Below are 70,763 nucleotides of genomic sequence, written 5' to 3'. Positions count from 1 at the left end.
CTTAGGTCGAGTCGTGCTGGGGAGGCATGCTCTTACCCGTCATTGACTCATCTACCCTGCTATATCATAATTTTTTAGAGGAGGAGTGTGGGAAGCTCACCGTCCCTAGACTCGGTCGTAGGCTAGGCGAGCGAGCCATGCATATGCCTGAGGATCTTCTTGTCCATTTCGGGCTACCGCTATTTCTATTCATCTTGTTGGTTGGTCTGTGATGGATCTCCAGTAGGGCAGGTCTGATCTTCAGTCGAGGGCTTTGTTGCCCGTGTCAGTCTCTCCGGTATCCACAGTGGTTCTCGTCCCGGTTCCTGTGGGAAAACACAAACCGCGCCTCGGTTCCAGCTGATTACCGGATCCGGGCCCATCCATTGTCCTGTCAGGACATCTTTCCACTTCACCCACCCTTTATGGTTGGGGGAAGGGTTGCAGTGCTCCACAGCTGGGGAGCGATTATCATTATTTAAATTTAAAAAATTGTGTGTGAATAGTGCCATGGATAATCGTGCCTTTGGGGCCAGGCCTTGGCCTACTCCCCCTTTTTGTTTTTGTAAAATTTCTTTGAGGCTTCTATGAGCCCTCTCAATGATTCCTTGACCTTGGGGATTGTATGGGATACCATGTTTTAATTGAACCTCCATCATTTTGCAGAACTCATTGAAAGCTTTGCCTATATAGGCTGGTCCATTATCAGTTTTTAATATTTTTGGTTTGCCCCATGCGGCCCAAGCTGCCAGGCAATGATTGATCACATTAGACACTTTTTCACCTGTTTCTGCTGTTGCGAATATGACGTGAGAACAGGTGTCTGTGGAAACATGAACATATTTAAGAGTCCCAAACTCCTGTATATGTGTGATGTCCATCTGCCAAACATCACCAGGGATCAAACCTCGAGGGTTTACTCCCATCGGTATGGCAGGTTTGTATGTGGCACAGGAGTCACATAGTCGCACGATATCTCGTGCATCTGCTCTAGAAACATGGAAATGGTTTGCTAGTGTCCTGGCATTGACATGAAACTTATCATGGAAGGCACGGGCTCGCTCGATTGGTGTTAGTAAGGTAAAAATCCATAACGGGCGAGTGGCAGTGTCAGCAGCCGCATTCCCCTGTGCCATAGGCCCTGGCAGGGATGTATGTGCTCTTATGTGGGTGGTGAAGACCTTATGGTGTCTGTTCTGAAGCAATGTCTGGATAGACAGGAACAGTCCAGCCACTGTGGAAGTGGATCTAATTAAACCGGCAGTCTCAAGCACTTGCATAGCATTGACCACATACCTAGAATCGGAGACAATATTAATGGCTTCTGAGAACCGTTCAAGAATCATTTTAACGATCTGCAGTTCCACCACCTGAGGCTGATCTGGTTCAAATTGTATGGTAACCGGGGGCTTGCCTAGGATCACATAGGCGCCTATCCCCGTCTTAGAGCCATCTGTGTATATTGTAGTTGCTGGGACTAATGGCTCAGAGGCAGTAACCTTTGGAAAAATTATAGGGTGCTGAGTGACAAATGACAAGATGAACACCCATATAAGTCTGGAGGCGACACTGAGGTCCACACCTGCTGACCCAGGGGTGGCCCTTGTTGAAGGCTGCCACCCTGAGCTGTCCTGTCTCTGGGGCGGGGGCCCGTCTGTGAAGGGGGCCCCCTCTGGCCGTTTTTTGGCTCTCTAGCATCTTGTCCACAAATACGGTTGCCCTGAGCATCAAAGACCGACCTACACTCCTCAGCTTTGTGTGATCCCTTCTTGCATCGCCCACAAACATATGGTTCTTCATTCCTAGGGCGAGGCCTAGCATCTGCATTGTTTGGGCAGTGACGTTTAATGTGTCCTGGCTCCCCGCAGGCAAAACACCCTTTAGCCTTACATTCCCCTTCTAACCCGCGAGGTCCCCTCTGCTGTACAGCCGCGGCCAGGAGAGCAGCCACTCCCGAGTTGGAGAGCGGCCCCCCTATCTCTCTGCATATCCTAATCCAGGCGTTGAGGTCCTTGTTCTTATGAGGAGCTATCGCTGCCTTGCACTCCTTTGTACACTGTTCGAAAATCAGCTGCCTTACCAGCGGTCGAGCCACTCCCGGATCAGAAAATATCTTATCGGCAGCATCTTGCATTCGGGCCACAAAGTCAACAAATGGCTCTGTGGTACCCTGAATTATTTTTGAAAGACACAAGGAGGCTGTTCCAGCACCACTTACTTGCTTCCAGGCGCGGAGTCCTATGGCATTGATTTGCTCATAGACAGCGCCGGGGAACTGGGTCTGGTCATCAGCGTGCCGACCTTCTCCCATAAGCATTTCCTTGTTCCACCCCCGGTTTCCTCGATTGGCGTTTTTCTCAGCCTGCTCGGCAGAGAACTCTGCATACCAGGCTCGCCAATCCAGGTAACTGCCCGAGGGCAGACAGGCCTTTGCCAGCTGAATCCAGTCTGCGGGGGTGAGGGGCCCAGAAGACAGATTCTCCAGCATGGCAATGGTGTAAGGCGCAGTCGGCCCAAAGGTTGTAACTGCATTTTTAAGTTCTCTAATCTGCTTTATCTCAAAAGGCTCCCATACATTGCGTCCCTGGCCCATAGCTACTTGTACAGGAAATATCTCGTAGGGGCCACTATCTATCCCAGGTGGATGTACCTCATGAGACAAGCGTCCCCCCTGCCAAAGCCGCCTGTAAAAATACCGACCCGCCGGCGGCGGAGCATAAGACGGCGGCCGTGATTGGGCGGAAAATGGGGGCCCGTGCATCACTTCCTGTTCTGGCGAAAGGGGAGGGAGCTCCCAGGCGGCCGCCTCGTGGCGAGGGATCGCCTCCCTCTCGCGCCGGGGCGCACTCAGGAGCTCTCTACTCCTCCGCAGACCAGGTTGAGCAGAACGCAATTCGCGGCGTGACGCTGGAAAAGAACCCTGCGACTCCTTATTGAGCGACTTAGGCTCCTGACAGCTGGTCTCTTTGGCCTCCCTGCCATTCAACTTTCCCTCGTCCTCGGAGTCAGACGACTCCGAGGCTAGAGCCCCGTCCTTCTCCTTAGCATCCTTGTTCCCCTTGACGGACCCCTCTCGGGAGCTCCCTGACTGGGCCTGCTCAGATACCCTGCGTACTTTTGTAAGCTCTTGAGAGCTTTCTCCACAACCACCCTCGCTCTTAGTGTTGCTACCTAACATGTTTCCCATCTTTTAATATGTTACTCACCGCGTGAGGCCCAAGGAATCCGCCACTTACGCGTGAGCCTGAGGGGAGTCTAAAAGCCCTGTAGGTGCGCGCCACCCAGAGCCCAGGCTTATCCCCAACTCACCTGTCTCGCAGCTCTGTACTGGAGCGTTGTCCACTTCCACGTCGCGGGGGTGATCAGTCCCCGGGCGGGCCTCCAAATGTCGATGTCCGCTCCCGGCCGGCAGGAAGGACACACGACAAAGTCTGGTAGTGGAAAACCTTTTCTTTTTATTTTCCTTCTCCGTACAGCCTGCCCTGGGTTCTCCCAGCTGAAGCCTCCTTTGGTCCGCTTCCCGCGGCTCCTTTTGTGCTTCAGTCTGCCCCAAAGCCTCTACCGGTCCGCTCTCCGCGGCTCCTTCTGGGCTTCTACTTCCGGGCTTCTGTCTGGCTTCTACTTCCGCCCAGGGGTGGCACCGGTATATATACGGGTACAGTGTCCAATCATGTTAAAGTAAGCAAGGCAAGCTGATTGGCTAACATCATCAGTTGCCAGGCAGACTATATTGTTGAGCGGGTTGTTTACGCGGTAAGCAGGAAACTAACATATTCGATGGGAGGGGTAATCTACCCCAGGCTCCGCTCTTCACCACAGGCCGCACGTCCGCCGCACAAGGCGAGCTATCACAGACGCGGCTCCCAACACCTATCCATGAGCAAGGGATTTCTTTCCATTTTCTGAGATCATCTTCAATTTCCTTTTTCAGTGTATTATAATTTTCACTGTATAAGTCTTTCACTTCTTTCGTAAGAGTAATTCCTAAATATTTCATTTTTTTGCTTGCTAATGTGAATAGTCCAGTTTCTCTTATTTCCCTCTCTGTAATTTTGTTGTTCGTGTATAGGAATGCTATTGATTTCTGAGTATTAATTTTGTATCCAGCCACATTACTGAATTTATTTATTGTATCTAAGAGTCTTTCAATGGAGTTTAGGGGGTCTTCTATGTAGAGGATCATGTCATCTGCAAACAATGATAATTTAACTTCTTCTTTTCCTATCTTTACCCCTTTTATTTCTCTTTCTTGCCTAATTGCTCTGGCTAGTACTTCCAGTACTATATTAAATAGGAGTGGTGATAAAGGACATCCTTGTCTTGTACCCGATTTTAAAGTAAAGGCTTTCAATTTTTGGCCATTTAGTATGATGCTGGCTGTTGGTTTGTCATAAATGGCCTTTATTATATTGAGGTAAAGACCATTTATTCCAATTTTCTGTAAAGTTCTTATCATGAATAAATGTTGGACCTTATCGAAGGCTTTTTCTGCATCTATAGAGATGATCATGTGATTCTTATTTTTGGCTTTATTGATATGGTGGATTACATTTATTGATTTGCGTATGTTGAACCATCCTTGCATTCCTTGGATGAATGCCACTTGGTCATGGTGTATAATCTTCTTGATGATTTGCTGGATCCTATTTGCCAATATTTTATTCAGGATTTTTGCATCTGTGTTCATTAGGGAGATCGGTCTATAGTTCTCTTTTATAGTTGGGTCTTTCTCAGGTTTTGGTACTAGAGTAATATTTGCTTCCAGGAATGACTTAGGAAGGATTGCTTCCCTTTCAATTTCATTGAATAGTTTGAGGAGTGTCGGCATTAGGTCTTCTTTATATTTCTTGTAGAATTCTGCAGTGAATCCATCTGGGCCTGGGCTCTTCTTGGTGGGCCAGGACCCAATTACATTCTCAATTTCATTAGCAGAGATTGGGTTATTCAACAGTTTTATATCCTCTTGATCTAGCTTTGGTACTTCATATGCTTCTAAGAGTCTGTCTATTTCTTCTGTGTTATCAAACTTTTGAGAGTAGAGGTTTTCGAAATAGGTGTTGATGATCTTCTGTATTTCTATTGGGTCTGTAGTGATTTCTCCTTTTTCATTTCTTATTGCATGAATTTGAGCTTTTTCTTTCCTTTTTTTAATAAGGTTGGCTAGGGGCTTATCGATTTTATTTATTCTTTCAAAGAACCAACTCTTTGATTCATTGATTCTTTGGATTATTTTCTTTGTCTCTATTGCATTGATTTCTGCTCTGATTTTTATAATTTCCTCTCTTCTTTTGGCTTTGGGCTTGACTTGCTCTTCTTTTTCTAGCTGTTTGAGGTGTAGTATCAAGTTATTTACTTGTATTCGTTCTGCTTTCCTGATGTGGGAACTCAGTGCAATAAATTTTCTTCTCAGAACGGCTTTCATTGCATCCCACAGATTCCGGTAAGTTGTATCTGCACTTTCATTTTCTTTTAGGTATTGTTTGATTTCTTCTTAATTTCTTCTGTGACCCACTGATTACTCAAGAGTGTGTTATTTAGTTTCCATGTGTTTGTGGAATTTTTGCAGTATCCTTTGTCATTAATTTCTAATTTCAGAGCGCTATGATCCAATAATATGCAAGGGATGATTTCAACTCTTTTGCATTTGCTTAAATATGTTCTGTGAGCTAATATATGGTCTATTTTAGAAAATGATCCATGTACTGCAGAGAAGAATGTGTATTCTGATGTTGTTGGGTGGAACATTCTGTATGTGTCTATCAAACCCATTTGTTCACAGGTGTGATTCAGTTCTGTTATTTCTTTGCTCATTTTCTGTCTGGTTGATCTGTCCCTTGGTGTCATTGGCGTATTAAGGTCTCCTGTTACAATTGTGTTACTGATAATTTGAGTTTTCATTTCTGTTAATAATTGTTTTATATAACTGGGTGCTCTGGAGTTTGGTGCGTATATATTTAAGATAGTTATCTCTTCCTCTTGGAGTTTTCCCCTTACGAGTATGTAGTGACCTTCTTTGTCCTTTATGGTCATTGTTGGTTTAAAGTTCACGTTGTCTGCAAACAGAATGGCTACTCCTGCCTTTTTTTGGATTCCTGCTGCATGAAGAATTGTTTTCCATCCTTTGACTTTCAGTCTGTGAGTATCCTTCTGGGTTAGATGGGTTTCCTGTAAACAGCATATGGTTGGATTTTGTTTCTTGATCCATTCTGCTAGTCTGTTTCTTTTGATTGGTGCATTGAGACCATTTACATTAATGGTTATTACTGTTAAATGTTGGTTAATTGTAGGATTCTTATCTCTCTGTTGTTGCATCTTTATCTTTCTGTTCTGTTTAATTATTTGCTTTGCTTAGTGGTTTTTTCCTTTGTGTATCTAAACTGTCTTTCAATATTTTTTGCAGGGTTGGCTTGGTGTTCATGAAGTTCTTCAGCTGTTCTTTGTCATGGAAGTATCGTATTTCACCATCTATTTTAAATGATAGTTTTGCAGGATATATCAGTCTAGGTTGGAAATCATTTTGCTTTAGGATCTGGAATACTTCACTCCATGCTCTTCTTGACTTTATCGTTTGTGCTGAGAAGTCTGCTGTGATTCTGATAGGTTTTCCTTTATAAGTGATCTGTCTTTTCTCTCTGACAGCTTTTAATAATCTATTCTTGTGTTGGATTTCTGCGATGGTGATTATTATATGTCTGGGTGTAGTTTTATTTTGGTTATGACTATTTGGAGTTCTATATGCTTCACTGATCCTGATGTCAGTTTCTGATCTCATGCTTGGGAAGTTTTCAGCTATTGCTTCTCTAAATATCCTCTTGATATCCTTTATGTTGTCTCCGTCTTTTTCATCAATCCCTATCATTCTTCTGTTATTCTTCTTTGCATCATCTTGCAGTTGTTGAATTGTTGTTTCCTGATTCCTTGTTATTTTTAAAAGATCTTTCCTTTCCTGTTCACTAGCTGCAATCCTGTCTTCAAGATCTAAAATTCTATCTTCACTTTCATTAAGGCGATTTTTACAACTTTCAGTGGAGTTTTTTATTTCCTGTATATCTCTGTGCATCTGCATTATGTATTCTGTTTGTTTCTTATATTGCTCATCTAGGGATTCTATCTTTTTGTTTAGTTCCTCCAATTTTTTATCTGTGTTTTCTTTAGATATATTTAGAATCTCTTTCATTTCTTTTATCATTTCTTCTTTTATCTGGGATATTATTTCGAGTTTGAATTTCTTTAAAGCTTCCTGGAGTTGCTTGTCAACTTCAGTAGCTATTGTGTCTGATATATGAGGAGGATGGGATATATTTTCTTCTCAATACACTTCTCCTAGGGTTTCCTGAGATGGGCTGGAGGTTTGAGGTTGTAATTTGGTCTTTCATTTTGTCATTTTCCTATATTTCTGTGTTTCAAGTGTTATTTGAAAGCCTCCTCAGGATCTGTTGAAAATCCCCTTCTATGTTTGCAGCTACTGAGACTCTGGCACCACTCTACCCCAGGCCTTTGGGCCTGCAGAACCAATGGCCCTTCTCTGCTTGTTCAGAACTCCGCGGTTCCAGACAAGCTGGGCCTCAGCGACACTGTGCGCCCACCTGCCCCTTGGTAGATCCACAGCTCTTGGATCTCAGCCGGGTTAGGGTACTCACCACAGACCGCAGTGCCTCAGGAGCCTGTGATCCCTCCCTGCTTGCAGAGATATCCACAGTCCTCCAGACAAAGGAAGGGCCTCCTGTGGGCACTCCGGATCTACCCAGCTCCTCCTCTGCACGCAGATGGCTATGCACGGCTGGGCACAGCCCGAGGTGCCTCAGGAACCTGGGATCCCTCCTCCTCCAGACAAGGGAAGGGGCTTCTGCAGGCGCTCCGGATCCGCGCAGCTCCTCCTCTGCACACCGACGGCTAGGCGTGGCTGGGTACAGGCCGAGGTGCCCCAGGAACCCGGGATCCCTCCTCCTCCTGACAAAGGAAGGCGCTTCCGCAGGCACTCTGGATCCGCGCAGCCCCTCCTCTGCACACCGATGGCTAGGCGCGGCCGGGCACAGGCCGAGGTGCCTCAGGAACCCGGGATCCCTCCTCCTCCAGACAAAGGAAGGGGCCTCTGCAGGCGCTCCGGATCCGCGCAGCTCCTCCTCCGCACACCGATGGCCAGGCGCGGCTGGGCACAGGCCGAGGTGCCTCAGGAACCCGGGATCCCTCCTCTTCCAGACAAAGGAAGGGGCCTCTGCAGGCACTCCGGATCCGCGCAGCTCCTCCTCCGCACACCGATGGCCAGGCGCGGCTGGGCACAGGCCGAGGTGCCTCAGGAACCCGGGATCCCTCCTCCTCCAGACAAAGGAAGGGGCCTCTGCAGGCACTCCGGATCCGTGCAGCTCCTCCTCTGCACACCGATGGCTAGGCGCGGCCGGGCACAGGCCGAGGTGCCTCAGGAACCCGGGATCCCTCCTCCTCCAGACAAAGGAAGGGGCCTCTGCAGGCGCTCCGGATCCGCGCAGCTCCTCCTCCGCACACCGATGGCCAGGCGCGGCTGGGCACAGGCCGAGGTGCCTCAGGAACCCGGGATCCCTCCTCCTCCAGACAAAGCAAGGGGCCTCTGCAGGCACTCCGGATCCGCGCAGCTCCTCCTCTGCACACCGATGGCCAGGCGCGGCTGGGCACAGGCCGAGGTGCCCCAGGAACTCGGGATCCCTCCTCCTCCAGACAAAGGAAGGGGCCGCTGCAGGAGCTCTGGATCTGCGCAGCTCCTCCTCTGCACACCGATGGCCAGGCCGTGGTTGTATCTTCTAATCTATTCCATTGATCTTTGGTTCTGTTTTGATTCCAATACCTTGCTGATTTTACTACTGTTGCTTTGTAGTATAACTTCGAGTCAGGGATTGTGATGCCTCCTGCCTTGCCTTTGCTGCTTAGAATTGCCTTTGCTGTTCTAGGTCTCTTCTGGTGTCAGATGAAATTTTGGAGTGATTTCTCTAGATCTATAATGTAGTTGATGGTGTTTTTATTGGGATTGCATTGAATCTGTATAACATTTTTGGGAGAATGGCCATTTTCACAATGTTTGTTCTTCCTATCCATGAGCAAGGGATGTCTTTCCATTTTCTGAGATCATCTTCAATTTCTTTTTTCGGTGTATTATAATTTTCCCTGTATAGGTCTTTCACTGCTTTCATAAGAGTAATTCCTAAATATTTCATTTTTTTGCTTGCTAATGTGAAGAGTGTGGTTTCTCTTGTTTCCCTCTCTGTGATTTTGTTGTTAGTGTATAGGAATGCTATTGATTTCTGGGTACTGATTTTGTATCCAGCTACATCACTGAATTTATTTATTAAATGTGTCTTTCAATGGAGTTTAGGGGGTCTTCTATGTAGAGGATCATGTCATCTGCAAACAATGATAATTTAACTTCTTCTTTTCCTATCTTTACCCCTTTTATTTCTCTTTCTTGCCTAATTGCTCTGGCTAGTACTTCCAGTACTATATTAAATAGGAGTGGTGATAGAGGACATCCTTGTCTTGTGCCTGATTTTATAGTAAAGGCTTTCAGTTTCTGACCATTTAGTATGATGCTGGCTGTTGGTTTGTCATAAATGGCCTTTATTATATTGAGGTAAAGATCATCTCTTCCAGTTTTCTGTAAAGTTCTTACCATGAATGAATGTTGGACCTTATTGAAGGCTTTTTCTGCATCTATAGAAATGATCATGTGATTCTTACTTTTGGCTTTATTGACATGGTGGATTACATTTATTGATTTACGTATGTTGAACCATCCTTGCATTCCTGGGATGAATGCCACTTGGTCATGGTGTATAATCTTCTTGATGACTTGCTGCATCCTATTTGCCAATATTTTATTCAGGATTTTTGCATCTGTGTTCATTAGGGAGATCGGTCTATAGTTCTCTTTTTTAGTTGGGTCTTTCTCAGGTTTTGGTACTAGAGTGATATTTGCTTCCAGGAATGACTTAGGAAGGATTGCTTCCCTTTCAATTTCATTGAATAGTTTGAGGAGTGTCGGCATTAGGTCTTCTTTGTATTTCTTGTAGAATTCTGCAGTGAATCCATCTGGGCCTGGGCTCTTCTTTGTAGGTAAGGACTTAATTACATTTTCAATTTCGTTAACAGAGATTGGGTTATTCAACAGTTTTACATCCTCTTGATCTAGCTTTGGTACTTCATATGTTTCTAAGAATCTGTCTATTTCTTCTGCGTTATCAAACTTTTGAGAGTAGAGGTTTTCAAAATAGGTGTTGATGATCTTCTGTATTTCTATTGGGTCTGTAGTGATTTTCTTTTTTTAAAATTTTATTTAAGGAGAAAAGAAAAATAAAAAAGCAGAGAAAGGGTACAAGTTATACAGATTTACAGAAAAAAAATGAACAGTAGGAAATCACTAGTTAATGGATTACATATTGTCATCTTAGAAATAATTGTTCAAGTCACAAAATTAAAGCTTGTAAATTGGACATTCCATCAATGATACTGCAAACAGTTCTGTTCAATGATCCAATAAAACTCTGTGATATCATTTTCTATCTTATACACTTAAATATACATTCAGTTATATAGTTTAGAGCACTTTCTTTTCCTCTCTTTTGTACCATGACTATTATACATTTTGGGTTTCATTGCTCCCACGGTTCTTATTACTTTTTTGGAAGAGAGTAAAACCAAATGTGACATAACAGAACCGAATCGGTCAAGTCAAAAGGGTGGACATAATAGATAATGTAAAATCATAATACAAGGTGATCAACAATGGTTACCATAATGCCTCCCGCTATCTCTCATAGAATTGCCTATATCGTTAGTTATAATTGGTCTGTAGTGATTTCACCTTTTTCATTTCTTATTGCATGAATTTGAGCTTTTTCTTCCCTTTTTCAAATAAGGTTGACTAGGGGCTTATCGATTTTATTTATTCTTTCAAAGAACCAACTCTTTGATTCATTGATTCTTTGGATTGTTTTCTTGGTCTCTATTGCATTGATTTCTGCTCTGATTTTTATAATTTCCTCTCTTCTTTTGGCTTTGGGCTTGACTTGCTCTTCTTTTTCTAGCTGTCTGAGGTGTAGCATCAAGTTATTTATTTGTATTCATTCTGTTTTCCTGATGTGGGAACTCAGTGCAATAAATTTTCCTCTGAGGACGGCTTTCATTGCATCCCACAAATTCCGGTAAGTTTTACCTGCATTTTCATTTTCTTTTAGGTATTCTTTAATTTCTTCTGTGACCTACTGATTACTCAAGAGTGTGTTATTCAGTTTCCATGTGCTTGTGGGATTTTTGCAGTATCTTTTATCATTAATTTCTAATTTCAGAGTGCTATGATCCGATAACATGCAAGGGATGATTTCAACTCTTTTGCATTTGTTTAAATATGTTCTGTGAGCTAATATATGGTCTATTTTAGAGAATGATGCATGTACTGCTGAGAAGAATGAGTATTCTGATGCTGTTGGGTGGAACATTCTGTATATGTCTATCAAATCCATTTGTTCGCAGGTGTGATTCAGTTCTGTTATTTCTTTGTTCATTTTCTGTCTGGTTGATCTGTCCCTTGGTGTCAATGGCATATTAAGGTCTCCTGTTACAATTGTGTTACTGATAATTTGAGTTTTCATTTCTGTTAATAGTTGTTTTATATAACTGGGTGCTCTGGAGTTTGGTGCATATATATTTAAGATAGTTATCTCCTCCTCTTGGAGTTTTCCCCTAATGAGTATTAGTGACCTTCTTTGTCCTTTATGGTCATTGTTGGTTTAAAGTTCACGTTGTCTGCAAACAGAATGGCTACTCCTGCGTTTTTTTGGATTCCTGCTGCATGAAGTATTGTTTTCCATCCTTTGACTTTTAGTCTGTGAGTATACTTCTGGGTTAGATGGGTTTCCTGTAAACAGCATATGGTTGGATTTTGTTTCTTGATCCATTCTGCTAGTCTGTTTCTTTTGATTGGTGCCTTGAGACCATTTACATTAATGGTTATTATTGTTAAATGCTGGTTTATTGATGACATGTTATCTCTCTGCTGTTGCGTCTTTTCTTTCTGTTCTGTTTAATTATCTGCTTTGCTTAGTGGTTTTTTCCTTTGTGTATCTAATTGTCTTTCAATATTTTTTGCAGGTTTGGTGTTCATGAAGTTCTTCAGCTGTTCTTTGTCATGAAAGTATCATATTTCACCATCAATTTTGAATTATAGTTTTTCAGGATACATCAGTCTAGGTTGGAAATCATTTTGCTTTAGGATCTGGAGTACTTCACTCCATGCTCTTCTTGACTTTATTGTTTGTGCTGCGAAGTCTGCTGTGATTCTGATAGGTTTTCCTTTATAAGTGATCTGTCTTTTCTCTCTGACAGCTTTTAATAATCTATTCTTGTGTTGGATTTCTGGGATGGTGATTATTATATGTCTGGGTGTAGTTTTATTTTGGTTATGACTATTTGGAGTTCTATATGCTTCACTGATCCTGATGTCGGTTTCTGATCTCATGCTTGGGAAATTTTCAGCTATTACTTCTCTAAATATCCTCTTGACATCCTTTATATTGTCTCCTTCTTTTTCATTAATCCCTATCATTCTTATGTTATTTTTCTTTGCATCGTCTTGCAGTTGTTAAATTGTTGTTTCCTGATTCCTTGTTATTTTTAAAAGATCTTTCCTTTCCTGTTTACTAGCTGCAATCCTGCCTTCAAGGTCTGAAATGCTATCTTCACTTTCATTGAGGTGGTTTTTACAACTTTCAGTGGAGTTTTTTATTTCCTGTATATCTCTGTGCATCTGCATTATGTATTCTGTTTGTTTCTTATATTGCTCGTCTAGGGATTCTATCTTTTTGTTTAGTTCCTCCAATGTTTTATCTGTGTTTTCTTTAGATATATTCAGAATCTCTTTCATTTCTTTTATCACTTCTTCTTTTACCTGGGAGATTATTTTGAGTTTGAATTCCTTTAAAATTTCCTGGAGTTGCTTGTTAATTTCAGTAGCTATTATGTCCGATATTTGAAGTGAATGGCATATATTTTCTTCTATATACATCGCTCCTAGGGTTTCTTGAGATGGGCTGGAGGTTTGAGGTTGTAATTTGGTCTTTTGTTTTGTCATTTTCCTATATTTCTGTGTTTCAAGTGTTATTTGAAAGCTTCCTCACGGTCTGTTGGAAATCCCCTTCTATGTTTGCAGCTCCTGAGACTCTGGCACCCCATTACCCCAAGCCACTGGGCCTGTAGAACAATGGCCCTCTTTTGCCTGTTTAGAACTCCGTAGTTCCAGATAAGCTGGGCTTCAGGGACATTGTGCACCCACCTGCTTGTTGGAAGCTCCTCAGTTCTCCAAGTGCAGCCAGAATGGGGAGGCGGATGTAGATGCCTCAAACCCACTTATCCACTTCACTGCACCCAGAAGCCTGGAGGGTCCCGACCAGTCTGGGCTTTGGGCAAAGTGCACTGAGCACTTGCCACAGGCCGCGGGGCCTCTGGAACCTGGGATGCCCCCCTGCTTGCTGAGATATCCACAGTCCTCCAGACACACGGGGTGGCGGATGCAGGTGCCCCAGATCCGCTCAGCCCTTCCTCTGCACACCGATGGTGAGGGCAGGAGTCCCAAATAGGCTGGGCTCCGGGGATAGTGTGCGCCTGCCTACTTGCTGGAAACTCCACAGTTCTCCAAGTGCCTCTCATTTTCTTTAAAATAGCTGTCTGTACCATCACACACAATAAACTCAAACAAAACAAAACAACTAGCAAAGGATGGTTGCTATTCTTTGCTGACTTCTGAATCATGATTTTTCTTAATGGAAACTCTTTGCTTGCATTTTTCTTTTTCTTTTTTTCTTTTCTTATTTTATTTTATTCTGTTTTGGGGATAGAAGATAGAATATCCACTGAGCTATATCCCCAGTTGCCCTTGCTGTAGTCTAGCTCTAACGTATTTGCCTCTTTCTTGTTCTGTATTCTCCACATCCCCCCTTCCCTTAGGTTAGGTAAGTTTCCATTTCCCTGTAAAAACCTTAAGTTTCGGTCTCTTGTAACACCCCCAGCCCCCTTCCACCCATCAGTAATAAAATGTACTGTTCCTTAAGGAACGTTTAACTACAAGGAAATTACAGGATGTCTTCCTAATCTAAACTTGCTTGTTTGCAGGGTAACTTGCTTGTTTGCAGGATGTGCCTTCCCCCAGAGGATGTTTGCCTAATCTAAACTTGCTTGTTAGCCCAACCCTTACCTGAACCTTGCTCATCCCAAGAAATATAATCACCGTGTTCCTGTTCTGTAGTGTGCCACAAACCCACCCCCCTCCTTGCATTGTGAGACCAGCAGCTGTTTATGGTTTTACAAGATAAAAACCCTGCCCTTTAGCTGTCAGGTGCACTGTCTTCCATATTGGGTCCCGGAGGCTGCATCGCCAGGCCTAGCCTAAAATAAAGCCTTTGCTCCCTAAATTTTAATTTCTTGCTTTCTTGGATTTTATTCCGAGGTCTGAGCTATCACAGCCCTCCTCTTTTCTTTTTTATTTTGAGATACAGTTTCACTAAATTGCCCTGACTGGGCTGGAAATTGAAATCCTCCTACTTTAGCCTCCCAGAATGCTGGGACTACAGGTGTGTACCACCTTGAGGTTAACTGTGTCTCTGTACAGTAGAAAGTGGCGTGGGAGAGCCCTGGGCTTTGTGTACTAAAATGTAGCAGGAGCTGAGCTGGGAATTGGTTAAGCTGGATCAGGAGAAAGTGGTGTTATTGCAGCCTGGTCAGCCTGTGGATTTTTTTTTTTTTTTTTCCTATCAAAGGTTTTATTGTGACAGTTGGCTTAGTGTTTTCTCCCTTTGATTTTTTTTTTTTTTTTTTTGTTTTTTTTTGTACCAGGAATCAAACTTATAACCTCATGCTTGCCAGGCAGGTGCTTGGGCTGCTGAGCTAAATTCCTGGCCTTGGGTTTCTCCCTCTGAATCACATTAACATGTTTTTGTTTAAAGAAAAAGAGAGAATCTTGAGCAGATGAAGCTAGAAGCTGCAAATAAACAAAAAAGGAAAGAGCCAAACTGCACATCAGGAATGGCAGAGGGAAAAGCAGGTGTAAACCTTTTGTTCATTGCTAATATTTCGCTTTTAAACTCAACCTTCAATACATTGCCCCCTTCATTTTTTTCTTCTCATAAACTTTTTAAATGAATATGAAAAGGTTGTCACAATTTTGATAAAAGTAATTACTTTGTGTTTGCTTAGAGTGAGTTTATTTCACATTTTAGAGGACTGGATCTACCTTCAGCCTGCTGCTTTGTGTGGTGGGTGGTACTCGAAGAGACTTGCTTTGTCCAAGAAGCGATTGGCATTTGCAGCGCAGAATCCTAGGAATTACTTTGGTCTCTTGTGGACACTTAGCTGGTCTTCTTTTTGTTTTCGGGGGGGGGGGGAGTCCCCACTCATCATTGTGACATGGAAATGCTTTCAGTGTAATTCTATTGTCCTGTGACTTGTAGCCATGCTTGAAAAGAGAAAGCAGGTTTTCCATTTCAAAAGATTTGGTTAACATAATCTTGTCACTGGTAGGATTTGCTCCTGTGTCCTTTTCCTAAGTAAAGAAAGATACAAGGGGTAACTCGTAAGCCAGGGAAGCAGGGATGGGTGAGCAGGATCGCCTTTTTGGGGTGTGGGAGAATCAGACTAGAACTCACAGGGCGCTGTGCTGCTGATTTACACCTCCAGCCCAAGATTGCCTTTCGTCCTCAGTGTCTTGCTGAGCTGTGGAATTAGGATCTGTGCTCTTTGTTTTTGTTCTAGTTTTTTATTTCATTTGAGTAGGAGCAGAAGGTAGAACAGGTTGGTAATGTGACCTGCTGTCTGGCGAAGAGGAGGAAACTCAGGTCTGAACTTGTGTGTGAGAACCCCAGGGGAACTGGCCTTTTCCCCCTGGGTATGGGCTCTTTGTGTGTGTTTGGTTTTGTTTTAAACAAATGACCTGTCAGAAATCATTGTATACTAACTGGGCATTGAACCCAGGGATTCACTGCAGGGCCTCAAAAGAAAAAAAAAGAGGAAAGAAAGAAAGAAAGAAAGAAAGAAAGAAAGAAAGAAAAGAAAAGAAAAGAAATAATTGCATTGCACACTTGGTTACAGTCAGTGTAGCCTTATCCTGCCAAATAGGTTCACACTCCTCCTGACTTCTTTCACCGGACTGATCTGTTGTCTGCTACTGGCTTGTTTCAGATGAGTGTAAATAGCTGCCTTTGTCCAGCAGAACAAAGACACAAGCCTGATGGAAAAAAACTGTTAAGTTTTTGCTTTTGAAAATTTGATGCCTAGGGCTAGGGAGATAGCTCAGCTGGCTCAGTGCTTGCCTGCTAAGAATGAGGTCGTGAGTTCAATTCCTGATACTCCCCCAAACAAACAAACAAACAAACAAAATTGATGCCCTAGACAAATCCATGGCTTGATGGCTGCATTTGTATCTCAGTTTGTGATAAATGGAAGTGAGTTAAAATCAGTTTGATGTAGCTGTTGTTTTACGTAGAATTCGTGTTTATGGACTATACACTTGGTCTTGGAATACACAAATTGTGTAATTTGATGTTTCATCTTCGTCACATGAAATCATGTTTGCTAATTTACCGTAAAGGACACGGGCCATTCCGTTTTATGTCTGCCACTTGCTGCTTCAGTAGACTTACTGCTGTCCCCAGTAGCGGTCCTGCTGTGAGCTGTGCGCTCCCTGCTGAGCAGCTGTGGCACACCAGCCACTTTCGAGGTTGCTGATTTGTTTAAGTGAAAACAGAAACAGAGGTTACTTTTTTGAGACAGGATCTTCCTATGTAGTAGGATCTTGAACTCACTGTGTTGCCCAAGCTGACCTCAAACTTGGAGTGCTATGCTGCCTCGGCCTCCCGAGTACTGGGATTATGAGTGTGCACCACTTCATGCAGCTAGAAATTGGGATTTTGTGGTAAAATACGCTAAATGCTGGTGCAATTTTACAAAAATAGTTGGCCAGTCCAAGAAATGTGTGTGGACAGAGCTAACTAACTCGTGGGCCAAAGTCTGCAGCCTCTGCTCTGGACCCACGCACAGTTTGTTCTGTGCCTTATGCTCTGTGCTGCCTTTTCTTTTCTCTTGTGGAAAATGTCACAGAAACATTGTGGAAACTTTTCCTTGTGTGTGCGTGTGTGTGTGTGTGTGTGTGTGTGTGTGTGTGTGTGTGTGTAAAATTTGTGTAATGTAGAACTTCTTATTTTAGCCATTTTAAAGTGCACAGTTCAGGTCACTGAAGGGTATCCATGGCCCTGTGCATCCAACCAGGTCAAAGCTCCTCAATTACCCCAAGGCAGTCCTGTGGCCTCAGACACTGAACTCCCTATTCCTCCTCCCTTCAGCCCCTGGGAAGCAGTAGTCTCCTGTCTGCGGATTTGCCTACTCTGGAGATTTCACCTTAGCAGAATCCTATGGTATCTGCCCTTTAGTGTTGGCTTTTTCCCCTTAGATGTTTTAAAGCTCTATCCATGTATCAGCGCTTTGTTTCTTTTTATGGCTGAAAATATTCTGTTGAATGTACGCATCACTTTTTGTTTGTTCATTTGTTGATGAAAATTTGGGTCACCTCCCCCCACCCTTTTTTTTTTGTCTTTTTTTTTAGTACCTAGGATAGAACTCATGACTTTATGCCTGCCAGGCAGTCACTTAAGCCACTGAGCTAAATCCCTGGTCCTTTTTTTTGTCTTTTTGAGGCAGGGTCTCCCTATGAAGTTTAGGCTGAACTTGAGCTCACTGTAGTCCAGTCTGGTCTCGAATTTGCAACAATCCTCCTGCCTCAGCCTCCCGAGTGCCGGGATTACAGGTGTGTACCACCACGCGCTGGCATCACTCCCCTTTTTTTGTGGTACTGGTATTGAATGTTATAGAACTTTCATACTGAGCTACTTCCCTAGCCCTTTTTAAAGTTTTTTTTTTTTTTAAGCAACTAAACCAAAATTTTTATTCATTCACTTCTTGATTTAAAATACTCTTTGATGATGTTTGTGGTCTGAAATTATTTACCATAGTCCTTAACCACTGCACAAGTACAACCAACCATCTATGGAGTTTTCTTTCCCTCTTGGTCAACGTTACAGAGACCTGCCCATTCCCTTCATTTCCTGCTGTCATCAGCCTTCATTTGGTGTATTTGGTGCCTGCACTAACTTTATGTACATAAGCTCATCACAGTTGGATGCAAATGTACAAAGATCGGCTTGGCATTTGTCAGGGCTTTGGCAACTCTGTGGATTCCATAGGCTGGGCCACTGTGGGTGAGGGCGGTCCTCAGCACCTCTTATAAAGCACTTCGCATGACCATAACAACTAGCAGCAAAGCCTTCCTTGGCCATGGCTCAAGTTATAAGTGAGGCTAAATCTTAAACATACTTAAGCGTCTGCCTCTGTGTGACTTGGTGTCTTCAGGGAAAGACACTTGTCTTTTCTTTTGAGACAGGGCCTTGCTAAGTTACTAAGTAGCCCAGACTGGGAACAAATTTGTGATCCTCTTGTTTCTGCTTCCCAGACTGCTGGGATTACAGATGTGCACTAACCCACGGGCCAAGTTGGCACTCCCCCTTTCTGCTATTGTGAATAGCTGTGAGCTTTTGTTTCCGAGTATTTGTTTGAATACCCACTTCTTCTTTTGGGGGTAGACAGCTAGGAGAGAGACAGGTAGGAGAGAGTTTTCTGGCTCATGGTAACTCTATGTTTAGCTCACTGATCTGGCAATTTTGTTTTTATTTTTGTGTGTGTGTGTGTGCTGGGAATCGAATTCAGGATCTTGTGCTTGGCAGGAAGGTGCTGTACTGCTGAGCTATATCCCTGCAAATTCGTTTTTTGAAGACTCCATAATTTTACATTCTCACTAGCATTTTCATTTTCCCAACAATTAGTGTGTTTTTGATAATCTGTATGTCTTCCTTGGAGAAGCATCTATTTAGATCCTTTAACCATTTTTAATTTTTAAATATATTTTTAATCTGTAAAGAGTGCTAAGGATTGAACCCAGGACCTCTTGCATAATTAGGTAAGTGAATCTAATTTTTAGTTGTGCTTTTTTTTTTTTTTTTTTTTTTGGGTACTGGGGATTGAACTCTTAACTTTGTGCTTGCTGGGCAGGTGCTTACACCACTGAGCTAAACCCTCAGCCCTTTTTTCTTTTGTTTTTTGAGACAAGGTCTTGCTATGTAGCTCAGGCTGGCCTCAAACTCGTGGCAATTCCCTTGATTTAGCCTCCTAAGTGCTGAGATTACAGGTGTGCATCACTCCACCTGGTTAAGAGTTCTTTATATTTTCTGGTTGCCTTTTTTGGGGGGTATCAGGAATTGAACTCAGGGCCTTGTGCTTGTCAGGCAGGCTCTATGCTGCTGAGCTATATCCCTGGCCCTGGTTGCCATACTTATCAGGTATATAACTTGCAAATATTTTCTCCTTTTCTGTAAATTTTGTAGTTTTTTCTTTCCTGAAAATATGCCTTGAAGTGCGAAAGTTTTTATTTTATTCCATTTTTTTCAGCAACGGAGGTCAAATGCAGGAATGTTATAGTACTGAGCTATATCACCAGCTCCCGTTAGTTTTTATTTTAGTACAGCATGTCACTAAATTGCACAGCTTGGCCTCAAACTGGCGATTCTCCTTCCTCAGCCTCCTAATGGCTAGGGTTACTTGTGTGTCAGCATGCCTTTGAAGTTTGCAAATTAGAAAGTGCAGTCCTCCAAGTTCATTCTTCTATTTAGAGAGTGTTTTGGTTCTTCTGGATCCTCTGTATTTCCATGTGAATTTTTGTATCAGGTTGTCAATTTGTGAAGAAAAACAGCCAAGGCCGGGGATGTAGCTCAGCAGCACAGCATCTGCCTGGCAAGCACAAGGTCCTGAGTTCGATTCTCCGTACTGGAGAAAGAAAAGAAAACAAAAGCCAGCTAGGATTTTGGTGGAGATTGTGTTGAATTTTTAGATCAATTTGGAGAATTCTGCTTTCTTAACTGCAGATATTTTTCAGGTTCACAGAATGACTTTCTGCCTACTCAGATCAACAACTTTCATATCTTTCAGCAATGAATTTTTTTCATAACAGGACCATTATTATTATTTTTTTTCTTTTTGAGACAAGATCTTGCCCTACAGTCCAGGCTGGCTTTGAACTTTCAGTGATCCTCCTGCCTCAGCCTCCCAAGTACTAGGATTTCAGGCGTGTGCCACCACACTTGGCTTCACAACAACATTATTTTTGAAGAGCCTATAGACAACAGACAAACATTTGAACAAATCTTAACTTCTGTTCCAGAACTATTCCATGAAGTTTGTCTCTAAACATATCTTATTGCAGTAATTATATCTTCATCTTATTTTTATTCTGTTGAATGTGTTGTTTTCTATTTGTTGGTTTAACTTCCAAGGATTTCTTTCAAGCCCTGTTGTGACACCGGCCCACTGAACTATCCTTGTCTTGCAGTTGCGCTTTACAAATGTTAAGTGGGTAACCGGGCCAGGGCTGGCTGGTGCGGAATGTGGGCTAAGATCCTGCTCAGTGTAAGATCCTATTATGGCCTCTGGTCCCCTGCGCCTGGTGCTCACACCAGATTGCTCTGCAGTGGGCTCACCTTTTGCATGGCTCCATGCAATCTTTTCATCAGTATTTTACAGTTTTTCACAAGCAAGACTTACTTTCTTAGTTAAGCTATTGAGTGTGTGTGTGTGTGTGTGTGTGTGTGTGTGTGTGTGCAATAAGTGGAATAATTTCTTTTGCATTGTTCATTGCTGGTGTAAAGAAACAAAACTGGCCAGCTGTAGTGGTGTGTGCTTGTATTTTCAGTACTTAGGAGGCTGAGGCAGGAGGATCGCTGAGAGCTTAGGGGCAGCCTGGGCTATATCGTGAGTCCAGGCCAGTCTGAATACATAGCAAAACCCTGTCTTAAAAACAAAGAAAAAGGAGCAAAATGGGTGTTTTCATACTGCGTACTCTGTAATTTAGCCGACTTTTTTTAATTGCCTCTAGTGTGTGTGTGTGTGTGTGTGTGTGTGTGGTACTGGAGATTGAACCTATAGCTGGCAGGTGCTCCATCTAACTACATTCTCCACCATTTCTTTTCTTTTAAAATTTTTTTTGTCTTTTTTTTTTTTTTTTTTTTTTTTGAGACAGGGTCTCGCTATGCAGTTCAGGCTGGCCTTGAGCTCACTTGTAGCCCAGGCTGGTCTCAAACTCGCAACGATCCTCCTGCCTCAGCCTCCCGAGTGCTGGGATTACAGGTGTGGGCCACCATGCCCGGCTCTACCATTTCATTTATTTACTTGTTTGTTCATTCATTTTAGGAGAAATGTTTTAAAATTTTTACTAATACATGTTTGTAGAACATGATGTTTACATTCCTCGTCTGGAGTTGGAACATGTGGATAACACATCTCAGTTCTTTTTTTAAATCTTCTTTCACTCTCTTCCCTCCTTTGGTCCTTTAAAAATTAATTTATTCTTCTTCTTATTATTATTCATGGCACTGGGGATTGAATCTATGGCCTTTGCACTGAGCTGCATCATCAGGTATTTTTTTTGAGTCAGGGTTTCACTATGTCAATAAATTGTGTAGCCTGGGTTTGAATTTACCATCCTCCTGCTTTATTTAGCCTTTCAGAGTGCTGGGAGATTACAGATGTATACCTTTCTCATTAGCATGGCTCTAATAGTGGTGTTTTGTTTTGTTTTTTGTGGTATCAGGGATCGAACTTATGACCTCACGCTTGGCAGGCAGGCACTTATAGCTACTGAGCTAAATCTCTGACCTGGTTTTGGCTTTCCTGAGACAGGGTTTTGCTATGTAGCTCAGGCTGAATTTGAACTTACTATGTAGCCCACGCTGGCCTCGAACTCATAGCAATCCTCCTGCCTCAGCCTCCCGAGGGCTGGGGTCACAGGCATGTGCCACCATCCCTGGCTTTCTAATAGTGTTTTGTAGATTGTCTGAAATCTCCTAAACACAGACCATGGCATCTGCAGATAGAGACGACTTAGGTCTTCCTGTCTCACCTGGATCTTTTCTTTGGTTTGCTTGCCTGCTTACTCCAGACAGGACCTTAAAACAGTGCTCAGAAACCGTGGTGAATGCACGAGGGCCTGGGTTTGATTCCTAGCACCACACGTACACACAAGAGAGCAGTGGTGAGAGCTGACTTTCAGGTTCCTTCCTGACTGCAGTGGAAGCATCAGTCATTCACTGTGGAGTGTGAGCTTTGCTGTAGTCTTGCCAACATCATGTATCAGGCAGAGGAAGGCCTTCCCTTTTCTAGGTGGTGGTGGGGCATGCCAGAAATCGAACTCAGGACCTTGTGCTTGCTAGGCAGACACTGTGTCACTGAGCTATATTCCCAGCCACTAGGCTTTTCCATTTCTAGCTTTTGCGTGTTATCTGTAAGGTTTGAAAAATATGCATGTGCTTCCTCTGTGTGAAGGAAGACTTAAAAATCAGTGATTGATGCACAGTTCTTGTCCAGCCAACTCTCCAGGATTCCTGCTGAAATCAGGTCAGGCAATAGATAAGCTATGAAGGACATGCTCAGATAGTGCAATCAAATACTTGGGGTAGGGGTTTCTCTAAACCAACTCTGCAGGATCTTGTTAAAATGTAGACTAAACAGTGTCTTCATGTCTTTACAAAGTATATTTTTCATGATTTTGCGGGATCTTGGAAGGTAGGTTTATGCTGTAGTACTGCCTTGTGAGCCTCCTTCTGGTCAGTCCATTTCACTGGGTAAGCTGGCTTTTCACCATCCTGGGAAACCGTGCATCCAGGTCCTCTGCCTTCACATCTCCTGAGAATTTGGAAGGCCCTTCTCCTTACTTCATGGAAGGCTGGATTGGTTCAGTATTTCTGGAGCTGAAGTGATCCTCCAAAAGAGAGATGGAATCACCTCTATTCTCCCAGAACTCTGGGGTCACCTGGAAGTGAGCTTTACATATTATTTACATACAATAAACTATTCAACACACTGACATGTGACAGTGTCTCTTCGCCAGGGCCCCCTCAAGAGTACAAACATGGCCACCCCTGCCATGTTCCTTGCTGTTGTGTGCCAGCATGCCAACTGAGCAAGAGCAAATTCCTCCAGAGCTTTCCATATTAACTTGCTATGAAACAAGTACATTGTTAGACTTGCATTATTTGCAGAGGAGGTCCAAGAGTAAATATTTTGCTAGAAAGGCTGAGGATTTAGCTCAGTGTGCTTTGCCTGGCAAGCACAAGGTTGTGTGTTCGATCTCTGTTACCAAACCAAACCAAACCAAACCATCCTCCACTAACTCTATCTGAGGGGCCATATTTTGGTGGCGCATGCCTATAATCCCAGCACTTGGGAGGCTGAGGCAGGAGCATCGTTGAAAGTTGGAGACCAGCCTGGGCTACAGAGTGAGCTCAAGGTCAGCCTGAACTGCGTAGTGAGATCCTGTCTCAAAAAGACAAAAGCTCAGCAGCATAAGCACCTGCCTTGCAAGCGCTCAGTCATGATTTTGATCTCCGGTACTGATTAAAAAAAAAAAGAAAAAAGAAGAAAGTTTGCCAGATTTTATTATAAAAAGACATCTTAGGAGTTAGACTGTGCCGCACTATAAACTACTTTAAGTGTGAACTGCTTCCCCCTTTCTCTTATGTTCTGGTACTCTGTAATTTGTTCTTGTATATTTTATGAAAGCCCTGAGTAGGTGCTAAACTTTACTATGAAAATTAATGCAAGCCTTATTTGTATTTTAATTTAAAACAGAGAAAAACTCTCTGCCAAAGTGCCAGCCAGAGGTGTGAGAGCACAGCCCGGAGGCCCAGCTCCACGGGAGATGGGATTGACACCTCCCAGCCAGTTGACACAGCCCATCAGTACAGACTCATGGTGTGTCCTCCTGAGACCTGCATGCTGGGGACAGTTTCCCCGGCCCACTGTGCCTAGTGCTCACATCAGATCGTCCCACAGTGGGCTCATCATTTGCGTGGCTCTACGATGTATGACACCAGTGGCATCGGTGGGTCGCTGGCGTCCAGGTTGTGCTTTTCCTCAGTATATGATTGTGCCCATGAGGATGGGTCTCTAGGAAGATGACCAAAGTGTGTTCCTGCCTGCAGGGATTCCACAGGCGCCATCTTCCCAAGTCCCTGCACTGCCCCCAGATTGTGCTCGAACTGTGTCATTGAAGGGAGACATGGTAGGAGGTGCACTCTGTAACCTGGTCCCAGTGTACTGCAATAAAGAGAAGCTGGCAGATTCAGGACCCTACAGGGAGCAATTTAAGAGGAACCACAGACTGAAGTGTGGTCCTGGGCAGCGGCAAGGCCAGTAGGTCCTCTCGATTTGGATCAGAAAGATCAGAACAAAAATGTCTTCATCCTGTTAGGAATATGTTTGGTTTAACTTAAGCTAGTATCGAAGAGACAAGCACATTCCTGGTGCCAGGGTCTGGTTGTAAAACTCCACATACTGTTCTGATAGTTTATTTAGGGTTTGTTGGGAAATAGGAAAACTGAGCAAGGACACTCAAAGCTACGATTTTGAGGCTGTGGACATACCAAGCTGCATCTATGCGCATGACCTTGAGACTTTTATTATGTAAATTGACTTTTTTTTGGGTACTGAGTGCTGAGCTGAGGGCCTTCACTGAGATTGAGCTATAGCCTCAACCCTTTATATTTTATTTTAAAGTTGGGTGTGGTAGCACATGTCTGTGATTCCAACACTTGGGAGACTGAGGCAGGGGGATTGCTTCAAGTTCAAAGCCAGTTTGGGCTGCAAAGTGAGTTCAAGACCAACCTGAATTGCATAGTGAAATCCTGTCTCAAAAAGATTAAACAAATGGGACTGGGAATTTAGCTCAGTGGCATAAGCACCTGCCTTGCAAGCACATAGTTGTGAGTTCGATCCCCGGTACCAGGGCAGCGGGGTGGGGTGGGGGACAGATTAAAACAAAAAGACAGGGTCTAGGTAAGTCACTAAATTGCCCAGGATAAGGTCCAATTTTTGGTCCTCCTACCTCAGCCTCCCACAGTACTGGGATTACAGGTGTGTGCCACTACATCCAGTTTAAAATTTTATCCTCTGCCAAGTGTGGTTGTGCAAACCTGCAATCCTAGCGCTTGGGAAGCAAAACCAGGAGGATTTCTGTGAGTATGAGGCCAGCCTGGGCTCCACTGGGCTCTGAAGTACATAGTAAGACCCTGTCTCAAAAACCAAAAGTAAAAAGAAAAAAAATTCCCCCTCAAAAAACCTTAAAACCCTATCCTTTTGTTTGTTCAGATTCTTCATCTTTAAGTTAAGCTGGTGATACGATAGATAGCAAAGTTAGGTAGAAATATAGTAGCAGCCAGGGCTGGGCCCTTGAGGGAGTCAGTGCAGAAAATGAGAATCCAACAGGACTGTGGCTGGTGGTGCATCTGAAGATTAAAGTCACAGTGACTGGATTTAGTCACCTCCCGAAGGGACGAATGGAGGTCTGGTATGCTCTTTTGAGATTTCCCATTATCTCTTTAGGGGTGGGCCATCCTCTCCCACCTACTTTACTAAAACCAAAACCTCTAGAACTAAAACTTGGATCGCTAAGACTAAGACTACAGATTACTGACCAAGGTTAATGATGTCACTCATGTACCCCTGCAATACCTAAGTGCCTATCCTTGCAATGTTATTGGTTGATTGTAGTTTCAACACATGTTGCATCCACCTTTTGATTTTGCTCTGTAAAACTTCCTTTGAGAGGCCAGCTCATTGGCAACCTGTTCCGGACCTGTCCTGTTTCTGGGAGCTATTCCTAGCCCCATTTTCTCATTATTATTCTCCATTCTATTTCTCCAATAAATTGTCCTACTTTTAACTTTCATTGTTCTTTTGAATTCATTCTTTGACTTTAGGGGACACATATTTGGTGTATTTAATATCTAACATTTCTCTATATCAGTAAAGAGTGCTGCTGTGGTAAACTACCTACTAGCCTACTCTCCTGTACTAATGTGGAGTCTTGAACCAGCGTCCTGTGATCTGGCATGGAGCAGGGTCAGCTCTCTGCTGTGTCCACATCTGCTTTTATCCCCCACTCACCATGGCTAAGGCTCTGTTCACCTCCCATCCTGCACATTTACCAGTTTTATGCATCCTCAGACACAGGGCTTTTGTATGCATGGACAACCGTGTAAATTGGTTTGTTAATATGGTGGTGTCCACCTGTTTTATCCTTTACTCACACCTATGACAGGGATTATGGGGCTTTCCTGGCACCACCAGGTATTTTCAGAAGTGAAAGAAAGTGCTGCACATCCTCCAGATACCTGCTGAGGCATGGAAAAGCTGAGCTGTGATGGTGCCTTTTACTTACTTTCTTTGGGAGTTTATTTTATTTTATTTATTTTTTTTTTTTTGGTCTTTTTCGTTTTTATCGGTACCAGGGATCGAACTCACGACTGCCTGCTTGCAAGGCAGGCACTTATGCCGCTGAGCTAAATCCCCAGCCCCATTTTCTTTGGGAGTTTAAATACAGGGCTGAGGATAGAAGGGGTTGGCTAGGCTGCTCCTGGAGCAGTGGAGCCCCATGGGCCTCTCAGATCAGCACATCAAGAAAGGAAAGTGGACTTGCCCCTGCCTCTTCCTCACTAGTCTCCTGTTTGAATAAAGCGCTCCTTCCATGTCCTCACCTACTGTCCTTGGTGCTGTCTGGGGGGCTCCCCACCTGGGTTATACACGTGTGCCATGGACAGTCCTGATAGCCAGTTCTGGGGCAAGAACAGCTTCTCAGCTGCCTCTGCCAGTCCAGGCCTATGTCCTAGCAGGGCTCTGAGAGCGCTTTCAGAATCCCTCCCCGCACAAAGTGCTTTTCACTGTTGTCTTCTGTGTGCATGGACATGCACATGACAGGGAAGGCAGCCAGTGACGTGAGGTGTGGAGAGGGGCCCAGGGCATGCTGGCAGGTGGCCAGCCAGGGCCTGGGCATGTTCAGATCCATACTCCTGGATATCCTGCAGCCTGGTACTTAGGGTCCTTGGCAACAAAACTACCTTCCCTCAACAGTGTGTGAGTGGAAAGATGTTCTGCACCTTGTCTCCTGTGGCCTGCTCTGGCTGATGCTCTCAGGTTAGCGTGGGTTTTGTTTCCAAATCTATTTTCTCAGTTTTACTATTTCTTTTGGAAGTTACTTCTGAAAGTCCATTTTAAAGTTGATTTCCTAAGCTAGTGGCTCAGCACCTGCCTGGCAAGTACAAGATCCTGAGTTCAATTCCAGGTGCCAAAAAGTAAAATAAAATAAAGTCGATGTCTTGCAGTCATGGTATTTTCAGGGAACAGGTAGCCCTGGAGGATGACAGGGATGATCCAGGAAAAATATTACTACCTTCTACTGATACAGGAGAAATATTACTACCAACCTGCTAGATATCGCATGTGCTCAGATTGTGTCCCCTGAAACTGAAGAATTCATTTCCAACAATGAAGGATGTTAAAGAGTAGGAAAGGGCTGTTGGGAAATAGCAATAGCTCCTGAGAGATGCAGGGGTCCTGAAAGCACATTGTCACTGAGATCATTTTGAGGTAGAAGTGTTGTACTCTAGAAAAAAGAACTTTGTTATATTTGTATTATACCAAAATACCTGTAAGTTGGCCATACTGTATATGTGTTTCCCTTCCCCCTTCTCCCTCTGGGTGACCTAATTGATATGTTAATCAATGCTCTGCTCTGTAAAGTGACCTAATTGATATGTTAATCAGTGCTCTCCTCTGTAAAGAATTGTAAATTCCAGCGAGACTTCCCTGTCCTCTCCTAAGGGAAACAAAGGTTGTTAATTGCTGTTAGACTCCTCTATTCTCTGCTGAGGAAAACAGGATCTTCCCCACTAGCTTATTTCCTGATCCACGCCCATGACCTTTACTTTGGGAGCTGTGATAGGTACTAGGGAGGGGCGGCAAGTTTAGAGGAAAGACACAACTTTTGCAGTCGTCATCTGTACTGTGTTGCTGGGCCCAGGGTAAAATAAATCAGAGCTGCTTTTTGAAATATGTTTTTGCCTTATTTTTTGAACTTGAGCATGGGGCTCATTTGTGGATTACAAGAAATAAAATTAGACAGGAAGGAGACAAGGAAATTGATAATTTAAAATTTTTGTACTTTTAAACAAAAACCATAGCTTCAGAACACAAGCTTGGTTTATTTACTTCCAGAACAGCAAACCTGGTGATGGAAATGATCTCCCAGACTCAAACTGTCAGTCGGTTTTTGGAAAGTTTATGCAAGGTTCTTGCTTCAGTACAAGTTATGGCAGTGGTCCAAGGGGGCGGAAGACCAAAGCGGGAACCACTACCACTTCCCTGCTTCTTCCCCAGCTGCTGTTTGTGCGCAAAGAAAATTCCAATTGGCTGCTGGAGGGTCAGCAATGCCTGCACTATGCATCAGCCTTGGTCAGAGGTTATATGTAGATCCCATGCCCCACGTTTCTGGCAGAGAAAGCCAGGCCTGTCGGCCATGTGGTTCTCTCCACGTCCTTGGAGTAAGGCTATTTTTGCTTTATATTCTCTCTTTCATCGTGCTGAAAACTCTTTCAGTTTAAAGTTTACTTCTGGGGGCTGGGGACTTAGCTCAGCGGCATAAGCGCCTGCCTTGCAAGCAGGCAGTCGTGAGTTCAATCCCTGGTACCGATAAAAACGAAAAAGACAAAAAAAAAAAAATAAAGTTTACTTCTGCATGCCAGGTGTGGTGGCACACAGCTGTAGTTCCGGCCCTTGAGAGGCTGAGACAGGAGGATTGCCAAAATGAGGCCAGCCTGGACTACACAGTGTGACACTGGCTCCAAAACAAAAAGTTTACTCTCACAGCCGAGTGTGAACAGACTCAGACCTGAGGCAGCAGGCAAGCCTAGCTGTGGGGAAGCAGGGGTTTTAAAACCCTAATGCATAGGAAGCAACTATCCTTTCAATTCATTGACAGAATTCAAAGGCTTATAATCTATCATGGTTGGCCAGTGAGAGGAGAGGACTGAAGGATTATTTAGGGGAGGAATATGGGGAACAGAAAGCCCTTGGCTACTGATAAGCTATCTTTGCTCTGCAGTTCTGTCCTCAGAATTTAGCCTTTCCTGTAATTTAGTGTGTTCAGGAGGCTGGGGTGGACCAAAGTTTAAAATGGAGGCACTCCTGTTTATAGTTTTGATAAAATGATCTTGTTTTTTACACAGGGGAAGTCCCTTTGTGCTGCAAAAGGATCTGTCCATTCCCTTTTGTTACAGGCAACCCAGTTAGAAATATTACAGACAGTCAGACAGCTGGGCCCTTGCAGGAGACAATGCAGAAGACCAGATAGTTTGTAACCTGCTGTGGGGCAGCTTTCAAGACAAAAAGCAAAACAAATGCAACCACAGCTGAAGTCTAAACGTCAGGGATTGATGTTCTAAATAGGTAGGGATCATTTGAGGAAACCAGGAGTCACCAAGCCAACCTACAAGAAGAGTCACTCAGTGCTCTTTAGGCTTGCTACATGACTCACTTCCCCATTTGTCCCTGATTTAATCAATTATACCTGGACAATTAATCTTATTGGTTGACTATAGTTCTGCCACACTTTATGATTTTTTAAAAATCAATACCAGGGATCAAACTCATGACCATACGCTTGCAAGGCATGTGCTTATGTCACTGAGCTAAATCCCCAGCCCAAGTTCGGTCCCACTTTAGACCTGTCTCATTTTGTGGTTTTACTCTATAAAAATCCCTAGAAAAGACAGTCTCCAGCAACCCACTCCTTCTGTCTTTCAGACAGAAGGTTTCTTTCTCTCAATAAATATTTCTGCTCTTGACCTCCGTTGTTCCTAAAATTCACTCTTTGATTTTAGAGAACATGAACTCATACAGCACATCTAGAAGGTTGGGAATTTCTTTCTGAAAGAGTTTTGGCCCAGACAGGACAGACACTGTAGCCGGTAAAGCCTCAGGTGGAACCAGGGAGCTCTATCTCCCCCACTCCTAGGAATTTACCTATGGCGCCAAAAGAATACCAGTGGCTACCTGTGCATCCCTAATGCCCCCTCAGGTCTCACCCCAAACCTAGGCTACTTATATGCCTCCACTCCATGTGTTCCATGGAGAGATCGTCAACCCCGGGTGGGGGAGATGCTGTGCCCCAGGGGATCGGGGGTGTCTCTCCTCTCCCCGCATTCTCAAAATAAAGGTCATTTATATTTCATACTTCTTATCTTTTCAGCTGCCACCGGTCCCCCACAGTTCTATCATATGGTTCCCTGACCAGGAATGGCAGACGAGAGACTCCTGGGGCTTTCCCAGTCCCCTGCCATTCAGAACCAGGACCAGACTGCATCCTGCATTAATTCTTCACTTCTACACTCAGGAGCTGTAAACTTGTCACTACCAGTTTGCAAACAACACCGACCCAATTTACCACAGGTGAACAACCCCCTGGAGATTGCCGCTGGGCCAGGCCCCAGGCAGGTTTTCTCCCCCTTTCTGTGGGTTCATGTGACAGACTCACGTCCTTAGATAGCCCAAGGCAGAGTCCACACTGGGAGACTCTCACGTCCTTCAGAGCTTTTTAAGTTCTCATGGGCAGAGCTGTTACTAAACCCACATGAAATCCACTCGTATATACTGGTGACGGCCAATTATTACGAGCTTTGGAACCATATAATACTGATTGGTCTAGAGTAAAAAGTGACGACTTACACTTAGTAGACCACAGTCCATTGCCTCATCAGTCTATAACTCCATGGGCCAGACCCCACACCAGATTTTATCTTGGGGACCACTTCCTGTCCCCCCCCAAAAAACCATACCTATTTATAGCTTATCACACTGACGACAAGTTTACAAAACTCTCCATCTTTAAGCCTTTATTTTGAGAATGTGTGTCCTTTCCCGCCAGCATCCCTTTGTCTCCTCACCGCTTCCCCTTTCTCACTGCATGCCGACCCATTCCCCACCAAGATGGGAAAAATGAGCCCAAACAGTGTTGAGAGATACATGCGGGGCTGCTTTAAACTTTAAGCTGCTTTAAGCTTTCACGCCGCGCCCCAACTCTGTGTGGTATCTCGGCTCTCATGCCGTGTTCCAGGTCCATGCAGGGTCAGCTCTAATGTGCCCTAATCCACGCACCCCGAGAACAGTTCCAGCTCCACATGGCAGCTCAGCTCCGCGTTGGTCTGTTGGTCCACCGATGTGTAAGGTCCCAGCTTCACGCTGTGTCCCAACTCCGCCTCCTAGCCCTGCCCCCCCATTCACCACCGCCACCCTGCATGTGTTTCCGGGGGCAGTCCCAGCCCACCCCACGTGCTATATCCCGGTGCTCACCCTGCCCTCACTCTGCGTGCCCCGCCCTCACACTGGGCGTGCTCTGCTGGTGCACCAGACCACAAACACAGATAAACAGCAGCTCGGGGGGGGGGGGGGGGGGCTCGGCTCAGAGATGCTATTTTTTACATTCTTAAACCATTTAATCAAGCTGGCAATAGAAAAGATTTTGGCTGGATAAACGGGAAAGTGGCCACCTGGTAATTTTACCAGCCTTGTTTATCAATTAAAGCCTTCAGTAATCTAAACGTTTAACAAGTAAAATTAAGAGGTGTTTTGAGGTATTTATGAATTCCTTTTACTATAAACCACCAGTAATGTTCTATGTTAAGCTTACTACCTATATTATACTGTATTGTCACTGATCTCCTGTTTAACAATTAAAATTAAAAATAATTATAAATTCCTTTTGCTGAGAACCATTAGCTCTTTTCCAAGACAAGAGTTGTATGATATATGCAAAACAGCAAACTGACACTGCGGCAGAAGCCAAACTTAAACCTTTCCCAGCCTATCTGCTGCCCCTGGCTCAGCCCTCCACCAAGCCATAATTAACTATATTCAACTGATATTAAATAACACCATAGCTGATTTCTCTCCTAAATAAAAAGATAAAAAAATTAATTAAACAGGCCATCCTCTAAAACTCAGATGCAGATGGCATTAGACATTTTAATAACATAAAGAGATACTCATATATATGACATAAATAACATGTCAGTTTCTAAAATTCTCTGGACCTGTCCTCCTTATGGGAAGTCATTACTAATAAATACCCTGTTAATTATATTTGACTCCTGCATACTTACTTAATTCTACAGATACCTTCTACTATAGACCAGATCCCATAACAAGAAGGCAAAACTTAACCTTCAAACTCCACAGAGACCTTAACATGGTTTTTCATGTTTACAACAACAGAGATAGCAGTGACACTTGGAGTTTTGAGACAGATAAACCGACACAAGGTGGAGCCGCCTGCCCCCCCCCCCATGGACCATGCTTCAACTGCAGCAGAAGGCACTAGGCAAGAGAGTGCCCCAACCTGGTGTTCACTGTCCTAGCCACCAGAGAGTGGGTAAGCCATCCTAACTTCTAGCCCTCACAGGAAATGCCAACACTGCCAGATTCATCGCCGACAGATCTGCTTAAACTTGCTGCTAAAGACTGACAGGGCTCAGGGCCAACATAGCCTCCCTTTATGGGTGTCCATCTCAAAGTCCAAGTCCCACTAAAAGTCTCAGATAAGACATTCTCTATACTTATGGACATAGAGGCCACATGTACAGAGTTCTTCCTGAGTTTTCAGGCTGCTATATTAAATCCTCAAACTCTAGGGGGTATTAAAGGTCAACCTATGCCATTTATATAACCTGCCTATTTCATGCAGGTTCCAGACTGCTTCTTCCAAATCTACCCAGTGGTGCCTAATCTTCCCTCCACCACTCACTCTACAATCCTAAATCTTAAAAATGCTTTTTATTCCCTTGTGTTTATATAGGCTGGCCCAGACATTGAGGCCTCAACAGCTTACACCTGTTATCGCTAGTAAACCTCTCCTCAATGATATTAGACAACCCCTTCCTTTCTTATTCACCAATTTCTCAGATAACTCTGGTCAAGATTGACAGATATCTTTTTCGTTTTTATCAGTATCAGGGATCAAACTCACGACTGCCTGCTTGCAAGGCAGGCACTTATGCCACTGAGCTAAATCTCCAGCCCTGACAGATAAATTTTGCCTTCTCACTTTGTTTATACTTTTTCAGGATACATAAAAGCCTTTCACACAACCAGGGAGATAGCTGATATACTTACTAAAATCCTATTAGAGCAAATCATTCCAAGGACTACAACCAGATTACAGTGACCCATACCTGATATTCTTGGCAACCTCAACAGTGATCAAAGTTGCTAGACTGCCATCCTGGTTTTACATCACTCAGGCTAAGTGGTGCCCTTCCAGCCCTAGATCTCACCATCCTTTTGCCTACTCATCTCTGCCTTACCAAGGCCTCACAGCCACGACTCTCAGGCTGTCATGTTTTGTTATCCACTTTGGCTCCTAATTTCTTACATTCTATTAATGATCATTTTTGCAGCAGGACTCTTGACAGTATTTCCTAAAGACTCCCATGTCATGCATACCAGAGACAAGTTTTACCTACCCTTTTAACTTTTACCCTTTCAGATGGGGGAGTAAGCACCTCTCATAACTTCACTCCTCATAACCCCACATTTATTTTTCAGAATTCTACCATTGCCTATGGCAATGATTCTACCTCAACATGGTCCTGATAAAATGACATCTAAATCAAAGGCACCTTTCCTTCTACCTCACCTGGGTCCTTAAATATGACAGTACCATGCCTCCTCGTAACATCTTGTGTCTTTGTTTTTCAGTCTAACATATGTGCATTCACCAGTGAAGTTGTCCTGGCTAAAACATCTGGCACCAGCTTTTACATGGGCATCAACCGTCATCCTGTCAACTCCCCTAAGCCCCAGTACAGCGCCCTCTTCCAGCAGGAGGCAGTTAAAGAAAGAAATCTTTGCCCCTTTTCATAATAATAATCATAAGACGGGATATGAAAGAGTTTTGGCCCAGACAGGACACTTTAGCTGGTAAAGCCTCAGGCGGAACCAAGGAGCTCCATCTCCCCCACTCCTGGGAATTTACCTATGGTGCCAAAAGAATACCAGTGGCTACCTGTGCATCCCTAATGCCCCCTCAGGTTCCACCCCAAGTGGAGGCTACTTATGTGCCTCCACTCTACGTGTTCCACAGAGAGATCGCTGACCCCGGGGGGAGATGCCACACCCCAGGGGGTCGGGGGTGTCTCTCCCTGCATTCTCAAAATAAAGGTCATTTATATTTCATACTTCTTATCTTTTCAGCTGCTGCCGGTCCCCCACAGTTCTATCACTTTCCCCTATGTCACTACCGACTTCTTTTACCATGAAGTCCCATTGGGAAACCAGACGCTGTGATCACCTGCTGTTCTCATGTTGCCATCAGGAGCTCTCTTCCTGATATAAGGGAATGAAACTCCCAGCCTGATAGATGTTCAGTATGAGTTCCTGTTCTCTAAAATAGAATTTTAGGAGCAATGGAAGTCAAGAGCAGAATATATTTCTTGAGAGAAAGAGAGTTTCTGTCTGAGTCTGAGAAAGAGCCAGAAGAAGTTCCCAGTGCGTTGATGAGGAGCCTATCTTTCCTAGGAATCTTTATAGGGCAAAACCACGAGGGGAGACAGGCCCAAGGTAGGGAAAAATGGGATCAGGCAGGCATCAGGTCGGACAAACTAAGATTATGATGAGTGTAATTGCTCAGGTAAAATTGATTAAGTCAGAATCAAATGGGGAAACGAGTCACGTAGTAAATGGGCGTGGATATGAAACAGGGCCTTTACCTGTAAGGGACTGGGTTAGTGGCTCCTTTTGGCTTCCTCAAGGTGATCTGATATTTATTTAGAATATTAATCCCTAGCCAGAGGTTTAACTCAGGGGCAAAGTGCATGCTTGGCAAGTGGAAGCACAAGGTCCTGAGATACCAAAACAAACAAACAAAACAACACGAAATCAAAACAAAGCAAAAACTGAAAGAAATAATTTGTTCTTAGAATATCAACCCCTAAACTGGGCATGCTGGTGCACCGCTGTAATCCCAGCTCTTGGAATGCTGAGGCAGGAGGATCATTGCAAATTTGAGACCAATCTGGGCTACAAAGCGAGCTCAAGGCCACCCTGAACTGCGTAGTAAGACCTAGTCTCAAAAAGATGAAAAAAAATTTAGAATATCAATCTCTGACGTTTATACTTTAGAGTGTGGGTGCATTGGCTCTACCTTTTGTCTTGAGGTCTAACTGACAGTGGGAGGTGTCTGTCTCCTCCAAAGTTGCAAGATATCTGGTCTTCTGCACTCGGAGCACCCACTCTGGTCTGACTGCCTATAATATTTATATTTAGCTTTGCTGCCTGTAACAGTAGCTCCTAGATGGCAAACTGGCACTGGGACTGCTCTCTTCCCTGGTGTTGGGGGCCCCATAGGTAGGGAAAAGATAGGCTGAAGGCCTCACTGAGCTTTATTAGAAATTAATAAGGCAGCTTTGATCTCTGGAGCCAGACTCTAGTAATTAGAGAGGCAAAGACAGCTAGACTTCAGCAATTAAAAAGACAAAGGCAAAGAAAGAGGAAGAAACTCAAGGATGGGCAGTACCTTGGTAGCTTTATTAACATAAGAATCACAAATTTGCGGTTAATCCCTAAACCTATTCCTAAAGCCCCACCCATAATCCTACCCTCCACCAAAGGACAGGGAAAAATCTTGGCCAGAAGAAATTCAAGGTTACAGTGATGACAAGCCAGCGAGATAGTCAGATTCCAGGAGCCTACCTGGGACAAGAGTCTCAATTAAAGGAGCTGCAGACAAAAAAGCCACCAGCAATTTACTTTTGAATTTTCACTATTTGTCCAGTGTAGTTGTCTGTCATTTCTCTTTTTCTCCTCCCCCGTCTTCAAATTAATTGGCTTCTTTTATTTCAAAGTGCTTCTTTAGTTCTCTACTGATGCTGGTTTTAGGGTCACAGAGAGCTGTGTACTCCAGCAGAGCAGTGGCTGGCTGTTCATCCCTGAGTGTCACAGTATGGCAAAGCGTGGCATGGTGCACACCCTCCCCAGATCTTACAGCATCCTTTTGGTTTGTGCCTGAGCCAGGGTTGATGCTGGTGGCGTGGCGTGGTATGGCCTTGCCTGGCTGGCTTCTGTCTGTCCAGAGCTCAGAGTGGCCCCTCAGAGGGGCCTTTGCTTACTCATCAGTTACTGCCTGGCCAGAGGCCACTGGGTAGAGGCCAACAAGTCATTTTTGAGTTTACTTGGAGGTATTTATTAGGACTACATGGTTCTAATTTGTGGTGGCTTTTAAAATTTTTTTTGGATAGGGTCTTGCTACGTAGTTTAGGCTAGCTTTGTGTTCATTTTGTTGCTCAGACTGGCCTTGAACTCATGGCAATGCTCCTGCCTCAGTCTCCCAAGTGTTGTAACCTAGTTCTAACCAATGTGCCTCTTTCCTGTTCTGTATGAGTCATTTCAATAGAGATTAAAATTCCATTTCCAGTAAAGACTTAAGTTTCAGCTCCTTGTAAATCCCCCCTACCCCCTTCAGCCTATCTGCAATACAATGCACTGTCCTTAAAAAACGTTTAACTACAAGGAAGTTATCAACTGGGTCAAAGTTCGCAACATTCCTGTGGTTTTCAGCTTTAAAACCCAACACTTTTAGCTGTAAGGTGCACAGTCTCCATATTGGCTCCTGGAGTCTGCGTCACCATGCCTGGCCTAAAATAAAGCCTTTGCTCCCTAAATTTTAATTTCTTGCTTCCTTGGATTTTACTCCGGGGTCTGAGCTATCACACCAAGGGCTAGGATTGCAGATTTGCACCACCACACTAGAATTGTATGTCCTTCTATGTCCTGTAGTGTTGGTATAGATTATATAGGGAAAGTAAATGTAACTCCCAACCTGCTAGATGTCAGATAGCCAGGTCATGTTCTACAAAATTGAAGAATGGATTCTAAGGAACAGGGATTAAGAGTAGGGCATTTTATTGTGAGAGAAACAGCTCCTGAGACAGACAAGAGGGGGCCCTAGTGGGTTGCCTTAGACTCCACTTTCTGGAGGAAGTTTTAAATAGCAAAATCACAAGATGGGTACAAGGTAGGACAAAACTAGTGTTATAGGCAGCTGAGTTAGATAGAAATATTATAGGCAATCAACCAGGGCTAGGCCCTTGAGGGATCTGGCATAGAGTACAGATGTCTTGTGACTGGATCTCAAGACAAAAGGCAAAACAAATCAACCACACTCTAAGTATAAACATCAGGAATTGATGGGGGGGGTACCGGAGATCAAGTTCACGACCTCAAGCTTGCCAGGCAGGTGATTATGGCATTGAGCTAAATCCCCAGCCCTGGAATTGATATTCTAAATAAGTATGGATCACCTGGAGGGAGCCAGAAGCTACCATCCTAACCTCCCACAGGAAGAGTCACTGCTCTATAAGAATGCCTGCTCATTACATGACTTGCTTCTCTATTTGTCCTTGATTTGGTTAATTTTCACCGAACAATTAATCTTATTGGTTGACAATAGCTCTGTCCCACCTCATGCCCATCCGCCTTGTTAAGTTCCCATATTTCCCCATCTTGAACCTATTTCAACTCATGGTTTTACTTTTTTTTTTTTTTGTCTTTTTCATTTTTATTGGTACCGGGGATTGAACTCATGACCGCACACTTGCAAGGCAGGTGCTTATGCCGCTGAGCTAAATCCCCAGCCCTTCGTGGTTTTACTTTATAAAAGTCCATAGAAAAGATAGTCTTTGGCAACCCACTTAGAACTCTCTCTCTCTCTCTCTCTCCCAGAAAGAAGCTTTCTTTCTCTCAATAAATATATTCTGCTCTTAACCTTCATTGTTCCTAAAATCCATTCTTCCATTTTAGAGAACATGAACTCATACTGGACAGCTAGTAGTTGGGAGTTTTGTTCCCTTATATCAGTATGAACTTGGTGTTATCATCGGAGGAGCTTGGGACCTTGTTGTTGAGAGCGGCTGTGGTTCACTTTGAGGGAGCTCTGGGCCTTGCTCTAATCATCGCTTCCTGGTTCTGTAGGGGAAGATGATGTGCTGTTCAGTCGCCAGGAGAAGTTTGTCATGCTGGCTTCTTGATATGAACTCAGCTGTTCCTAATGTTGGAAGAGCTCAGGACCTTGTTGTCGCTGACAATGGCTGTACTCTTCAGAGGAACCCTGGTCATTATTTTGAGCATTGCTACTTGGCTCCAGTGCAGAACCCTCAACCTACTGGCACAGGTCCTTCATTCCACTGGCATAGACTTTCTAGCTTCCACCACTGACCTTTGGGCCTTACCAGCATACATCTGTGAAATAGACTTACAAGAGTCATTATAAGCTGTAAGTCAGTTGAACTCATGGGAGGCATTGTCATAGGCTCTAAGTTTTCAGCTGAACTCATGCAGTTTATTGCCATGGAGTCCAGGCCCTCTGCTGGATTTTCTAGGTCTTTAGTGTGTGGACACATCTCCTGTACAGGTCTTTGCATTTGACTCCTTGGGTGGCCATTATGTGTCCTATATGTGGTTTTTCTTGCAACCCTTAACTACGATAGAGGGGGTTATGGGGGTGCTATGCCACTTTCTCTTCCTTTTCCTTGGGGAGGTGGGGTGGGGACAGGCCGTGGGTGCCACCCATCCACATTGTGTTTGCTCTGTTCTGCTAGGTCCCAAAGTCTCATGGAGATCCTAAAGTTGAGGTGATGGTAGCCCTTAGGGGTTCCTCTGCTGAGCCATGCTTCAAGACCCAAGAGCAGAACAATGTAGAGATAACACCAAAGGTAGTACCTGGCAGGAGGACAGCTATATGTACCTGCAGCCAGGATGGCTAGAACTATGTGGGAAATAAAAGGCATCACAGGATGAAGAAAGCAAACTCTGAGGGCTGGGGATGCGCTCAGCAGTACAAGTGACTCCTTGATTTCCAGTACCAAAAAGGACCAGGAGTAGCAGGAGGCCACCTGGTGGCAGAGTAAAAGTAGAGGAGGAATCAACTGATTGCTTGGTGTCCAGGACATGAAAGATGACCAGGAGACAGCTGAGCTGAAGAAGGTGGCCTGAAAAGGCAGAGGGCAAGGAGCGTGACAGGTGGAGACGGCCTGAACCGTCCCTGCCCATTGAGATCGGGCAGCCTTCCCAGATTGGGAAAAGGGGCTGATGACAAAGCGACATGCTGCTGCAGGCTGTGGGAGGCACAGAACGCCATTCAGAAGGCTCCTGGCTTTGGTGACCCAGGGATATGGGTTTTCGGCACTGATGTAACTGAATCTTGAGTCCTTGTTTTGGAGCAACAAAGACTGAAATGAGACAGCAAATGGCAAGCTGTGGGGGAATGACCAGATATGCTTTTATTAGAAAGCACTAGTTTTAGGAGAGAGGTGTTCCCTAAGCTGGACACTGTAGATGTTCAGTCCACTGAGTTTTTGTACAGTTTTGGGGATCAGTGTACATGATAGAAAGCAGAGATTTCCTGGTTGCAGGAAGGCCCTCGATATCTGGAAAGCAAACTGCTTCCTTTGCGTTTGACTTCCTCCAAGATCTCTTGCATCTCTTTAGGCCCTGATAGTTCATTTTAGGAGCTCACTTAGGGGCTAGGGATATAGTTCATGGTACAAGTTCCTGAGTTCAATTTCTGGTACAAAAAACAAACAAACAAACAAACAAAAAATAGAAAAACAAAAAACAAAAACCTCACTTGGGTTTCAACTTTTTGTTTATTTTAAGTTACCTACTCAGGACCTGTATGTTATCTGCCTAACTTTCCTCATCTCTTGGCTTCAGTGGGGCGAGTTGGCTTAATGATGCTGTGTACCTGTGTTGCTTTTAGTAAGGTCTTTGTGCGCGAGTTGTTGGGGCTCAATTTTTCAGATGAGAAATAGGTTCAGAGAACTTGAGTGACCTACCCAAGGTAACACAGCTACCAGGAGGAGGAGCCCTGGTCCAGCCCCTGTGGTGTATCCTACAGGTGGGAGGTGCACAGCCAGAGTGAGACAAAGCTTGTGTACTGGTTCATTCATTCTTTATATGGAGATGATGTTTGAATATATTGGTAGAAATTGTTATTGAAATCAAATTCACTTGTTTTTTTTGAAATCTGACTTTACAACAATGTAGAGTGGTACCTCAATTCACAAATGCTTCTGTTTGCAAACAGTTTTATAAACAGAAGTGTTCTGCAAAATTTTGTTCCCATTCACAAAATCTTCCTCAGGTTACAAACACTACTTTGGTGATGTTTCCCAAAGGAACATGAACTTGGTCATTTCCCCAGAATCATGGACTAAATTAAGTTTGTCAACCATGGTACCACTGTAATTCCTACTACCTCTGCTGAGCAGTGCTGCCTGTACACAGCCACTGTAATCACACGGCCTCGTCATGTGGGCCTCAGGGTCAGGAAGGAGTATCAGCTCCTGTGTGCACAGCTGTCCACTGAAAATGATTACATCTCTCAAGCCTGATTGCCTTGCAAATTGGGTTCCTCCTTACTTGCTGTGACAACCTGACTTCCTACCCTTGGAAACCCCCTGGTGGCCTGGAGAGGAGAAAGAGGGCACAAAGCCAGGTGACCTAGACCTGGGATTGTGGGTAGATGCTTATAGGAAAGTGTTTTCTGGACTGACTTCTTTGCTCTGGCAAGGTCCAGCTGGGGTCCCCTTACCCACCACGCAGCACTTGGACTGCAGCCATCCCAGCACAAAATTTGCTTTGCTTTACCCTAATGGCTGATAGTACCAAACATCTTTTTATGGAATTATTTGCATTTAGATATTGTCTTTGAAGAAGTGTTTGTTCAGATCTTTTTACTTTGTTCATTGCTGGTGTAAAGATACCAAACTGATGTTTATATATTGCTCTTGTACCTGTAATGTGGCTGAATTTGTTTATTGGATTTGTTTTGTGGATTATTTGGGATTTTCTAAACACAGAGGACTATGCGATCTATAGTAGAGACAGCTTGGGCCTTCCTATCTCACCTGGATCCTTTTTTCTCCTTTGCTCCATTTGCTGGTTGGGTTAGGGCGTTGGTATAGTGTGGAGCAGCTGTGGTGAGAACGATATCCTGATCCGATTCTGGGCCTCGGGGAAGCATCTAGTCCTTCACTTGATTGCATGGCTTTTGTTGAAGCCATGTTATCGGATGGAGAAACACCCTTCCATTCTTGGCTTGTGGTTTTGTTGTTTGTTTTGTTTGCCTTTGTTGTTCATCATGCAAGGATGTTGGGCTTTGTTGGATGCATTTTCTGTGTCTGGAGAGTTGAGAGGGTTTTGTTCTGCCACACCTCTTACAAAACCTGAGGATCCTGAAGTGGAGATACGGGGGTCTCTGTCTCAGGGTGGAGCAGTCATGGGCCTGTGCTGGGATGTCTTCCTGCTTTGTAGAAGACTGAAAAACAATGCATGCAGCCTTTCAGCAGCACCTGGAGGAGGTGGCTGTCGGTGTCTATTCTGTGTCCCCCTACAGCAGTTGGGATGCCTCTTCTGAGATGATGGGCAGCTATGCGGCTGCATAGGTTCTGGAGTCAGCAAGGGCAGCCTGGTGCAGGCCAGCACTTGTGTTCATGCCTCCAGCCACTAGATGTCAGTGGAAAACAAATAAACGGGTGGAAGTTGAAGGGTCCTATCAGGGTGAGCTGGCCCTTCCTGCCTGTCTCCACTGTATTCCTCCTAATGTGTTATGGTCACATATCAAGGCTGTGCAGATCTGGGAGGCTGGTCGATGTAGCTGGCTACTGGTGTAGAGGTTTTGCAATTTGGCCACGCTGCCCGGGAGGACTCCAGGCCAGCATGATAATCCTAAGACCTCGAGTGGTAAAGGAGGCTCCCGTTGTACCCCGTCTTTGGTGTCCTTGGAGTGAGGGGCTGGTCAGTGAAGATCGTTTTGCAGGATTTCTGTTGAGTCTGTTTAGTCACCCCAAGAGGCTACACTGAGCTGAACAGGCGCGATCTGTCGGTTCTGTGTCCTGGAAGTGGCGGCTTTTGCTGTATTTTGCTATTTAGGTAGCCTGAGCTATGTAATGAGGTAGGACCCTCTGAGCAGATGGCGTCCTCTTTCTTCTGCCTGGAAAGTACCTGCCAGGTGCGCTCACGGTCCTGGAGAGGAGCGGGGATAGCGGGGCAGTGCTCAGGAGTCGCCGCACACCCTGGGGCGGGATCTGGCCGTGGGCGGGGCTCTGTCGGCGGGCGGGGCTGGCGGGGTGGGGGGGGGCTGTGCAAGCGGTTCCGGGGGAAGGCTGGGCGGGTTCCGGGGGGAGGGTAGGTGGAGCTAGGGCTGGCTGGTTGTTTGGCGTTTCTAAGAGCAAAGTGCCAGACCCAATGAAGGCTGGGGTGCCGCGCGGGCTCCGCCAGGTGGTGTGCTTGCGGCTCGGGAACCTTTCTTGCCGATGGGCCTCCGGGACCCAGCCGAAGGCCAGCAAATCAGGGTAAGGCGAGCACGTGGACCAGAGGAGCTGAGTGCGAATCGGGTACTACCCGTGCGGGAGGGTTACACGCTCTTGGATCCCCCCCCCCAATCTCAGGTGACCTGAAGAAGGGCAAGCCACACCACACCAGGTATTAGTGACTTGCAGAATTCTGGAACCCAAACCTGTCCAGAGTGACGGGCCTTTCGCTCCTTGTGCATCCCCGCTGCAATGCCTTAGGTTTAGTACTGGGCTCCAGTCTGGATTCTCGGGTTTCCAGGTCAGTTCCCAGCGATTCTCCTACTGTGCCTGCGCTCACTGACCTGGGACCAAAGCGTCCAGCGCACACCCCAGGCCTCTAGCTTGCTGGAGTGTTATTGGCTCAGGGAACGTAGTTGAGATACTGTGCTTCCAAGTCGCAGCCTCACTGCCTGCACGGAGAGGTTGCCTCAGGTGTCCCTACAGCCAGTAGAGTTTACTGGTTGTCACTTAGTGCCCCGATGGTGGTGCCTCACAGTGACAGTGCTGTGCTATCACTGCAGCCTCTGCCTGAGGGAGCTCGAGAACCTCTGAGAGTGGGTAGGGAGGCAAGGCCTCCAGGCTGGGTGGGGATCCCAGATGGTGCTATTCCCACCAAAGTGCAGGCAGATGCTTCAGGAGGAGCCGTGGGGTGTGGTTGCACAGGCACAATAGGAGGCAGGAACTTGCTTCTGATGGCAGAGCTTGGTGTCCCCATCTGAAGGGGCAGATGAAGGCCTCCACAATGCAGCACCCTACGCTCTGCCCAGTTGGTGGCCAGCAACTTGTTTAACCTTGATCTCAGTGTCCTTGTCAGGGAAATAGGGGTGCTGGCAGAAACTACCTGTTGGCTTTAGTGACAAGCATTACTGTCAGTTCAGAGTCTTGCTTTTGGCATTTTGTCGCACACTGGGGGCCGGGATGACTCTTGGTGGATCTATGAGAAAGCATTTTAGTTTAATTCTTAGTGGCACCTGCAGTCAGTGCCACCCTGGTATCCTGGAGTAAGGTGGGTGGAGCTATTTAACACCATAGAACCTGTGAGACCAACAGCACTGTCTCTGACTCATGAAGGTCTTTGGATTCAGTGGGCCCCCCCTCGTGTTAGAAGGTAGTTTCTTTTAGAAGTGGCTTGTCAGTTAAACGTGTCCAGGTCTTTCTTGCCTCGAAGAATTAAATATGACAAGCCAAGAATGCAGACAGTGCCAGAAGTTTATTTCAAAGTGAGGGGTGGAGGAGTCAGTGGCTCTGCAGCGCGAACTTGGGCCAAACAAGAGAAGAGTCTTGTAATTAGCAGGCCTCGTTTATTTCCTGAGCCAGCTTGGCTGTAGTTTTCATATCTTACCTCCTATTCCACTCCTTCTTACATGCGTACCCTACCCACCATGGCAATGTCCAGGCTTCCAAGACCTGGCCACCATTCTGTGAGTGGACTTGGGAGGCGTCAATTCATCACTTCTAGGTAGGACTGCTATGCCGGCAGCTTCCAGCCTCAGGGAAGCTGATGATTGCCCTGCGATTCCGGCCCTGCCCTGACCCTGTCCTTCCTCTCCCTCATCCCTCAGAGCATAGATACCGTATCACAGAATTTGTTTAAGAGTTCCTTTATACCACCTTAGAATGCCCTTAAGCCCACTAGTTTTGTTTTGTTTGGGTTTTTGATACAAAATTAAAACATTGGGGATTTGATTTAAAAAAATCAAACCCTGGAGTGTTCTCAAATCACTCTTCTTGAGACAATCTAAATTTTCCAGATGGAATTTGAGATCCTCCTGCCTCAGCCTCTCTCAGTGCTGGGATTATAGGCGTGTACCACTACTCCTGGATAATCTCAATAGTTTGAAGTTTGTCAGCTCTGCCTAAATCATCTTCACTGTTCGCTGTTCTTCCTTACCCTCCCCAGTGCTTCTCTGCAAAAGTCAAAAAGTCCCTTTCAGAATGTCTCTTGCTCACATCCTTCCCTTCTTATACCACCAGAGACTTACTTCCACTCGTGAGGCTACCAGGCCTAGTGCAGGGAGGGCTGCTAAGCTCGGAGGCCCAGGCATCTGTCTGGCCTTTTTTTTTGTCTTTTTCCTTTTTATCGGTACTGGGGATCGAACTCACGACTGCCTGCTTGCTTAAAATCCATTTTATTTCAAAGAGAAAAAACAAACAGAAAATAAAGCAGAATTCCAAAATATGTCAGGCAGGGGCAACAATGCTCCTTGTCATTCTCAAATCATACCTAGAGCACAAGACATCTGCATTCAATTGTCTGAGCAATATCAGCACAGATCTCTCTCTTTAGTAAATTCAGAGAAGTCAGTGTAACTGTTTTAACTAGCTTTATATATATATATACACAAACGCATACACAGTGTTTTTTTTCAGCGTCTTACTAGTGAGACAGTACTATGTTTACATATGTGTCATTTATGAGAGTTGCATTCATTTACCTATAAAAGTCTCCAGTTTGTTCTCTATGGCTGAGTAGTACTCCATTGTATAAAAATACCACATCTTTTTTATCCATTCGTCAGTGGATGGGCATGTAGGTTGTTTGCAAGATCCCGCACAAAAATACAATTGTGCTGCTATAAACATGTATGCACATATAAAGCTGTGTATGATTTTAATTCTCTTGGGATGACACCCAGAAGGGGAATAGCTGGGTTGAATGGAACCTCTATTCCTAGTTTTTTAAGGAATCTTCACAATGCTTTCCACAGTAGTTGCACCAGTCTAAACTCCTACCAATGGTGGAGAAGGGTTCCCTTTCCCCCACAGCCCCTCTGAAGTGGGTTCATAAACAATATAGGAATCCAAGCAGCTAAACTGATAAATTTCAAATTCAATTAGCTGAGCTCAGTGACTGCTCGTGTAGACCCATTTCAGTCTCACCAAGTGGCCCTGAACTGCAAAGTTACAAAGCTTTTAAACAGAGAACCACAAAAAGACATCCTGTTGGAAACAATTCAGCTAGAATCTTAATTAATTTTTGGTTGACACCTGTATCCTGCTCCTTTGTTGAGCAGCTTAATTTTTCTCCTGTGGGTACAACTCATTCTGCTTTTCTCAGGGATCTTATACCCTGAGTAATTTTCCATTTTCCTGGGTCAAATACAGGGCGCTAGTTAAATGCAGAGCTCAAGATGGCATCAGTTATGCCAAGATACAAGACCTCCAGCATTTATTATTGGTTGGTTCCTTGCTAATAGCCATTCTTTCCAGGGATGGAATCTCACATTGTTTTAATTTGCATCTCTTTAATACTTAGTGATATTGAACATTTTTTTCACATATTTATCTGCTGTTCGTATTTCTTCATCAGAGAAGTGTGTATTCATCTTAGATGCCTATTTTTGGATTGGGTCTTTAACTCTGGGAGGACTGATTTTTCTGAGTTCTTTATATGTTCTCGATAGTAATCCTTTGAGGTACAGCTGGCAAACATTTTCTCCCACTCTGTTGGTGGTTTCTCTTGTAGTGCAAAAGTTTCCAATAGGGTGAGATCCCAGTTGTTGATTCTTGTTTTTTAATCTTTTTTTTTGGGGGGGGGTACCAGGGGTCAAATTCACAACTACACGTTTGAAAGGCTGGTGCTTATGCCACTGAGCTAAATCCCTGACCCCTAGTTATTGATTCTTTGTGATAGTTCCTGTGCAATTGGGATTTTGTTCATAAAATCTTTGTCTGCACCAGTGTCTTTTTAAGATTTTTACATACTCTATCTGCCAGCAGATTTAATATTTCTGTTTAATTATTGAGATTTTCATTTTATTTTTAAAGAAAATAAAACCTAGTAAAATAAAACAGAATAAAGCCAATCAAGACAAAACAGTATTAAGGACTTTAAAACAATAGGAAATTAACAGTGGTTACCGTGATGGCTTTTGTCTTAAAATAGCTGCAGATACCTTTAGATGTAGTAAAAAATCAGACAAAACAAAACAAAAACAATTAAAAAATCAAACAAAACAACAGAATGGAATCAATCAAAACAAAACAATGAATGCAATAAAGAACTTTAAAACAAAATAAGAGTAAGTCCAAAATGGCTACCATAATGTATCTTGCTATCTTTGAAATAGCTGCCCGTGCCATTGTATATAATAAAATCAGACAAAACAAAACCAAATAAAACCTGACCCAGTAAAACAATAAAAATGATAGAGGACTTCAAAACAAGATGATAGGGAGTTAACCATGCCTACCACCTGAGGGGATCCCTCATAGAAGCTATATTGTGTACTGTTCTCCCTTGAATAGATGATCAGACTTCAAAGTGAGTAAAACCCTAAATACTGCAAACATTAGATTGTACTTTACCTCAGTAGCTATAATTCCAGCCTGTGTTTTTCCAGATCAGCCAGTTGCTTACAGTGGCAGGGATGGCAAGGGTTGACTCTTCTTGGTTCCCAGCCTGTGTGCCCAAAGGGGCTGGCATCTGGCTGTACCCCCAGAGGTCCACACATGGCACCAGTTTGCAAGGAGGGCTTGCTTCTTGGTGACTTCTTGTTCTCTTCCCCTGCAGTCCGTGTATGGCATTATTGAGATTTTGGGTCCATTTTGATGTTAGCTTGGTGCATGGTGAAAGATACGAGTCCAGTTTTAATCTTTCCAGCACCATTTATTGAAGAGGCTGTCTTTCTTCCAGTGAATGTGTTTGGCACCTTTGTCAAAGATAAGGTGGCTGAATGTCTGCTGGTCTTTGTGCCTGGGGAGGAATTGTCATCTCTCTTTCCACTTCCACCATGCGGTGTACCCTTTCCTTTGTACTCTGCTGCCTGTGTTGGGACTGCTGGGACTGCTCCTCTTGCCTCTAGTGACGGTGCGGGATTCAGGTGACAGGGAGCCCTGCCTCCAGGCTCCTAGGGGTTTCAGGATCTGGTTTGTTTTGTTTTCTCCCTGCGGTTCCTTGGTATCTGTGTGACCCCTGGGCCTAGCACGTTAATGGCGACCCGGGGCAGACCTGTGTGAACAGATGATGGCTGAGGCAGGGTTAAAATGTGATGTGACCTCATGATGGATTGTGTCTGTTTGTCTCCAGGATCAGGTTTGTCTTGGCTTAGAAAGATCTGGGGACAGAATGAGGGGATGCCTCACGGGAACATGGTGCTGTGTTGGTGCTGCCCATGCCCCACCCACTCCAGGGGCTTCCTGCCTCCCCAGGGCCCTCCCTCCCTTGTGGGACCACAGGTGTGTCCCTGTCTCCCTGTGGGCTGTACCACCTGTGTGCTCTCCCAACTCTCAGCTCATCGAAAACAGGGGTCTCCAATCACAGCCACACTCTACTTGCCACATGATGTGGACACATGGAGTGGTCTGCGGGACCCTGTCAAAATGTTCTAGAGGATTCTAGGCCATTAATGGTGACTCTGAAGGGCCATTAATGGAGAGCCCCTGAGCCTTGGAGAGGAGTGTTTCTTGGACCCTTCCACTCATCCAGGCTCGTCGGACTCTGTCTGGGAAGCTCACCTTGTGCCAATTCTGGTAGCACTCTCTGGCAGGCAGGCCCTGTACCGCTCTCTTGCCTGGCCTCGTCTTCCCCTCTGTGAGGTGCAGGTGCAGGCCTACCTGTGTCCCCTGTGGGAAGTCAGTGGGCTAACACAGAAGGCTGGCCCTGGTTGGCATGTGTGGGCAGCACTTGGCAGTCAGCCCTCTCTCTGCTGTCTTTTCAGGTTGGAAGAGAAGCAGCGCAAGGACAGAGTGAAGTGGAGGCAGCTGGAACACCGAGGCCCGTACTTTGCCCCTGCCTATGAGCCGCTTCCTGAGGAAGTGCAGTTCTGTTATGACGGTAGGACGCCAGGGCGAGGCTGCTCCTCTTGTGTTGGTCTGCTTCACCATGCCCCCACTGCGATCACCGAGCGCCTGCAGAACCTGCTGCAGCCTCCTCTCTGAATGGGGTCTGTGCACTGAAACCTACTGGCCTTCCCACAAGTGGGGTGCAAGGATGCCAGGAGCAGTGCAGGGGTCTGCTGAGCCTCCCCCAGAAACTGAGGGCAGCTTCAGGGTGCTGGGTTGAGGCCTCCAAGAGCCAAGATTGTGCTAGCAGGGCTGGGTAAGCAGCCTGTGGCTCTGCAGCCTTCTCTCTGCCCATTCTACCTCCTGAGTCCACCATGGCTGTGCACATCTGTGCCCAGGACCAGTGGTGGGTGAAGTAGCATTTCTATTGCTCATGGTACCTGATTGTGCATGTGTTGTATATGTCCAGATGTCCATGTGAGTAACAGTTATTTGATCCCATTGCATGTTTCCTCGGTGAGAAATGGAGTTAGTACTTTCTTTCTTTTTGATTTTTGATTTTGGTTTTGAGACAGGGTCTTGCTATGTATTCCAGGATGGTCTTGATCTCACTGGATAGCCCAGGCTGGCCACTAGCTCTCAGCAATCCTCCTGTCTCAGCCTTCTGCATGCTGGGATTACAGGCATGCACCACCATACCCGGCAGGATCAGTTGATTATGTATACACTTAGCTGCCTTTAGAGTCAGGACCTCAAGGGCCAGCTGGCTGCCTGCCCATCCCTCATGGAAGCTGCCCCGGGTCCTGGCCATCTACCCATTGCCTGGGAGTTCTACTTGGTATTATGCTGAGATTTACATGTTTCCATCCATTTTTGGCATTTCTGCTAAAAAAAGAAAAATTTGTCACCTCCAAGCCATGTCAAGCCATTAGCATGGTCAAATTCATTCACTCAGAAAGCACGCACATGGGCTGGAGATTTAGCTCAGCGGCATAAGTGCCTGCCTGGAAAGCATGAGGTTGTGGGTTTGATCCCTGGTACCAAAAAAACCACCACCAACAACAAAAAGCCACACATTCATCTACCTTCAAGCCTTTATTGAAGTTAGATACACATATGCACAAGCACATTGTTTTTCATATAGGCCTCTGTGTTTTTTGGGGGGATGGGTCCCAGGGATTAAACTCATGACATCTTGCTTACCAGGTAGGTGCTTGTGCCATTGAGCTAAATCCCCAGTCCAGGCCTCTGTTGTTAAAGATTGCTGCTATTGATCATGAATACTTTTTTCTTTATCACCAAACTAATACATAAGTATCTTTTCTGACATTTTGTTATAAAGACTTTTCAGTTGAATTTTCTTGTGTGCACACATCACCCAGTGTACTATTTTGCTCCTAGGTGTCATCTCTTATATATCCCTCCACCCATCTCTTCAAGTCACGCTGACCTTATAATAAGGTGTGGGATGTCTCTGGTTGTCTGCAGGAAAGCCCGTGAAGTTGAGCCTAGCAGCTGAGGAGGTCGCCACTTTTTATGGGAAAATGTTGGATCATGAATATACAACAAAGGAAGTTTTCCAGAATAACTTCTTCAATGACTGGCAAAAGGTAGGCATCACCGAGTCCCCCAGAGGCCACAATCCCAATCTTGCCATCCCTGCAGCCATCCAGTTGGCAGTACCTGCCATGGTTGCCCAGTGTGACCTGGACTGAGGTGCACAGAGGGAGCAGAACCACGTCTGTTGAGCCCTTGAAGAGGAAGATTGGAGGAGGCCAAAAAGGGCAGTTTCTTCCCTCAGAAAACAAGCACTTGGTGTGCAGATTAAGGTGGTATTAGGTTTCTATCTTCTGCTTTTTATTTATTTTAATCTTTTTGATTCAATTGGGAATTGAACCTATGACCTTGCACATGGAAGACAAATACTGCCACCGAATTACATTCTAGAACTCTTTACTTTAAAAAATGAGTTACTTGTGAGCCTGGCTTAATCTCCATGTCCATCCTGGCTGGGTTTCCTGTGTATCCTCTGGCAGGAATCCTTGTACTCTCCCTGAGTTTTCTTTGCATACCTGTGCTTGTCTCTATGTTACTGTATATGAAGCATCTTCTTTACAAGTCTTTTATGTAAAGGAATACTGTTCATTTGCCCTTGTCCCATATTCATCACACTGGGTCATTTCCAGCTTTGGCCATTGTATTTAAAGCTGCCGTGAACACTCCTACCTGAGTTGGCGCACAAACACTTGCAAGAGCCCCCTCATAGACTTGGGTCACAGGCCACACATGCAGCCACTTACTGGAAACCATTAGGCTGGGCTGGCTACATGCTTACCACATGCACAAGGCCCCTGTGGTCTGTCATGGGCTGCCAGCGCATCCTGCTGTGGTTGTCATATGCATTTCCCTGATTGCAACAATATCAAACCTTTTGTGTGTCACTTAGACATTTTCTTCTGTGGATTTTTGTCTGTTTAAAAAAAAAAAAAAAACTGAGCCTCTTCCCTGTTCTTTCCAAGTCCTTTGCTGGATGAGTGTTTATTAGGCTTTTTGCAGTTCAGTCTGGGCTTGAACTCATGTAGCCCAGGCTGGCTTCAAACTCATGGCCATCCTCAGGTCTCAGTCTCCTGAGTGCTGAGATTACAGGCATGCACTACCACGCCTGACAGTTTTTTGAGATTGCTAGATGAGCAGAAAATATTAATTTAAATTATCAGTTACTCAATTTATCAGTATTTTTATGTCTTGTCTCTGTGTGTGTGTGTGTCTAGAAGTATAATTTGCAAAATATATTATGGCAGCTGTGGCCTACATTTTTATTCTCTTAAACATCCATGGGAGAAGATGTATATCATTTTCTTGTTATGGTTTGTGTTTTTGGTGTTGTGGCTAAGAAGTCTTGCCTAACCCATGGCCACAAAGATTGTTGCTGTTTTGTTGTTTCTTAACAGTACCTTCTGTGCTGTCTGTACTTGAACTCTGGCTTGTCACTGTCACTAATTTTTACATGATTGTGATCAGTACGGAAATAGTGTAATTTTCCCCCCACTGAACAACAGTATTGTATTTGCTTTTCCCTATTGTTGTGTAGTCATTATACTATTTTCTACTGTGGTTTGAATTTTATTGTTGTTGTTGTTGTTTGAGATGGGGACTTGCTATGTAGTTCAGGCTGACCTTGAACTCTCTGTGTAGCTCAGGCTGGCTTTGAACTTGTGGCAGTCCTCCTGCCTCATCCTCCAGAGTGCTGGGATTACAAGTATGCGCCACTATGGCTGCCCATCCAGCCTGTGGTTTCAGTGTTTGTCCTATTGGAACTGAATTGCCCATGCAACAATATTAAGCAGTGAGGTCTCTAGGAGATGTTTATGCTGTGCGAGCTTTGCAGTATGGGGTAGAATTCATGCCTAATGAAGGGCCAGAGGGAAGTAGCCAGGCCTATGTCCACTGTCCCTCCTGCTGAGTGAGGACTTACTGTCTAACATGCTAGCATGGGCTCTGCAGTCTTAGCTCCAGAGAGTGGAGCCATGACCTTGCACATGCTAGGCGTGGCCTCCCCAGCTTCCAGAACCCTGAAAAACACATTTCTGTTATTTTATTAAATAATACTTTATTAAAGCAGCACACATGGAATAAGACATTTTTTAATTAGTTTCTTAATATTCCATTGAATGAATTTGCTATAATGTATTAGTGTTTTCTGGATTATTTCTTTCTCTAATTGTCTCTTATGCTGTAATTATCATCATTACACTGGTGTTGAATAATTTATTTAAGATAGGATCTCAAAAGTAGAATTACTAGGTCAGAGGTTTTAGCCATTTTTATTATTGAAATGTTGCAGGATTGATTTTGCAGCGCTGTGTTCTCAGCCATCCCCACCGAGTCCCCCCTGCATTCCCAAAAGGGAGCGGGGCGCAGGGGTAGCCGGACTCCACTGTACCAAGGTGCTGAGGTCTGAGGGGGGCAGTGGTATTTGTTACTGGGTTCTGGGGCCTGGGAATTTAGCTCAGCGGCACAAGTGCCTCCTTGTTACTGGATTCTGTGAGTGGGCTAGGATCTGTTGTTAGTGAGCTCTTTTTTTCTTTCTCTTTTTCTTTAAATCTTTTATTTCAAAGAGAAAAAACAAAAACAAAACAAAATTTCAGAACTCGTCAGTCAGGGGACAACAATGCTTCTTGTCATCCCCAAATCATTTGCTTGGAGCACAAGACATCTGCATTCAATTGTCTGATACCAGCACAGATCTCTCTTTTCAGTGAATTCAGAGAAATCATACATACATATACATTTACACATACACATACATACACATATACATGTTTCTTTCAGCTTCTTACTAATAGACAATGTGATGTTTATACCTGTGTGTCTGATTTATTTCATTTACGAGTATGGTCTCAAGTTGCATCCATTTACCTATAAAAGTCTCCAGTTTGTCCTTCTTTATGGCTGAGCAGTACCCCACTGTATAAATAGTGATATTTATCCATTCCTCAGTGGATGGGCATTTTATTGTTTACAAGATCTAACTTTTTTTTTTTGTATTGGGGATTGAACTCATGACCACACACTTGCCAGGCAGCTATTGAGCTAACTCAGGCCCAAGATCTAACTATTACAAATTGTGCTGCTATAAACATGGGTGCATATATAAAGCTGTTGTATGATGTTTTTAATTGTTTTGGGAAGATACCTAGAGGGGAATAGCTGGGTGGAATGGGACCTGTAGTCCTAGTTTTTTGAGGAATCTCTGCACTGATTTCCACAGTGGTGCACCACCAGTTTACACTCCCACCAACAGTGAAGAATGGTTCCTTTTTCCCTCTGGCCCCTCCAGCATTTATTATTGCTTGATTTCTTGATGATGGCCATTTTTTCCAGGGTGAGGTGGAATATCTCTCTCTGTTGGTTTTATTTATTTATTTATTGTCTTTTTCTTTTTTATCGGTACCAGGGATCGAACTCATGACTGCCTACTTGCAAGGCAGGTGCTTATGCCACTGAGCTAAATCCCCAGCCCCCCTTTTTTTGTATTTTTGAGACAGGGTCTTGTCATGCGGTTCAGGCTGGCCTTGGGCTCACTTCATAGCCCAGGCTGGTCTCTAGCTTGCAAACATTTCTCCTGCCTCATCCTCCCAAGTGCTGGGATTACAGGAGCACACCACCACACCCATCTCAATGTCGTTTCAATTGCATCTCTTGAATGCCCAGTGATGTTGAATATTTTTTTCACCTCTTTATTTGTTGTTTGTATTTCTTCATCTGAGAAGTGTGTATTTATCTCAGATACCCATTTTTGAATTGGGTCTTTAAATTTGGGAGAGCCGATTTTTTTTTTTTTTTTTTTTTTTTTAGTTCTTTATAGAAATTTGTCTGAGTTACACCTGGCAAACATTCTCCCACATTGTGGGTTGTCTCTTCACTCTGTTGGTGGTTTCTCTTGCTTGCAAAAGCTTTTCAACAGGGTGAGATCCCAGTTGTCGATTCTTTGTGATAGTTCCTGTGGAGTTGAGGTTTTGTTCGTAAAGTCTTTGCCTTGATGTCTTCAAGAGTTTTAGCTATTCTATCTTCTAGCAGATTTAATGTTTCTGTTTTAATGTTAAAATTTTTGATCCATTTCAATGTTAGCTTGGTGCCTGGTGAAAGATATGGGTCCAGTTTTAATCTTTGGCTTAGAGCAAGTTTTTCCAACACCATTTATTACAGAGGCTATCTTTCTTCCAGGGTGTGTATTTGGCATCTTTGTCAAAACAAGGTGGCTTAATGTGTCTGGAGTTGTTTCTGCACCTTCTAATCAGTTCCATTAATCTTTGGGTCTGTTTTTTTTTTTTTGCCAATACCACACTGTTTTTATCACAGTAGCTTTATAGTGTAATTTCAGGTCAGGGACTGTGATGCCCTGTCTTGTCTTTGTTACCCAGGATTGCCTTTGCTATTCTAGGTCTTTATGGTTGAATTTTAGGATTGTTTTCCTCTAATTCTGTGAGATATACTGTTGGAATTTTGATTGGAATTGCATTGAATTTGTATAATAGTTTTGAAAGTATGGCCATTTCCACTTCTACCCAAGAGCATGGGATATCATTCCATTTTCTAGTATCATCTTTGTATTTTTCAGAGTGCTGTACTTTTTCAGAGTACTGTAGTTTTCAGTGTAGAGCTCTTTCACGTCCTTCTTTGGATGGATTCCTAGGTATTTCTTTTTTACTTTTTTTTTTTTGGTATCAGGGCTCAAATTCACCACCTCACACTTGTTAGGCAGGTGCTTGTGCTGCTAAGCTAAATCCCCAGCCCAGTATTTCATTTTTGGATATTACTGTAAAAGTAATATTTCTCTCTCAGTGAGTTTGTTATTCATGTACCGAAAGCCTATCGATTTTTGACTGTTGACTTTGTATCCAGCTACATTACTGAGTTTGCTTATGAAATCTAGAAGTCTTTTGGTGGAGTTTTTGGGGTCTTCTAACTACAGTATCACATCATCTGCAGATAATGACAGTTTAACTTCTTCCTTTCCCATCTTTATACCTTTTATTTCTTTCTCTTGTCTAATTGCTCCAGCTAACGTTTCCAGGACTATGTTGAACAAGAGTGGAGACAGTGGACATCCTTGTCTTGTTTCTGATTCTAGAGAGAAAGCTTTCCGTTTTTGTCCATTTAGTATGATGTTGGTTGTTGGTTTGTTGTAGATGGCTTTTTCTTTTAGATGGCCTTTATCAGATTGAGAAAATGATCATCCATTCCAATTTTCTGTAGAGGTTTTTTTTTTTTTTTAAATCATGAATGGGTGCTGGACTTTGTGAAAAGCTTTTTCTGCATCTGTTGAGAAGATCATATGATTTTTGTCCTTGGTTCTGTTAATGTGGTATATTATATTTTTGGATTTATGTATGTTGAACCATGCTTGCATCCCTGGGATGAATCCCACTTGATCATGGCATATGATCTTCTTGATGATTTGTTGCAGTCTGTTTGCCAGTATCTTATTGAGGATTTTTACATCAGTGTTTATTAGGGAGCCTGGCCTGTGATTCTCTTTTTTCGTTGAGTCCTTCTCCGGTTTTGGTATCAAGGTAATGCTTGATTCTAGGAATGAATTTGGAAGTACTGCTTCCCTTTCAGTTTCATTAAAGAGCTTGAGAAATAGTGGTTTTAGGTTTTCCTTAAATTTGCCTACGGGAATTATAGGTGTGTGTCACCACGCCCAGATCTAGAGGGGTCTCTTTCACCAGGAGTGTGGTGTGGGGTGTGGGTATCCTTGCATGAGGGAGGATGTGGTGTTTGTGATGTCTGTCATTTCCTGAGCCAGGCTCAGAGAATGCACATCAGAGTCTATGAATCTGAAGTTCTGTGCTGAGGACATATCCTATTCCCTAACGGTTCCTGTCAGTCCTGAGTGTGCTATGTATGTGAGCATGAAAGCTTTGCATGGGTGCTGGATATGTGGTACTGTCCCCAGACAAGGCCATGTGACTTGTTCAGAGTACTCCTAGGAGGAAGCACTTGGACCTCAACTTGCCACTCTTCACCTAAGCCTCTGGCCCGACAGGTAGTAGAGGCTAATAGTCTACTGAGATGACCTTGGCACTCTGTCCAATGCCCCTACTTCTGTGGTGTCATGGAAGCTTATGGGTTGGGCTCCTAGCCTGGGACTCCCCATGCCACAGGAAATAAGAGCACATCACATACAATAAGAGCACATGCTCCTGTTTTGGTGCAGGAAATGACAGTAGAGGAGAGATGCCTCATCAAGCACTTGGACAAGTGCGACTTCACAGAGATCCACAGGCACTTCATAGACAAAGCTGCAGCATGGCGAGCCCTCCCCAGGGAGGAGAAGCAGGTTGGATTGCTTGGAGCACTGTGAGAAGTGGAAGTGGTTGGTCGGCATGAGTACAACCAAGCAAGGCCAAGTGCAAACACAAGACCTCAGGGAAGCCCCTCAAAAACTTTCCTGGACAAGGTGCCCTTGGAGGATGTGTCCAGGCCTAGCCCCTGTTGCATCAAGTTCTGGACACTTTGGAGTGAGACACCCTTAAATGTGCTCCAAATGTAGGTCCATTGCCCCAGAATATGCTTGAACATTGTTGTAGTGTTTGAAATATTGTGAGCAGTGTGGACCAGAGCAAGACTTTGGAGCACGGTTGGTCTCATGATGCTTCCTAATTCATGTACTCTTGAATTAGGAGAAACCCATTATTTCTTACATATCAACTTTGCAGACCCTCCTGGGAAGGATCATTCCTCCCCTAAGCCAGTGGTTGCAGGGGATTCAGGTTTATTCTAGAGCCTGCCTGGTTTTCCTCCTGCTGTGGGGACACACACTGTCTTTGTGGTGCGTGAGTGGTTTAGGTGCAGGGAAGGAGGGGCAGGCTCTGGGTTAGTACACAGAACTAACATGTTCTTCACTATTAATATCTATGTATGCTTTCATTAATTCAGAAGCTAAAAGAAGAAGCAGAAAAACTTGAGCAAGAGTTTGGCTACTGTATTTTAGATGGCCACCGAGAAAAAATAGGCAATTTCAAGATGGAGCCGCCTGGGCTGTTCTGTGGCCGTGGTGACCATCCCAAGATGGGGATGCTGAAGCGGAGAATCAGGCCAGAGGATGTGATCATCAACTGCAGCAGGTGTGTAGAGCAGGTTGCCAGGCTGAGCTGGGAGTGTGAGCTGGGCATGGGCTGGGTTCATGCTGGACTCTGGCCACCTGGCAAGCTGATCTTTGTCCTTCAGGTCTTCTGGGACAAGGACATGTCATGTGACATGCAGCTGGCAACACCACACACCACTCCCATGTATTGCTGTGGGCCTGCTACGGGTGTGGTGGGCAGTGCCGTTCTGCACTATGAGACTTCTCTGTGTTTTGTCAGGTTGAGCTTTTTCCCAGCCAGGAAGTTTCTTACACATTTTTAACATTTTTTTCATAATCAGGTTATGTTCATGGTCTAATAGTGGCTCAGGGTTTGAACTCCTGGTGAGAATTCTGCTGGTGCAGTGTTACTGTTATCTAAGGCCATGCAACCTGGGTGTCTGGCCACATCCTGCGTGAGCAGCCCCAGGTGGCCAGCTGGTGCAGTGCAGCTGTGTGGTCTGTGAGTCTGAGTGGTAGAGCTGGGGGCCTTGCTGGTGGCATCCAGTTCCTGATCTGAGCCCTGATCTTTATGTGCACATGGAGGGTGGGCTGGACAGCTGGTTTGGTCACAGCAGCTGAAAGGCTGTTGCTGAGGCCTCCCGATGAGGAGCCCAGCCACTGGTCATAGCCATTGGCCACAGTGTGGGATGGCTGCCTGGAGGTACTTGCTTTTCACGCACGTCCGAGAACAAAGGCTTTAAATGACATTTGGGTAACTTTTACTGCAGGGACTCAAAGATCCCTGAGCCCCCAGCAGGTCATCAGTGGAAAGAGGTGCGCTCAGATAACACAGTTACATGGCTGGCAGCGTGGACAGAGAATGTCCAGAATTCCATCAAGTACATCATGCTGAACCCCAGCTCCAAGCTGAAGGTGAGGGCATCTGGCCTTCCAGGAAGGTCCCCACAGCGTGCCAGTGGGCCCCTGTGCCAGTAAAGGAGGGTGTGGACGATGCCCCAATCTTCCAGTTCAGCCTTTCAAGCCCATTGTTTTACAGGAACATGGAGAGTTTCCTACTATTTTCTCTTTTCCCTCAGGGGGAAAAGGATTGGCAAAAGTATGAGACGGCTCGACGCCTGAAGGGGGTTGTAAATGAGATCCGCTCTCAGTATCGGGCCGACTGGAAGTCTCTGGATATGAAGAAAAGTCAGCGAGGGGTGGCTCTTTATTTCATTGATAAGGTATGGATTGGGGACCTCCTGCGTCAGGCAGAGGGGCAGTGGCAGAGATGGAGTCTCGGGCAGATAGAGGGGTATACGTGTGTGTGTGTGTGTGTGTGTGTGTGTGTGTGTGTGTGTGTGTGTCTGTGTGTGTCTCTGTGTGTGCATGTGTATACGCGTGTGTGTGCAGATAGAGGGGTATATGTGTGCATGTGTATATGCGTGTGTGTGCATACCCCAGTTGGTCTCCACCCTGGTCTAGCTGGCGCTTCGAACTGGAAATGAGAAGGAGGAGAGCAGAACAGCTGACACAGTGGGCTGCTGCTCTCTCCGCGTGGAGCATGTCCGACTACACAGGCATGCTAATGGCCACCAGCATGTCGTGGAGCTGGACTTCCTGGGAAAGGACTCAGTCCGCTACCATAACTGTGTGCCTGTGGAGAAGCCTGTGAGTACCCTTGTGGTCCTCCCTGTGCATGTGACCACCTGCTCTGTCTGGGTGTCTGTCGGTGTGGAGGAGCTGCAGAGGGAGCTGCGGCCTGCTTGCTGGTCTGTCTAAGGCTGGCAGAGCCCCATCTTACAGTGGCAGCGTGTTCCCCGTGCACAGAGGCACCACACTTGGGTTATCACCGCAGATGTTTATTGTTTCGCCTCAGGAGGTTAGCATTGCGGGGTGATGGGTTCTTTCTTGGGGGCTCAGGGAGAATCCATTCCCTGCCTCTCACTAATTCTGGTGGTGGCTCTTGATCTTGAACATCCCTGGCTTTGGCTCATGCTCATTCTCTGCCTCAGAGGAGAAACAACATATGATATAATGAGGAACTAGGACATAAAACTTGCATAAGCATCACCAGTGTGAAAACCTATATGGCGAAAAAAGCTACGAAGAGGAAAGGTTGGGGGAACAGGGCTCTCAGAACCTGGCAGCACAGTCAGGCTCCAGACTACCCGGGTCAGTGGCATTCTCCTTGGGAGGTGGCTGTGGGATGGTTCTTCCACTCAGGGTCACTGCCAGTGAGGGGGCTGGCTCTCACTGCACTGCAGTGAGGGAAGGTACTTTGCTTCTTTCCAGTCTCCTGCTACCCATCCAAGGGAGGTACAGGCCATTGTGTGGATCCCGGAGGGAGCAGTGGAGGCCATAAGCTGATGCCCACTGAACCAACTTGGCTCCCTTAGGAGACTGCATAGGCAAAATTACAGCGGAGGCAGGAACTGAGTGGCTTCTTCCAAAAGTGACCATAGGAGAGAGGTTGGACAGGGACCTGATGGTCTCCTGAGGCCCTGTGATGTTGGACTAGACCCATCTGGTAGAAGTCTAGTGCTGGTGACAGAGGAGGGAGCTGGGGTTTGGATGTTTGCTGAGCTTACCCAGCGGGTACAATGCTGTGCATTAACAGCAAATGAGTGACCACAGGGCCAAGGTGTGAAGGATGAAGATGCTGCCAGCTCCTGGGGAGTGGGCCTGACACTGCACTGGGATTGCCTCCCTTTAGTCCTGATGTGTCCTCTTTCCTGTGTTCATGAGGACCCTGTCTGCCAACGTGGGCCTCATGAGTCTTTTCTGTGTGTGGCTCTGGGTTCAGCTCTCCTCTCTTTCAGGTGTTCTGGAACTTGCAGCTATTCATGGCAAACAAGGACCCTGGGGACAAACTCTTTGACAAATTGACTGTAAGCCTACCTGCATTTTCCAAGCATTTGTGGACAGCAGGGAATAGAGTGGCAGTGCTGAGTCTCGGTCATCCTTGTCCCCAGCCAGGCCGTGGTAGTTTCTGTTCTGACTCAGCAGCTAGAGTTATTTTGCCTGGCTCCTCCAGAAAGTCAGGCATGGCCTGGGGAGAGCTTGTCTCCATGGAAACCATGTTGATGGGGTCCATCTCCTCCCACATGACCAGACCTCCAGCCTGAACAAGCACCTGCAGGACTCGATGGATGGGCTGACAGCCAAGGTGTTCCGTACCTACAATGCCTCTACTATTTTCCAGGAGCAGTTGCAGGTACTGACCAGAGGTGAGCAGGGCCCCAGCCCTTACATGAGTGAGCACAGAGCTCATCCTTGTGCCCAGGTAGGGTCTCCAGGAGGTGTCTAGAGATGGTGCCTCAGGTGTGTAGCCTGTCTTGGGTGAAGTGAGGGTGTATGTAGGGTGAAGTGAAGTGTATGTAGCTGCCTGATAGATGGAAGGCTACCCATGGCCCACAATGAGAGTGAGGCTGCCCTCCTGCTCAGCCCTGTCTTCCCATCCCTTATCACCTCCTTCCCTCAGGCCTGGTCTTATCTCTGGCCTCAGTCCTTTAAGGTTCCTAATAGGCCTTTGTACTGTCCTCCCCCACCACATGGCCTGACCTCTGGATCTCCAGCCCGGCCCCTTAGCCTCACCTCATTGTGCTGCTGCCAGCTTAGGACCTTCATCTCTACTCCATCGCTTAGACACTTAGTGGGGGCAAAATATACCTGACATCTGCTTCTTCCCCATAGCAGCAAAGATGCTGTAGGCCATGTCTACCATCTACACCTGTGGCCTAGCTTGGGAGACGGTTTAGCAGGTTTGCTCAGGAGATGTGAGGGAGGCCATTTGGTGCAGCATGAACTTACTTAGAACTGTTGAATCCAAGCTATCCCCACTGTACCCCAAGCAGGGTCATATACCCAAGCAGTGGTCCATGTGACTATGGGGACATCCCTGGAGAGTCAGGGAAGGTTCTACTGGTATTCAGGTGAGGGAGTCCCAGGCAGAGGAAAAGCTCTGAGGGGCCAAAGACCCTGGTCCATTTCCAGAGGTGTCTGTAAACCCTGCAGAACTAGCTGCCCTGATCTGGGGATGCCTACACTTGGCAGAGGGAGTGAGGGGAACAAATGACCACTTGGCCAGGTGACCTGAGGAGGGACCAAAGCACCCTGAGCCTCAGTTTCCTGACAGGAAAAGAGAAATGATGGTGGTGTTGCCAGGGGCAGCTAGGTGCTAAGTGCACTGTGAATAGGCCTCTGTGCTGTTGGAGCTCCCTGAGGGAGGGTCCCAACCGCACTGCACAGATGGATGTCTGGCCCTTTATTGGAACCCTCTGTGCTGTCAGGCTCTAAACTACCCTAGACGTTGAGATTTTTCAGCAGGGCCAGGCATATAGCTCAGTGGCATAGTGCCTGCCTCACAAGCACGAGGTTGTGAGTTCAATTCCTGGTACCAAAGGGAAAAAAACATATTAATCCATTTACCCTTGTTGAAAAACAGGCCAAAAAACAAAACAAACAACAAAAACCACAGAGATTGCCCAGGGACTAATCTGATCTGCTCTTCCTATAGCTCCACCAATAGGACAGAGCTGAGTTCCCAGGAAGTGCCTGAGTGGCTTTCTATCTCCTGAGCCTGCTCCCGAGGTTACACCACTGGGCTCATGGGGCTACTTTGGATAGTTCACTGACCCTTGACCTTCACTCTCTTATCCCCAAGAAGTCCTTGTGGAAGGGGCCTCCGTTTGCAAGGCCTTCAGAAAGGCTGAATGTGTAGAGTGACAGTGGCTGCTGTTTTTGCCTAGCTGAAGACAGTACAGCCGCCAAGATCTTAGCTTACAATCGGGCGAACCGGGCAGTGGCCATCTACTGCAACCATCAGCGAGCAGCTCCCAAGACCTTTGAGAAGTCAGTGCGGAATCTGCAGACAAAGGTAGGAGACCCCTGCCAGCCCCTACCATCCTTCTCACCATTGGTGGTGCTGCTGAGCTGCCCACAATGGACACAGGGGCAGTGTGACAGGCAGAGGTGCTTCAGCACCTAGTGTGGGGAATTGGGGCCATCAGGGGCCAGGTCCTGGTCAGGAGGTGGCTGCTCCTGCCAAGAGCTAACACCTCGGTGCAAACTGGCTCAGTTCAGGATAGAGCTGTCCTAGTGCTACCTCTGACCTTCATGTTGGGACATGGCCATCTTTCATCCTAGTCCAGGAAGGAAGGCTGAGAGGCGGGGCCTTGGGGCTGGAGGTGGAGCAGGTAATACAGTCAGGCTTGAGAGATCTTTTGGCCTCGTCCCATCTTTGGCCACAGGCTGGGTCAAGGCTGGCACTACAGGGCCCTTCTCAGGCTGCTCTCTGCTGGAGGCACCCTTTGACCCACAGCTGTGATGGCATTCCCAGGGCAGGGCCAGGTAGGACAGGGGCAGCCCTGTTTAGCCTCCTGTTTCTTTGCAGATCCAAGCAAAGAAGATCCAGATAGCTGAGGCCCAGGAGGAGCTGAGGAAGGCCGAGGTGGACCACAGAATCAAAGGGGATGGCAAGTCTAAAAGGTATGTGGGGGCCTGCTTCCTTGAGACCCCAAGGGCCAGCTATCCAACCTGAATGTACTTGGCCTTGGCTTTGAGCTTTCCTGTATGGACAATCTTGTTTTCCTAATCAGTTGTCATTTTCTTTTCTTTCTTCAAACACAAACTATATGACTGTGGAAGAAAGCAAAATAGTACGGAGCTTTGGGAGAGGGCTTTGCAGTAGCCCTAGTCTTGTGTCACAGGCCTGGAGGACGACTGGTTCTTCTAGGTTTTGTTTTGAGCAGCTTAGTTGAGAGATGATTTTCTTTTTTTTTTTGGCACCGAGAATTGAATTCAGGACCTTGGATTTGCCAGACAGGCGCTTATGCCGCTGAGCTGTGTCCCTGGCTGAGAGATTTCCACAGCATACATTTTTACCCATTTTTCAAAGTATAGAATTCTAAGGGCTTCAGTTACCAACCATTTGGCTTTAAAAGAAAAAACAAACCCATATCCATTAGCTCCTCACTCATTCCTGACCTGCTTCCCATCTCAGGTGGCCCACTCTGGACGTTTGCAGAGGTGTCTGTTCCTCTCTCACTGGGCATGGTGTTTTCCAGGTTCACTGGATTGTAGCATCTCTCAGAACTCCTTTTCTTATGGCTAGCAATACTGTTCTGTGGGTGGATGACCTCACGGTGTAACCACTTGCTGTCACTAGACACCTGGCTGCAGGGGGTGAAGCTCACTTGTTTTTATTCTCCTTTGGCAGATACTTAGGAGTAAAACTGCTGGGTCACCTGGTTATCTTAGTTACATTTTTGTTGCTGGGACAAAATATCTAACACCCACAAGTTAAAGGAGGTAATTTTTAGCTCACAGTTTGTTAAAGTTTTGGTCCATAGCTAGCTAGCTCCAAGGCAGGGTGGTATGGCAGAAGGGCATTGCAGAGAAGAAACAGTCCAGAGCAGAGCAGGCAAGAAGCAGCAGCCTGCCTTCCTTCTTATCCCCTTATATGCCATTACAATAGGCTATAAGCTTATTGATTAGTACCACCCACATCCATGGTGGGGCTTCCCATTACCCACACCCAGAACTATACTAAACCAATCAACACACTAATTTAACTATCACACCCTTCATCCATATTCACACACCTTTTATCCACATTCATACACCCCAGATCCAGCCACCTCTGAAAAGCCTCCCCTATGGCCACATGAGGGTCTGGAAGGGACATCTAGGTATAAGCTATAACATCTAGTAACTCTATGGTCATAAGTTGAAGATATTTTAGTTTCAGTAGAGATGCACCAGCTCACGTTTCTATCAGTGCTGTGTAAGGTTCTAATGTTTCTACATGATTGCTAATACTTCAGCTATGTCCCCTTGGTTTTGTTTTGTGTGTTGCTGGAAATTGAACCCAGGGGTTGGTCTACCACTGAGCTATACGCCAGCCATTTTTAGTTTTTGTGGTGAGACAAGGTCTTGCTAAATTGCCCAACTGCCTTATACTTGCAGGCTTCTCTGGGAGAAGTTTTAAAATTACTAAATCAGTCTCTTCACCTGTAACAGGTCTGAGAACTTTTCTGTTTCTCGTGAGTCAGTTGGTGGTCTGTGTGTCTTGAAGTTTGCCAGCTAGAAATCTGTTGGTGTCTGGTTGTCTGTTGCAGTCCCTGGTACCCTGAGAATTACCCTGTTCCCACTGCTGACTGCAGTGGTTATTGGGCTCTTGGTGGCTGGTGTCCCAAGGTGCAGAGGGGTGTCTTAGAAGTGGTAGATGTCACACAGCCCAAAGGGCACTGGATGAGGAGTGTGGCTGCCCCTACTCCTGGCTTCCATGGTGTTCCTGCTCATGCTGTCAGGCAGCCACTTTGAGTCAGCCCTGAGAAGATGGCACGTGGCAGTAGGGGTGCTGGTGCAGCCTTCAGCAGTAGCATTCTCACGTGCAATCCTTCCACACGTGGTCAAGGGCTTGCAGAGCAGACTCCTAGAAGACCGAGCTCAAAGTGCTTGTACTACAGTCATGACTGTCACGGGAAGGTAAGCAAAAGTTGAGGAGATTCCTGTTTTTCTCTCTCTCTCCTCTCTCAGTTTTCTTTTGGAGACAGGGCCCTGCTATGCAGTTCAGACTGGCCTTGCCTCTCTGTGTAGCCAGGGCTGGCCTCCCACTTGCAGTGATTCTCCTGCCTCAGCACCCTGCGGGTTGGGATTACAGGTGTGCACCATCATATCACACCTGTCCTCCTTTCTTCCTTTCCTTTTTTTAATGTGATACAAAGAGTTTTAATTTGGATTTTCCTGATAACTAATGCTTTTGTGCATCTTTTCTTTAATGTTTTGGCTGTTTGTATCTTCTCTTTCAAGGTAATTGCCCTAATCTTTGGTTTACTTTAAAAGGTTGTGTTATCTTCTCCTTATTAAGTATTATCTATATATTTTCTTTTTTTCTTTTTTCTTTTCTTTTTTTTTTTTTATCTTTTTGAGACAGGGTCTCACTATGCAGTTCAGGCTGGCCTTGAGCTCACTTTGTAGCTGAGGCTGGTCTTGAACTTACAACAATCCTCCTGCCTCAGCCTCCCGAGTGCTGGGATTACAGGCGTGAGCCACCATGCCTGGCTATCTATATATATTTTCCATACAAACTGTCAGATACATTTTGCAAATTTTCCCAGCACCATGTTTCGTTCTTTCTTTTGCTTAGAAGGCATTGTCCCAGTGTCCCCTGGGCCTAGTAAGAAGCAGCTGACAGATCACCATATCAATACCCTCTTCTTCCTGGGGACTTCCATTGGCTCTCAGCCGTGACTGAGTTGCTTGTGGCAGAGTATGAGAGGAGGGGTCGGGCTTCTGGGCTCATTCCACAAGTATTTCCCACCAGTATCTTGCCTCCCTGGGTGGACTGAAATGAGCTTAAGAGCTGCCAGAGCTTTATGCTGAAGATGGTGAGTCATGTGGTGGAGGGGTTCAGTCCCCTCAAGTCACCACCTGGAGGACACTGGTCTGCAGGTCATCCCAGGAGTGAGATGGGGCTGTTGCCATGTTAAGCCTTTGTGATAAGGAGTTAGTATTACTGCACATCACAGTGCCTTCCACAGGCGTCCATGCATCAGCCGTGTGTGGATAGAAGACAGCGCACCAGCTCCAAAACCTACAGCTACGTGCTAGATGCTGATGCCACCCCCAGGACTTCAGTTTATCATACCAGTTACTCATCTCCTGTTTTGCATGGGATTTCTTTGAAGGAAAGGGCCTCAGGCACACGATCTCTACTTTCACCCTTCATGTCTGGGAATAAGCAGTGCTGAGGGTTTTCTGTTGTGGTTTTTGATACTAGGCGTTGAATCCAGAGCCTTCACACTGAGCAACATCCTTGGCCTTTTTTTATTTATTTATTTTGAAATAGGGTCTCCCTAAATTGCTAAGTTGCCTGGGTTTGGCTTCATCTTTTAATCTGTCTCAACCTCCCAGAAGGCTGGGAATTATAGGCATGTATCACCACACTTATTTTGAGAGTTCTTTAATTCTGATTGGGGTCGTGTAGGTGATACCTTCTATGTCTGTAGTATTGAGAATGGTGACCCCTCCAAACTGTCTATGTTCTGTGTCCTGAGGCTGTGAATGTGGATCTTTGCAGTTGTGATGCAGTTAAGGATCTTGAGATGAGGGTAGTTACCCTGCTGTGGCTCAGTAATAATTATTCTGGGTCTGGGACTTTTTGGCGGCTGTTTCTTGGGCGCATTGGGGTTTGGTTTTGGTCTTTGATCCTGACAGGACTCCTTACCTTGCATGATGCCTGGAGAGGTTGATGGTAACCAGGAAGGATAATGGGTGGAACATGGAGAGAAGACATAGGGCAGAGGAGGCAGTGGTGGCTAGGAGCACAGTCTCCATGCCACTGTCCTCACATAGCACCTAGGCCCCCTTCTCTTCCACCAGAATCCTGGAAAAGAAGCAGAGGCTGCTGCAGAAGCTGGAGGAGCAGCTGGGCCACTTGAGTACCCAGGCCATAGATAAGGAGGAGAACAAGCACGTGGCCTTGGGCACATCCAAGCTCAACTACCTGGACCCTAGGATCAGCATTGCCTGGTACATCAACCTGTCCTGGGGTCCCTGTGGTAGGCCAGGTCTTTTCTGTGACAAGGATGTACCTGACCAGATGTCCTTGATGTTAAGCTCCATGCCCCAGGTCCTTCCTCCCCTGAGCTTTGGGATGGTTTGGGGTGGGACCAGCAATGGCCTGGAACATGAAGGCCAAGTGGCTGCTCAGCCTACTGGGAGTAGGAGGTGACGAGGGCTGACATTGTGGCTCAGGTATGAGATCTCGAGCCTCCCTGACACTGGGAGAGATGCTGCCCGGCTGGGTATTCAGCAGCAGGGGCAGGCTCCACACCAGGTCTCTGGTTTCTCTGCTGCCTGGCTTTGGAGTTGGATGGGATATGGAACTGATACCAGCCCCTCAGGCTGACACTGTCCCTGCAGGTGTAAACGGTTTGGGGTTCCTGTGGAAAAAATTTATAGCAAGTTGCAGAGAGCGAAGTTTGCCTGGGCCTTTGACATGATGGATGAAGACTTTGAATTCTGAATGATGGGACTGCACTAGAATTCTGCACGAGGCTGACTCACTAGCAGAGCAAAACTGGAGAGTTTTGCACAATAAAATATTCTGCAGGGTGTATGGTACTGTGATCTGGATCAAAGGCCTGGATGCAAGCCCTGTACTGGGAAGTAGCCCAGCTGGTCTTCTTGCTCATGACTGTGGCATCCCAGCCCAGCCTTCAGACCCATGGGACCTGCATGAGGAAAGAACAGACTGGGAACCTTGTAAAGCCGAGACTAGGCCTCGTCTTCTTTACGCTCCATTTCTGGAGAAGCAAACGCTGCCTCATGGCTCCACCCAGTGGTCACTTAGTCCTTATTCCACTCAGGCTCTCCAGAGCTTTAGTTTTTCGTGCCGGGAATGGTGCCCAGGGAAACACATGAGCATGCTGTGTTGTCAGTCTGGGCCACATAGGGAGATTCCTTCTCAGAAAAGAAAATATTTAACTGGCTAGTTCCTTTCTAATTGGCACACTTTTTTTTTGTTGGTTGGTTGGCATCCTCTTTGTTACCCTGAGTATCTGGTCTCAAAAGATTGTACCTCAGCCTCCACCATGACCCTTCTCCTCACCTGGCTTCTTCACCAGGGGTAAACCACACACGTAGGTTTTCCAAGCAGGGGGCTTTATTGTTTTCCTCACTGCCTACTGGATGAGGACCCAGGCCTCCAGATGCCTCTCTCTCAGCCTCATTTGGAGACCTGCACCTGCTGGTGCTGCGGGAAGTGTGAGCTGAAGCAGAAAATGTGGCCACACTTGGCACACCAGAAGGGCTTCTGGAGCGTGTGAACACGCCGATGTTCCTGGAGGAAAAAGCTACAGCTGAAGGCACAGCCACAATCCTGGCAGGTGAAGGGCCGCTCCCCAGTGTGCACGCGCTGGTGCTGCAGGTTGGGGCTCTGCTAAAGGCCTGGCTGCACTCCTGGCATTCGAATGGGTTCTGTGTGTGGTACATTCTGCGGTGTCAGACAATGTTGGAACTGTGGACAAAGGTCCTGCTGCAGTCGCTGCATGCATACGGTTGCTCACTAGTGAAGGTGCAGCAGTGCTTGACAGTGTCAGCATGCTGACCTCACTCAGTGCATCGTGGGTCCTCTCCTGTGTGCATTCACTGGTGCTGAACTAGGCTGAAGCTCTGCCACACTCCTGGCACACGTAGGGCCGCTACCTGCTGTGGCTCTGGTGCTGGACTGTATGTGCACTGTGGATCAAGGCTTTCTCACAGTCACTGTGCTCGAGCGGCCTCTGCCCTGAGTGTGTGTTCAGGTGATTCATTGCATCTGAGGAGCATGTGAAGCTCTGGCCACAGGTAAGGCTGTCCTTGGGCAGGACCCACCTTCCCAGCTATTTCTCTCCTGAGCACACTGTGTACCCACTTCCTTTCTGTCCTTCAGGTACCTCAAAAATACCCCTTCTGTGGGGCGTTTCTCTGGGCCTCTCTATAGCATCCCTCAGGGCCCCAAGAGACCCCTGAAGTGGTTCCGGCACTGCCTGTCTACCGTATCTGCCTGCTGGAGTTTTCTGATGGGTGCCCTGCTCTGCCTGCCCAGCGCTGGGGGCGGGGGCACAGCAGCCTGGCCACTCCATATCTGCTGGAAAGAGACATCAGACACACTCAGTTTTAGACTCCAAAAAACCACCATACAGTGCAGTGCTGCATGTGAATCTGCCAAGCTATGGTCATGATAGAGAAGTAGGAATAAAGTCACTTCTAGTGGATGACTAGTTTGCTTGTCTGGTAGCTGTCCTGCTTCCCTCCCCACTTCCTAAAACCTGTGTTTGTACGCATGGACAAAGGGCCAGAGTGGATGATGGGAGTCCTTCACTGTATCCTAGAAGTAGTCAGAGTTCCCAGCATTGGCCCACCTGGCTTAGGAGTGGAGGTAACAGACCGATTTAGGGCCATGTTTTTATGCTCCCTTTGTAACCTGGAAAGTGCAGGGAGCTGGTTGGCAGCAGAGCAGAAGAAATGGGGAAAGATGAACTGGGAGAGGCAGGACCTGTGTCCCAGTTCTAGCCCATTTCTCTGATCTTGACTGGGACAACCCCCAACCCACAAACTCAGAGGGCTTCTGTTCTGTGTAGGAGGAGGCTTCACTCAGGTGAAAGTTCCCAGAGCATGAGCAGCAGCCCTGTAACTGGGCCTCAACATCTCAGGCTGAGTGTCGACAATCCTTGTCTCCCCAGCTCACATGGGGAACATAGTCATTTAAACAGAGGTTCTCATGACATGATATCAGAATACTGGTTATTAATTATGGCCTTCCTAAGACAGAGGGAAGTTCCAGTAGGAGGTGGCACAGGGGAGGGACAGGGCCTGCCAAGGTGAGGACAACCACCAAGCTAGGTGGACAGTGAAAGGAACACTCCACTGGATTAGGCCTCCCCTCCAGGTCCTAAGGAGCTGCCCAAAGGGTAGGGGTGTCCAGTCAGCAATCACTGCCCCTGTACTGGGTCACCTTACATAGGGGGTCTTCCCAAGTGTCCTCTCAGGGTAGCCCTAAGGCCCCTAAACATAAAGCTAGGGCACATCTGACAATGGCTGGAGATAAGTCTTGACTGTCACAAAGGGGTGTGTGTGCTAGCATCTGGTGGGTAGAGGTCAGGGATGCTGTTGAACCTTGCGTAGTGCACTAGATAGCCTCTCCATAAATATTTTCTGCTCAAAAGTTCCCAACACAGAGATTAAGCAACCCTGACATTTTCCTGAGCAGATCCTGAGCCACCACATCTAATGAAGAAACCTATCTACTGGGTAGAACACTGTCGCCAAATGGAGGCAGGCCAGGAGATCCGATGGGCCTGAGGTTCACGTCGTTCTCTCCCTCTGCCTCTAAGGGCTTGAGCTGCTGCCCATGCTCCTTTTGGGTGGCTCTGCTGTGATCTTGATTTTCCTCCACTGTTCTCTGCATGGTGGCACTGGCTAAAATGATCACTCAGCCCAGAGCTGCAGGGCTACAATGAATCCATGCAGACAGATCTGGACATGCTGAAAACTGGATAAGGAGAGACAGCAGGAACACCCCAGGCTTGGTGCCCTCAGGAGGGATTGAGGTGTGAGTGCAGTGGAGGCACAGATCTGGGTGTGTCCTGAGTGGCCACAGCTCTGAGGCAGCCTCCCAGTGCTGAGAAAAATGAGTAGAGCATGGCTGCGATGGTTTGACAGAAGATGGTGTTGTGAGGACTAGTTATGTAGTAATAGCAACAATAACAAACTGAAACAAGTCCTCAGCTTTGGCATCTCTCACACATGGCCTGTGTCTCTGGAACCTAGCAAGAGGGCAGGTGGCCAAGGGGCAAGAGGCTTGCCAGCAGTGCTGTTCATCAAAATCCCTTGGTCACTTCCTGAGGGCAATGAGCCAGACGGAGAATGAGACACTGATTGTGTGTCTGTGTGTGTGAGAAGGGAGGCTGGCAGAGGCAGCAGGAAGTAGAAAGGGCATGTAGGGCAGGGGCTGGGACTGAGGAAGGAGGTTGGGGGAGCAAGCCTGAGCCAGATGACACAGCAGATAGGCAAATGGTTGGGGCCTGAGCCAGATGACACAGCAGATAGGCAAATGGTTGGGGGCCAAGTTCCAAAATTGGCCCCTTTTCTCCCTCCAAAAGGGTCCTTTCCTCGCTCCTTAGACTGACTGTGTGTCCCTCATGCCTCCACCTGTGGGAACCGCCTCCCCTCTCCTTGGCATCTGTAGGTCAGGCTTGGTGGTTTTCTGGCTGCTGCACCTTGCAGAACACTAAGTAGAGGAAAAAAAGGAGGAAAATGACAGTGAGGGCAGGCATAGGGCTAGTGGACAGTCAAGATGTCTTAGCAGCTAAAGGCAGGGGACCCTGAGAAGCATCACCTAGCTGGGCCTGTGTCCTGCTTAGCACTCCTGAGGGTCCTGACTGAGGTCACCCCAAGGATCTTCCAGGCCCTGCAGCTGGTTCCAGCTGCTTCCTGCAACCTGCTCGCTGATGCAGAGCCAATGGTAAAGTGGTGAGTCTTCACAGATTTTCTGTCAATCGTCAGTCATCTACAGAAATTTCCATAAATTTTTCTTGATACTTACAAAAGGTAGAATATAAAAATATGAATTAAATAGAACAGGATACCTAAAC

The 70,763-nt window shown here is 45.7% G+C and overlaps 1 protein-coding gene and 1 pseudogene across 11 annotated transcripts; one reads left to right on the top strand and one right to left on the bottom strand.

The window, feature by feature from the left end:
- Positions 1-17,932: 17,932 nt before the first annotated feature.
- Positions 17,933-18,320, bottom strand: LOC100728862 (small ribosomal subunit protein eS12-like; annotated as a pseudogene).
- Positions 18,321-41,586: 23,266 nt separating this feature from the next.
- Positions 41,587-68,384, top strand: Top1mt (DNA topoisomerase I mitochondrial). Of its 11 annotated transcripts, none has more exons than XR_010041256.1 (14): positions 42,142-42,323; positions 47,984-48,099; positions 49,536-49,657; positions 55,771-55,893; positions 56,493-56,680; positions 57,411-57,555; positions 57,720-57,863; positions 58,105-58,290; positions 59,442-59,510; positions 59,735-59,849; positions 61,371-61,498; positions 62,015-62,109; positions 66,007-67,974; positions 68,060-68,384. XR_010041256.1 is itself a non-coding variant. In XM_003463720.5 (14 exons), the coding sequence occupies exons 1-14, from the start codon at positions 42,217-42,219 to the stop codon at positions 66,650-66,652; spliced, it is 1,791 nt and encodes a 596-aa protein (XP_003463768.1). In that variant the 5' UTR covers positions 42,142-42,216; the 3' UTR covers positions 66,653-68,384. The 11 variants fall into 11 exon arrangements, 7 of the variants coding, with proteins under 7 accessions (XP_063087238.1, XP_023418112.1, XP_003463768.1 ...); XR_010041257.1 differs by having other exon boundaries at positions 65,987-66,156; positions 66,550-68,384; XM_003463720.5 differs by having other exon boundaries at positions 66,007-66,156; positions 66,550-68,384.
- The last annotated feature ends 2,379 nt before the right edge of the window (positions 68,385-70,763 follow it).

This window comes from Cavia porcellus, unplaced genomic scaffold (genome assembly GCF_034190915.1).
Source record: "Cavia porcellus strain 051 isolate PalLab524CR breed Dunkin Hartley unplaced genomic scaffold, mCavPor4.1 scaffold_19, whole genome shotgun sequence".
Classification (NCBI taxonomy): domain Eukaryota; kingdom Metazoa; phylum Chordata; class Mammalia; order Rodentia; family Caviidae; genus Cavia; species Cavia porcellus.
This window is presented reverse-complemented; position numbering and strand designations above follow the sequence as displayed.

What these genes read in the sequence shown, in the direction of transcription:
- Top1mt (XM_005000859.4), top strand. Translation starts at nt 42,217, where the DNA reads ATGAAGGCTGGGGTGCCGCGCGGGCTCCGCCAGGTGGTGTGCTTGCGG. An exon ending in CTCTTTATTTCATTGATAAG is followed by an intron (nt 57,864 to 58,104) that starts GTATGGATTGGG and finishes ACCCTGGTCTAG; the next exon opens with CTGGCGCTTCGAACTGGAAA. An exon ending in AACTCTTTGACAAATTGACT is followed by an intron (nt 59,511 to 59,734) that starts GTAAGCCTACCT and finishes CCACATGACCAG; the next exon opens with ACCTCCAGCCTGAACAAGCA.